The 72,089-nt window shown below is 37.1% G+C and overlaps 1 long non-coding RNA gene across 1 annotated transcript; it reads right to left on the minus strand.

Annotated features, from left to right (window-relative positions):
- Positions 1–36,851: 36,851 nt before the first annotated feature.
- Positions 36,852–42,768, minus strand: LOC308394273. Its single transcript, XR_013971153.1, has 6 exons — positions 42,591–42,768; positions 42,232–42,340; positions 42,007–42,126; positions 41,703–41,864; positions 37,737–37,843; positions 36,852–37,003 (listed from the first exon to the last, which is right to left on the minus strand). It is a non-coding gene; the product is annotated as an uncharacterized lncRNA (long non-coding RNA).
- Positions 42,769–72,089: the final 29,321 nt, after the last annotated feature.

The raw sequence follows: 72,089 nt of genomic DNA on the forward strand, positions 1-72,089 counted from the left end.
ATAAGATAAAGCCATAAACATGTTTGTCTGAGTCTTCTATCAAAGGTTACAGCGATTTATATGAATTTGTACGAAAATGCTTTATTTCGCCAAGAGAGTGTGTTTCTCACTGTTACATGCATTTGAATGGGAAACTCGCCTGAGACAAATTATAGGTTTTCATTATGTGAATAATTTTAAAATCTTAGCTCAAACGGCTGCAAAACCTGTTTGCCCAGCACGGGGATATTGAGTTCTATAAGATAAAGCCATAAACATGTTTGTCTGAGTCTTCTATCAAAAGTTACAGCGATTTATATGAAGTTGTACGAAAATGCTTTCTTTCGCCAAGACAGTGTGTTTCTCACTGTTACATGCATTTGAATGGGAAACTCGCCTGAGACAAAGTATAGGTTTTCATTATGTGAATAATTTTAAAATCTTAGCTCAAACGGCTGCAAAACCTGTTTGCCCAGCACGGGGATATTGAGTTCTATAAGATAAAGCCATAAACATGTTTGTCTGAGTCTTCTATCAAAAGTTACAGCGATTTATATGAAGTTGTACGAAAATGCTTTCTTTCGCCAAGACAGTGTGTTTCTCACTGTTACATGCATTTGAATGGGAAACTCGCCTGAGACAAAGTATAGGTTTTCATTATGTGAATAATTTTAAAATCTTAGCTCAAACGGCTGCAAAACCTGTTTGCCCAGCACGGAGATATTGAGTTCTATAAGATAAAGCCATAAACATGTTTGTCTGAGTCTTCTATCAAAGGTTACAGCGATTTATATGAATTTGTACGAAAATGCTTTATTTCGCCAAGAGAGTGTGTTTCTCACTGTTACATGCATTTGAATGGGAAACTCGCCTGAGACAAATTATAGGTTTTCATTATGTGAATAATTTTAAAATCTTAGCTCAAACGGCTGCAAAACCTGTTTGCCCAGCACGGGGATATTGAGTTCTATAAGATAAAGCCATAAACATGTTTGTCTGAGTCTTCTATCAAAAGTTACAGCGATTTATATGAAGTTGTACGAAAATGCTTTCTTTCGCCAAGACAGTGTGTTTCTCACTGTTACATGCATTTGAATGGGAAACTCGCCTGAGACAAAGTATAGGTTTTCATTATGTGAATAATTTTAAAATCTTAGCTCAAACGGCTGCAAAACCTGTTTGCCCAGCACGGAGATATTGAGTTCTATAAGATAAAGCCATAAACATGTTTGTCTGAGTCTTCTATCAAAGGTTACAGCGATTTATATGAAGTTGTTCAAAAACGCTTTATTTCGCCAAGACAGTGTGTTTCTCACTGTTACATGCATTTGAATGGGAAACTCGCCTGAAACAAAGTATAGGTTTTCATTATGTGAATAATTTTAAAATCTTAGCTCAAACGGCTGCAAAACCTGTTTGCCCAGCACGGGGATATTGAGTTCTATAAGATAAAGCCATAAACATGTTTGTCTGAGTCTTCTATCAAAGGTTACAGCGATTTATATGAATTTGTACGAAAATGCTTTATTTCGCCAAGAGAGTGTGTTTCTCACTGTTACATGCATTTGAATGGGAAACTCGCCTGAGACAAATTATAGGTTTTCATTATGTGAATAATTTTAAAATCTTAGCTCAAACGGCTGCAAAACCTGTTTGCCCAGCACGGGGATATTGAGTTCTATAAGATAAAGCCATGAACATGTTTGTCTGAGTCTTCTATCAAAGGTTACAGCGATTTATATGAATTTGTACGAAAATGCTTTATTTCGCCAAGAGAGTGTGTTTCTCACTGTTACATGCATTTGAATGGGAAACTCGCCTGAGACAAATTATAGGTTTTCATTATGTGAATAATTTTAAAATCTTAGCTCAAACGGCTGCAAAACCTGTTTGCCCAGCACGGGGATATTGAGTTCTATAAGATAAAGCCATGAACATGTTTGTCTGAGTCTTCTATCAAAGGTTACAGCGATTTATATGAATTTGTACGAAAATGCTTTATTTCGCCAAGAGAGTGTGTTTCTCACTGTTACATGCATTTGAATGGGAAACTCGCCTGAGACAAATTATAGGTTTTCATTATGTGAATAATTTTAAAATCTTAGCTCAAACGGCTGCAAAACCTGTTTGCCCAGCACGGGGATATTGAGTTCTATAAGATAAAGCCATGAACATGTTTGTCTGAGTCTTCTATCAAAGGTTACAGCGATTTATATGAATTTGTACGAAAATGCTTTATTTCGCCAAGAGAGTGTGTTTCTCACTGTTACATGCATTTGAATGGGAAACTCGCCTGAGACAAAGTATAGGTTTTCATTATGTGAATAATTTTAAAATCTTAGCTCAAACGGCTGCAAAACCTGTTTGCCCAGCACGGAGATATTGAGTTCTATAAGATAAAGCCATAAACATGTTTGTCTGAGTCTTCTATCAAAGGTTACAGCGATTTATATGAAGTTGTTCAAAAACGCTTTATTTCGCCAAGACAGTGTGTTTCTCACTGTTACATGCATTTGAATGGGAAACTCGCCTGAAACAAAGTATAGGTTTTCATTATGTGAATAATTTTAAAATCTTAGCTCAAACGGCTGCAAAACCTGTTTGCCCAGCACGGGGATATTGAGTTCTATAAGATAAAGCCATAAACATGTTTGTCTGAGTCTTCTATCAAAGGTTACAGCGATTTATATGAATTTGTACGAAAATGCTTTATTTCGCCAAGAGAGTGTGTTTCTCACTGTTACATGCATTTGAATGGGAAACTCGCCTGAGACAAATTATAGGTTTTCATTATGTGAATAATTTTAAAATCTTAGCTCAAACGGCTGCAAAACCTGTTTGCCCAGCACGGGGATATTGAGTTCTATAAGATAAAGCCATGAACATGTTTGTCTGAGTCTTCTATCAAAGGTTACAGCGATTTATATGAATTTGTACGAAAATGCTTTATTTCGCCAAGAGAGTGTGTTTCTCACTGTTACATGCATTTGAATGGGAAACTCGCCTGAGACAAATTATAGGTTTTCATTATGTGAATAATTTTAAAATCTTAGCTCAAACGGCTGCAAAACCTGTTTGCCCAGCACGGGGATATTGAGTTCTATAAGATAAAGCCATGAACATGTTTGTCTGAGTCTTCTATCAAAGGTTACAGCGATTTATATGAATTTGTACGAAAATGCTTTATTTCGCCAAGAGAGTGTGTTTCTCACTGTTACATGCATTTGAATGGGAAACTCGCCTGAGACAAATTATAGGTTTTCATTATGTGAATAATATTAAAATCTTAGCTCAAACGGCTGCAAAACCTGTTTGCCCAGCACGGGGATATTGAGTTCTATAAGATAAAGCCATGAACATGTTTGTCTGAGTCTTCTATCAAAAGTTACAGCGATTTATATGAAGTTTTTCAAAAACGCTTTAATTCGCCAAGACAGTGTGTTTCTCACTGTTACATGCATTTGAATGGGAAACTCGCCCGAGACAAAGTATAGGTTTTCATTATGTGAATAATTTTAAAATCTTAGCTCAATCGGCTGCAAAACCTGTTTGCCCAGCACGGGGATATTGAGTTCTATAAGATAAAGCCATAAACATGTTTGTCTGAGTCTTCTATCAAAGGTTACAGCGATTTATATGAATTTGTACGAAAATGCTTTATTTCGCCAAGAGAGTGTGTTTCTCACTGTTACATGCATTTGAATGGGAAACTCGCCTGAGACAAATTATAGGTTTTCATTATGTGAATAATTTTAAAATCTTAGCTCAAACGGCTGCAAAACCTGTTTGCCCAGCACGGGGATATTGAGTTCTATAAGATAAAGCCATAAACATGTTTGTCTGAGTCTTCTATCAAAAGTTACAGCGATTTATATGAAGTTGTACGAAAATGCTTTCTTTCGCCAAGACAGTGTGTTTCTCACTGTTACATGCATTTGAATGGGAAACTCGCCTGAGACAAAGTATAGGTTTTCATTATGTGAATAATTTTAAAATCTTAGCTCAAACGGCTGCAAAACCTGTTTGCCCAGCACGGAGATATTGAGTTCTATAAGATAAAGTCATAAACATGTTTGTCTGAGTCTTCTATCAAAGGTTACAGCGATTTATATGAATTTGTACGAAAATGCTTTATTTCGCCAAGAGAGTGTGTTTCTCACTGTTACATGCATTTGAATGGGAAACTCGCCTGAGACAAAGTATAGGTTTTCATTATGTGAATAATTTTAAAATCTTAGCTCAAACGGCTGCAAAACCTGTTTGCCCAGCACGGGGATATTGAGTTCTATAAGATAAAGCCATAAACATGTTTGTCTGAGTCTTCTATCAAAAGTTACAGCGATTTATATGAAGTTGTACGAAAATGCTTTCTTTCGCCAAGACAGTGTGTTTCTCACTGTTACATGCATTTGAATGGGAAACTCGCCTGAGACAAAGTATAGGTTTTCATTATGTGAATAATTTTAAAATCTTAGCTCAAACGGCTGCAAAACCTGTTTGCCCAGCACGGAGATATTGAGTTCTATAAGATAAAGCCATAAACATGTTTGTCTGAGTCTTCTATCAAAGGTTACAGCGATTTATATGAATTTGTACGAAAATGCTTTATTTCGCCAAGAGAGTGTGTTTCTCACTGTTACATGCATTTGAATGGGAAACTCGCCTGAGACAAATTATAGGTTTTCATTATGTGAATAATTTTAAAATCTTAGCTCAAACGGCTGCAAAACCTGTTTGCCCAGCACGGAGATATTGAGTTCTATAAGATAAAGCCATAAACATGTTTGTCTGAGTCTTCTATCAAAGGTTACAGCGATTTATATGAAGTTGTTCAAAAACGCTTTATTTCGCCAAGACAGTGTGTTTCTCACTGTTACATGCATTTGAATGGGAAACTCGCCTGAAACAAAGTATAGGTTTTCATTATGTGAATAATTTTAAAATCTTAGCTCAAACGGCTGCAAAACCTGTTTGCCCAGCACGGGGATATTGAGTTCTATAAGATAAAGCCATAAACATGTTTGTCTGAGTCTTCTATCAAAGGTTACAGCGATTTATATGAAGCTGTTCAAAAACGCTTTATTTCGCCAAGACAATGCGTTTCTCACTGTTACATGCATTTGAATGGGAAACTCGCCTGAGACAAAGAATAGGTTTTCATTGTATGAATAATTTTAAAATCTTAGCTCAATCGGCTGCAAAACCTGTTTGCCCAGCACGGGGATATTGAGTTCTATAAGATAAAGCCATAAACATGTTTGTCTGAGTCTTCTATCAAAAGTTACAGCGATTTATATGAAGCTGTTCAAAAACGCTTTATTTCGCCAAGACAATGCGTTTCTCACTGTTACATGCATTTGAATGGGAAACTCGCCCGAGACAAAGAATAGGTTTTCATTATGTGAATAATTTTAAAATCTTAGCTCAATCGGCTGCAAAACCTGTTTGCCCAGCACGGGGATATTGAGTTCTATAAGATAAAGCCATAAACATGTTTGTCTGAGTCTTCTATCAAAGGTTACAGCGATTTATATGAAGTTGTACAAAAAATCCTTTATTTCGCCAAGACAGTGTGTTTCTCACTGTTACATGCATTTGAATGGGAAACTCGCCTGAAACAAAGTATAGGTTTTCATTATGTGAATAATTTTAAAATCTTAGCTCAATCGGCTGCAAAACCTGTTTGCCCAGCATGGGGATATTGAGTTATATAAGATAAAGCCATAAACATGTTTGTCTGAGTCTTCTATCAAAAGTTACAGCGATTTATATGAAGTTGTACGAAAATGCTTTATTTCGCCAAGAGAGTGTGTTTCTCACTGTTACATGCATTTGAATGGGAAACTCGCCCGAGACAAAGTATAGGTTTTCATTATGTGAATAATTTTAAAATCTTAGCTCAATCGGCTGCAAAACCTGTTTGCCGAGCACGGGGATATTGAGTTATATAAGATAAAGCCATAAACATGTGTTTCTGAGTCTTCTATCAAAAGTTACAGCGATTTATATGAAGTTGTACGAAAATGCTTTCTTTCGCCAAGACAGTGTGTTTCTCACTGTTACATGCATTTGAATGGGAAACTCGCCCGAGACAAAGTATAGGTTTTCATTATGTGAATAATTTTAAAATCTTAGCTCAATCGGCTGCAAAACCTGTTTGCCCAGCACGGGGATATTGAGTTCTATAAGATAAAGCCATAAACATTTTTGTCTGAGTCTTCTATCAAAAGTTACAGCGATTTATATGAAGTTGTTCAAAAACGCTTTATTTCGCCAAGACAATGCGTTTCTCACTGTTACATGCATTTGAATGGGAAACTCGCCCGAGACAAAGTATAGGTTTTCATTATGTGAATAATTTTAAAATCTTAGCTCAAACGGCTGCAAAACCTGTTTGCCCAGCACGGAGATATTGAGTTCTATAAGATAAAGCCATAAACATGTTTGTCTGAGTCTTCTATCAAAGGTTACAGCGATTTATATGAATTTGTACGAAAATGCTTTATTTCGCCAAGAGAGTGTGTTTCTCACTGTTACATGCATTTGAATGGGAAACTCGCCTGAGACAAATTATAGGTTTTCATTATGTGAATAATTTTAAAATCTTAGCTCAATCGGCTGCAAAACCTGTTTGCCCAGCACGGGGATATTGAGTTCTATAAGATAAAGCCATAAACATGTTTGTCTGAGTCTTCTATCAAAAGTTACAGCGATTTATATGAAGCTGTTCAAAAACGCTTTATTTCGCCAAGACAATGCGTTTCTCACTGTTACATGCATTTGAATGGGAAACTCGCCTGAGACAAATTATAGGTTTTCATTGTATGAATAATTTTAAAATCTTAGCTCAATCGGCTGCAAAACCTGTTTGCCCAGCACGGGGATATTGAGTTCTATAAGATAAAGCCATAAACATGTTTGTCTGAGTCTTCTATCAAAAGTTACAGCGATTTATATGAAGCTGTTCAAAAACGCTTTATTTCGCCAAGACAATGCGTTTCTCACTGTTACATGCATTTGAATGGGAAACTCGCCCGAGACAAAGAATAGGTTTTCATTATGTGAATAATTTTAAAATCTTAGCTCAATCGGCTGCAAAACCTGTTTGCCCAGCACGGGGATATTGAGTTCTATAAGATAAAGCCATAAACATGTTTGTCTGAGTCTTCTATCAAAGGTTACAGCGATTTATATGAAGTTGTACAAAAAATCCTTTATTTCGCCAAGACAGTGTGTTTCTCACTGTTACATGCATTTGAATGGGAAACTCGCCTGAAACAAAGTATAGGTTTTCATTATGTGAATAATTTTAAAATCTTAGCTCAATCGGCTGCAAAACCTGTTTGCCCAGCATGGGGATATTGAGTTATATAAGATAAAGCCATAAACATGTTTGTCTGAGTCTTCTATCAAAAGTTACAGCGATTTATATGAAGTTGTACGAAAATGCTTTATTTCGCCAAGAGAGTGTGTTTCTCACTGTTACATGCATTTGAATGGGAAACTCGCCCGAGACAAAGTATAGGTTTTCATTATGTGAATAATTTTAAAATCTTAGCTCAATCGGCTGCAAAACCTGTTTGCCGAGCACGGGGATATTGAGTTATATAAGATAAAGCCATAAACATGTGTTTCTGAGTCTTCTATCAAAAGTTACAGCGATTTATATGAAGTTGTACGAAAATGCTTTCTTTCGCCAAGACAGTGTGTTTCTCACTGTTACATGCATTTGAATGGGAAACTCGCCCGAGACAAAGTATAGGTTTTCATTATGTGAATAATTTTAAAATCTTAGCTCAATCGGCTGCAAAACCTGTTTGCCCAGCACGGGGATATTGAGTTCTATAAGATAAAGCCATAAACATTTTTGTCTGAGTCTTCTATCAAAAGTTACAGCGATTTATATGAAGCTGTTCAAAAACGCTTTATTTCGCCAAGACAATGCGTTTCTCACTGTTACATGCATTTGAATGGGAAACTCGCCCGAGACAAAGAATAGGTTTTCATTATGTGAATAATTTTAAAATCTTAGCTCAATCGGCTGCAAAACCTGTTTGCCCAGCACGGGGATATTGAGTTCTATAAGATAAAGCCATAAACATGTTTGTCTGAGTCTTCTATCAAAGGTTACAGCGATTTATATGAAGTTGTACAAAAAATCCTTTATTTCGCCAAGACAGTGTGTTTCTCACTGTTACATGCATTTGAATGGGAAACTCGCCTGAAACAAAGTATAGGTTTTCATTATGTGAATAATTTTAAAATCTTAGCTCAATCGGCTGCAAAACCTGTTTGCCCAGCATGGGGATATTGAGTTATATAAGATAAAGCCATAAACATGTTTGTCTGAGTCTTCTATCAAAAGTTACAGCGATTTATATGAAGTTGTACGAAAATGCTTTATTTCGCCAAGAGAGTGTGTTTCTCACTGTTACATGCATTTGAATGGGAAACTCGCCCGAGACAAAGTATAGGTTTTCATTATGTGAATAATTTTAAAATCTTAGCTCAATCGGCTGCAAAACCTGTTTGCCGAGCACGGGGATATTGAGTTATATAAGATAAAGCCATAAACATGTGTTTCTGAGTCTTCTATCAAAAGTTACAGCGATTTATATGAAGTTGTACGAAAATGCTTTCTTTCGCCAAGACAGTGTGTTTCTCACTGTTACATGCATTTGAATGGGAAACTCGCCCGAGACAAAGTATAGGTTTTCATTATGTGAATAATTTTAAAATCTTAGCTCAATCGGCTGCAAAACCTGTTTGCCCAGCACGGGGATATTGAGTTCTATAAGATAAAGCCATAAACATTTTTGTCTGAGTCTTCTATCAAAAGTTACAGCGATTTATATGAAGTTGTTCAAAAACGCTTTATTTCGCCAAGACAATGCGTTTCTCACTGTTACATGCATTTGAATGGGAAACTCGCCCGAGACAAAGTATAGGTTTTCATTATGTGAATAATTTTAAAATCTTAGCTCAAACGGCTGCAAAACCTGTTTGCCCAGCACGGAGATATTGAGTTCTATAAGATAAAGCCATAAACATGTTTGTCTGAGTCTTCTATCAAAGGTTACAGCGATTTATATGAATTTGTACGAAAATGCTTTATTTCGCCAAGAGAGTGTGTTTCTCACTGTTACATGCATTTGAATGGGAAACTCGCCTGAGACAAATTATAGGTTTTCATTATGTGAATAATTTTAAAATCTTAGCTCAATCGGCTGCAAAACCTGTTTGCCCAGCACGGGGATATTGAGTTCTATAAGATAAAGCCATAAACATGTTTGTCTGAGTCTTCTATCAAAAGTTACAGCGATTTATATGAAGCTGTTCAAAAACGCTTTATTTCGCCAAGACAATGCGTTTCTCACTGTTACATGCATTTGAATGGGAAACTCGCCTGAGACAAATTATAGGTTTTCATTGTATGAATAATTTTAAAATCTTAGCTCAATCGGCTGCAAAACCTGTTTGCCCAGCACGGGGATATTGAGTTCTATAAGATAAAGCCATAAACATGTTTGTCTGAGTCTTCTATCAAAAGTTACAGCGATTTATATGAAGCTGTTCAAAAACGCTTTATTTCGCCAAGACAATGCGTTTCTCACTGTTACATGCATTTGAATGGGAAACTCGCCCGAGACAAAGAATAGGTTTTCATTATGTGAATAATTTTAAAATCTTAGCTCAATCGGCTGCAAAACCTGTTTGCCCAGCACGGGGATATTGAGTTCTATAAGATAAAGCCATAAACATGTTTGTCTGAGTCTTCTATCAAAGGTTACAGCGATTTATATGAAGTTGTACAAAAAATCCTTTATTTCGCCAAGACAGTGTGTTTCTCACTGTTACATGCATTTGAATGGGAAACTCGCCTGAAACAAAGTATAGGTTTTCATTATGTGAATAATTTTAAAATCTTAGCTCAATCGGCTGCAAAACCTGTTTGCCCAGCATGGGGATATTGAGTTATATAAGATAAAGCCATAAACATGTTTGTCTGAGTCTTCTATCAAAAGTTACAGCGATTTATATGAAGTTGTACGAAAATGCTTTATTTCGCCAAGAGAGTGTGTTTCTCACTGTTACATGCATTTGAATGGGAAACTCGCCCGAGACAAAGTATAGGTTTTCATTATGTGAATAATTTTAAAATCTTAGCTCAATCGGCTGCAAAACCTGTTTGCCGAGCACGGGGATATTGAGTTATATAAGATAAAGCCATAAACATGTGTTTCTGAGTCTTCTATCAAAAGTTACAGCGATTTATATGAAGTTGTACGAAAATGCTTTCTTTCGCCAAGACAGTGTGTTTCTCACTGTTACATGCATTTGAATGGGAAACTCGCCCGAGACAAAGTATAGGTTTTCATTATGTGAATAATTTTAAAATCTTAGCTCAATCGGCTGCAAAACCTGTTTGCCGAGCACGGGGATATTGAGTTATATAAGATAAAGCCATAAACATGTGTTTCTGAGTCTTCTATCAAAAGTTACAGCGATTTATATGAAGTTGTACGAAAATGCTTTCTTTCGCCAAGACAGTGTGTTTCTCACTGTTACATGCATTTGAATGGGAAACTCGCCCGAGACAAAGTATAGGTTTTCATTATGTGAATAATTTTAAAATCTTAGCTCAATCGGCTGCAAAACCTGTTTGCCCAGCACGGGGATATTGAGTTCTATAAGATAAAGCCATAAACATTTTTGTCTGAGTCTTCTATCAAAAGTTACAGCGATTTATATGAAGTTGTTCAAAAACGCTTTATTTCGCCAAGACAATGCGTTTCTCACTGTTACATGCATTTGAATGGGAAACTCGCCCGAGACAAAGTATAGGTTTTCATTATGTGAATAATTTTAAAATCTTAGCTCAAACGGCTGCAAAACCTGTTTGCCCAGCACGGAGATATTGAGTTCTATAAGATAAAGCCATAAACATGTTTGTCTGAGTCTTCTATCAAAGGTTACAGCGATTTATATGAATTTGTACGAAAATGCTTTATTTCGCCAAGAGAGTGTGTTTCTCACTGTTACATGCATTTGAATGGGAAACTCGCCTGAGACAAATTATAGGTTTTCATTATGTGAATAATTTTAAAATCTTAGCTCAATCGGCTGCAAAACCTGTTTGCCCAGCACGGGGATATTGAGTTCTATAAGATAAAGCCATAAACATGTTTGTCTGAGTCTTCTATCAAAAGTTACAGCGATTTATATGAAGCTGTTCAAAAATGCTTTATTTCGCCAAGAGAGTGTGTTTCTCACTGTTACATGCATTTGAATGGGAAACTCGCCTGAGACAAATTATAGGTTTTCATTATGTGAATAATTTTAAAATCTTAGCTCAAACGGCTGCAAAACCTGTTTGCCCAGCACGGGGATGTTGAGTTCTATAAGATAAAGCCATAAACATTTTTGTCTGAGTCTTCTATCAAAAGTTACAGCGATTTATATGAAGTTGTTCAAAAACGCTTTATTTCGCCAAGACAGTGTGTTTCTCACTGTTACATGCATTTGAATGGGAAACTCGCCTGAAACAAAGTATAGGTTTTCATTATGTGAATAATTTTAAAATCTTAGCTCAAACGGCTGCAAAACCTGTTTGCCCAGCACGGGGATATTGAGTTCTATAAGATAAAGCCATAAACATGTTTGTCTGAGTCTTCTATCAAAGGTTACAGCGATTTATATGAATTTGTACGAAAATGCTTTATTTCGCCAAGACAATGCGTTTCTCACTGTTACATGCATTTGAATGGGAAACTCGCCTGAGACAAATTATAGGTTTTCATTGTATGAATAATTTTAAAATCTTAGCTCAATCGGCTGCAAAACCTGTTTGCCCAGCACGGGGATATTGAGTTCTATAAGATAAAGCCATAAACATGTTTGTCTGAGTCTTCTATCAAAAGTTACAGCGATTTATATGAAGCTGTTCAAAAACGCTTTATTTCGCCAAGACAATGCGTTTCTCACTGTTACATGCATTTGAATGGGAAACTCGCCTGAGACAAATTATAGGTTTTCATTGTATGAATAATTTTAAAATCTTAGCTCAATCGGCTGCAAAACCTGTTTGCCCAGCACGGGGATATTGAGTTCTATAAGATAAAGCCATAAACATGTTTGTCTGAGTCTTCTATCAAAAGTTACAGCGATTTATATGAAGCTGTTCAAAAACGCTTTATTTCGCCAAGACAATGCGTTTCTCACTGTTACATGCATTTGAATGGGAAACTCGCCCGAGACAAAGAATAGGTTTTCATTATGTGAATAATTTTAAAATCTTAGCTCAATCGGCTGCAAAACCTGTTTGCCCAGCACGGGGATATTGAGTTCTATAAGATAAAGCCATAAACATGTTTGTCTGAGTCTTCTATCAAAGGTTACAGCGATTTATATGAAGTTGTACAAAAAATCCTTTATTTCGCCAAGACAGTGTGTTTCTCACTGTTACATGCATTTGAATGGGAAACTCGCCTGAAACAAAGTATAGGTTTTCATTATGTGAATAATTTTAAAATCTTAGCTCAATCGGCTGCAAAACCTGTTTGCCCAGCATGGGGATATTGAGTTATATAAGATAAAGCCATAAACATGTTTGTCTGAGTCTTCTATCAAAAGTTACAGCGATTTATATGAAGTTGTACGAAAATGCTTTATTTCGCCAAGAGAGTGTGTTTCTCACTGTTACATGCATTTGAATGGGAAACTCGCCCGAGACAAAGTATAGGTTTTCATTATGTGAATAATTTTAAAATCTTAGCTCAATCGGCTGCAAAACCTGTTTGCCGAGCACGGGGATATTGAGTTATATAAGATAAAGCCATAAACATGTGTTTCTGAGTCTTCTATCAAAAGTTACAGCGATTTATATGAAGTTGTACGAAAATGCTTTCTTTCGCCAAGACAGTGTGTTTCTCACTGTTACATGCATTTGAATGGGAAACTCGCCCGAGACAAAGTATAGGTTTTCATTATGTGAATAATTTTAAAATCTTAGCTCAATCGGCTGCAAAACCTGTTTGCCGAGCACGGGGATATTGAGTTATATAAGATAAAGCCATAAACATGTGTTTCTGAGTCTTCTATCAAAAGTTACAGCGATTTATATGAAGTTGTACGAAAATGCTTTCTTTCGCCAAGACAGTGTGTTTCTCACTGTTACATGCATTTGAATGGGAAACTCGCCCGAGACAAAGTATAGGTTTTCATTATGTGAATAATTTTAAAATCTTAGCTCAATCGGCTGCAAAACCTGTTTGCCCAGCACGGGGATATTGAGTTCTATAAGATAAAGCCATAAACATTTTTGTCTGAGTCTTCTATCAAAAGTTACAGCGATTTATATGAAGTTGTTCAAAAACGCTTTATTTCGCCAAGACAATGCGTTTCTCACTGTTACATGCATTTGAATGGGAAACTCGCCCGAGACAAAGTATAGGTTTTCATTATGTGAATAATTTTAAAATCTTAGCTCAAACGGCTGCAAAACCTGTTTGCCCAGCACGGAGATATTGAGTTCTATAAGATAAAGCCATAAACATGTTTGTCTGAGTCTTCTATCAAAGGTTACAGCGATTTATATGAATTTGTACGAAAATGCTTTATTTCGCCAAGAGAGTGTGTTTCTCACTGTTACATGCATTTGAATGGGAAACTCGCCTGAGACAAATTATAGGTTTTCATTATGTGAATAATTTTAAAATCTTAGCTCAATCGGCTGCAAAACCTGTTTGCCCAGCACGGGGATATTGAGTTCTATAAGATAAAGCCATAAACATGTTTGTCTGAGTCTTCTATCAAAAGTTACAGCGATTTATATGAAGCTGTTCAAAAATGCTTTATTTCGCCAAGAGAGTGTGTTTCTCACTGTTACATGCATTTGAATGGGAAACTCGCCTGAGACAAATTATAGGTTTTCATTATGTGAATAATTTTAAAATCTTAGCTCAAACGGCTGCAAAACCTGTTTGCCCAGCACGGGGATGTTGAGTTCTATAAGATAAAGCCATAAACATTTTTGTCTGAGTCTTCTATCAAAAGTTACAGCGATTTATATGAAGTTGTTCAAAAACGCTTTATTTCGCCAAGACAGTGTGTTTCTCACTGTTACATGCATTTGAATGGGAAACTCGCCTGAAACAAAGTATAGGTTTTCATTATGTGAATAATTTTAAAATCTTAGCTCAAACGGCTGCAAAACCTGTTTGCCCAGCACGGGGATATTGAGTTCTATAAGATAAAGCCATAAACATGTTTGTCTGAGTCTTCTATCAAAAGTTACAGCGATTTATATGAAGTTGTACGAAAATGCTTTCTTTCGCCAAGACAGTGTGTTTCTCACTGTTACATGCATTTGAATGGGAAACTCGCCTGAGACAAAGTATAGGTTTTCATTATGTGAATAATTTTAAAATCTTAGCTCAAACGGCTGCAAAACCTGTTTGCCCAGCACGGAGATATTGAGTTCTATAAGATAAAGCCATAAACATGTTTGTCTGAGTCTTCTATCAAAGGTTACAGCGATTTATATGAATTTGTACGAAAATGCTTTATTTCGCCAAGAGAGTGTGTTTCTCACTGTTACATGCATTTGAATGGGAAACTCGCCTGAGACAAATTATAGGTTTTCATTATGTGAATAATTTTAAAATCTTAGCTCAAACGGCTGCAAAACCTGTTTGCCCAGCACGGGGATATTGAGTTCTATAAGATAAAGCCATAAACATGTTTGTCTGAGTCTTCTATCAAAGGTTACAGCGATTTATATGAAGTTGTACAAAAAATCCTTTATTTCGCCAAGACAGTGTGTTTCTCACTGTTACATGCATTTGAATGGGAAACTCGCCTGAAACAAAGTATAGGTTTTCATTATGTGAATAATTTTAAAATCTTAGCTCAATCGGCTGCAAAACCTGTTTGCCCAGCATGGGGATATTGAGTTATATAAGATAAAGCCATAAACATGTTTGTCTGAGTCTTCTATCAAAAGTTACAGCGATTTATATGAAGTTGTACGAAAATGCTTTCTTTCGCCAAGACAGTGTGTTTCTCACTGTTACATGCATTTGAATGGGAAACTCGCCTGAAACAAAGTATAGGTTTTCATTATGTGAATAATTTTAAAATCTTAGCTCAATCGGCTGCAAAACCTGTTTGCCCAGCATGGGGATATTGAGTTATATAAGATAAAGCCATAAACATGTGTTTCTGAGTCTTCTATCAAAAGTTACAGCGATTTATATGAAGTTGTACGAAAATGCTTTCTTTCGCCAAGACAGTGTGTTTCTCACTGTTACATGCATTTGAATGGGAAACTCGCCCGAGACAAAGTATAGGTTTTCATTATGTGAATAATTTTAAAATCTTAGCTCAATCGGCTGCAAAACCTGTTTGCCCAGCACGGGGATATTGAGTTCTATAAGATAAAGCCATAAACATTTTTGTCTGAGTCTTCTATCAAAAGTTACAGCGATTTATATGAAGTTGTTCAAAAACGCTTTATTTCGCCAAGACAATGCGTTTCTCACTGTTACATGCATTTGAATGGGAAACTCGCCCGAGACAAAGTATAGGTTTTCATTATGTGAATAATTTTAAAATCTTAGCTCAAACGGCTGCAAAACCTGTTTGCCCAGCACGGAGATATTGAGTTCTATAAGATAAAGCCATAAACATGTTTGTCTGAGTCTTCTATCAAAGGTTACAGCGATTTATATGAATTTGTACGAAAATGCTTTATTTCGCCAAGAGAGTGTGTTTCTCACTGTTACATGCATTTGAATGGGAAACTCGCCTGAGACAAATTATAGGTTTTCATTATGTGAATAATTTTAAAATCTTAGCTCAAACGGCTGCAAAACCTGTTTGCCCAGCACGGGGATGTTGAGTTCTATAAGATAAAGCCATAAACATTTTTGTCTGAGTCTTCTATCAAAAGTTACAGCGATTTATATGAAGTTGTTCAAAAACGCTTTATTTCGCCAAGACAGTGTGTTTCTCACTGTTACATGCATTTGAATGGGAAACTCGCCTGAAACAAAGTATAGGTTTTCATTATGTGAATAATTTTAAAATCTTAGCTCAAACGGCTGCAAAACCTGTTTGCCCAGCACGGGGATATTGAGTTCTATAAGATAAAGCCATAAACATGTTTGTCTGAGTCTTCTATCAAAAGTTACAGCGATTTATATGAAGTTGTACGAAAATGCTTTCTTTCGCCAAGAGAGTGTGTTTCTCACTGTTACATGCATTTGAATGGGAAACTCGCCTGAGACAAATTATAGGTTTTCATTATGTGAATAATTTTAAAATCTTAGCTCAAACGGCTGCAAAACCTGTTTGCCCAGCACGGGGATATTGAGTTCTATAAGATAAAGCCATAAACATTTTTGTCTGAGTCTTCTATCAAAAGTTACAGCGATTTATATGAAGTTGTTCAAAAACGCTTTATTTCGCCAAGACAATGCGTTTCTCACTGTTACATGCATTTGAATGGGAAACTCGCCCGAGACAAAGTATAGGTTTTCATTATGTGAATAATTTTAAAATCTTAGCTCAAACGGCTGCAAAACCTGTTTGCCCAGCACGGGGATATTGAGTTCTATAAGATAAAGCCATAAACATTTTTGTCTGAGTCTTCTATCAAAAGTTACAGCGATTTATATGAAGTTGTTCAAAAACGCTTTATTTCGCCAAGACAGTGTGTTTCTCACTGTTACATGCATTTGAATGGGAAACTCGCCTGAGACAAATTATAGGTTTTCATTATGTGAATAATTTTAAAATCTTAGCTCAAACGGCTGCAAAACCTGTTTGCCCAGCACGGGGATATTGAGTTCTATAAGATAAAGCCATAAACATGTTTGTCTGAGTCTTCTATCAAAGGTTACAGCGATTTATATGAATTTGTACGAAAATGCTTTATTTCGCCAAGAGAGTGTGTTTCTCACTGTTACATGCATTTGAATGGGAAACTCGCCTGAGACAAATTATAGGTTTTCATTATGTGAATAATTTTAAAATCTTAGCTCAAACGGCTGCAAAACCTGTTTGCCCAGCACGGGGATATTGAGTTCTATAAGATAAAGCCATAAACATGTTTGTCTGAGTCTTCTATCAAAAGTTACAGCGATTTATATGAAGCTGTTCAAAAACGCTTTATTTCGCCAAGACAATGCGTTTCTCACTGTTACATGCATTTGAATGGGAAACTCGCCCGAGACAAAGAATAGGTTTTCATTATGTGAATAATTTTAAAATCTTAGCTCAAACGGCTGCAAAACCTGTTTGCCCAGCACGGGGATATTGAGTTCTATAAGATAAAGCCATAAACATGTTTGTCTGAGTCTTCTATCAAAGGTTACAGCGATTTATATGAATTTGTACGAAAATGCTTTATTTCGCCAAGACAATGCGTTTCTCACTGTTACATGCATTTGAATGGGAAACTCGCCCGAGACAAAGAATAGGTTTTCATTATATAAATAATTTTAAAATCTTAGCTCAATCGGCTGCAAAACCTGTTTGCCCAGCACGGGGATATTGAGTTCTATAAGATAAAGCCATAAACATGTTTGTCTGAGTCTTCTATCAAAAGTTACAGCGATTTATATGAAGCTGTTCAAAAACGCTTTATTTCGCCAAGACAATGCGTTTCTCACTGTTACATGCATTTGAATGGGAAACTCGCCCGAGACAAAGTATAGGTTTTCATTATATGAATAATTTTAAAATCTTAGCTCAATCGGCTGCAAAACCTGTTTGCCCAGCACGGGGATATTGAGTTCTATAAGATAAAGCCATAAACATGTTTGTCTGAGTCTTCTATCAAAGGTTACAGCGATTTATATGAATTTGTACGAAAATGCTTTATTTCGCCAAGAGAGTGTGTTTCTCACTGTTACATGCATTTGAATGGGAAACTCGCCTGAGACAAATTATAGGTTTTCATTATGTGAATAATTTTAAAATCTTAGCTCAAACGGCTGCAAAACCTGTTTGCCCAGCACGGGGATATTGAGTTCTATAAGATAAAGCCATAAACATTTTTGTCTGAGTCTTCTATCAAAAGTTACAGCGATTTATATGAAGTTGTTCAAAAACGCTTTATTTCGCCAAGACAATGCGTTTCTCACTGTTACATGCATTTGAATGGGAAACTCGCCCGAGACAAAGTATAGGTTTTCATTATGTGAATAATTTTAAAATCTTAGCTCAAACGGCTGCAAAACCTGTTTGCCCAGCACGGGGATATTGAGTTCTATAAGATAAAGCCATAAACATTTTTGTCTGAGTCTTCTATCAAAAGTTACAGCGATTTATATGAAGTTGTTCAAAAACGCTTTATTTCGCCAAGACAGTGTGTTTCTCACTGTTACATGCATTTGAATGGGAAACTCGCCTGAAACAAAGTATAGGTTTTCATTATGTGAATAATTTTAAAATCTTAGCTCAAACGGCTGCAAAACCTGTTTGCCCAGCACGGAGATATTGAGTTCTATAAGATAAAGCCATAAACATGTTTGTCTGAGTCTTCTATCAAAGGTTACAGCGATTTATATGAATTTGTACGAAAATGCTTTATTTCGCCAAGAGAGTGTGTTTCTCACTGTTACATGCATTTGAATGGGAAACTCGCCTGAGACAAATTATAGGTTTTCATTATGTGAATAATTTTAAAATCTTAGCTCAAACGGCTGCAAAACCTGTTTGCCCAGCACGGGGATATTGAGTTCTATAAGATAAAGCCATAAACATGTTTGTCTGAGTCTTCTATCAAAAGTTACAGCGATTTATATGAAGCTGTTCAAAAACGCTTTATTTCGCCAAGACAATGCGTTTCTCACTGTTACATGCATTTGAATGGGAAACTCGCCCGAGACAAAGTATAGGTTTTCATTATATGAATAATTTTAAAATCTTAGCTCAATCGGCTGCAAAACCTGTTTGCCCAGCACGGGGATATTGAGTTCTATAAGATAAAGCCATAAACATGTTTGTCTGAGTCTTCTATCAAAAGTTACAGCGATTTATATGAAGCTGTTCAAAAACGCTTTATTTCGCCAAGACAATGCGTTTCTCACTGTTACATGCATTTGAATGGGAAACTCGCCCGAGACAAAGAATAGGTTTTCATTATATAAATAATTTTAAAATCTTAGCTCAATCGGCTGCAAAACCTGTTTGCCCAGCACGGGGATATTGAGTTCTATAAGATAAAGCCATAAACATGTTTGTCTGAGTCTTCTATCAAAAGTTACAGCGATTTATATGAAGCTGTTCAAAAACGCTTTATTTCGCCAAGACAATGCGTTTCTCACTGTTACATGCATTTGAATGGGAAACTCGCCCGAGACAAAGAATAGGTTTTCATTATATAAATAATTTTAAAATCTTAGCTCAATCGGCTGCAAAACCTGTTTGCCCAGCACGGGGATATTGAGTTCTATAAGATAAAGCCATAAACATGTTTGTCTGAGTCTTCTATCAAAAGTTACAGCGATTTATATGAAGTTGTTCAAAAACGCTTTATTTCGCCAAGACAGTGTGTTTCTCACTGTTACATGCATTTGAATGGGAAACTCGCCTGAAACAAAGTATAGGTTTTCATTATATGAATAATTTTAAAATCTTAGCTCAAACGGCTGCAAAACCTGTTTGCCCAGCACGGAGATATTGAGTTCTATAAGATAAAGCCATAAACATGTTTGTCTGAGTCTTCTATCAAAGGTTACAGCGATTTATATGAATTTGTACGAAAATGCTTTATTTCGCCAAGAGAGTGTGTTTCTCACTGTTACATGCATTTGAATGGGAAACTCGCCTGAGACAAATTATAGGTTTTCATTATGTGAATAATTTTAAAATCTTAGCTCAAACGGCTGCAAAACCTGTTTGCCCAGCACGGGGATATTGAGTTCTATAAGATAAAGCCATAAACATGTTTGTCTGAGTCTTCTATCAAAAGTTACAGCGATTTATATGAAGCTGTTCAAAAACGCTTTATTTCGCCAAGACAATGCGTTTCTCACTGTTACATGCATTTGAATGGGAAACTCGCCCGAGACAAAGTATAGGTTTTCATTATATGAATAATTTTAAAATCTTAGCTCAATCGGCTGCAAAACCTGTTTGCCCAGCACGGGGATATTGAGTTCTATAAGATAAAGCCATAAACATGTTTGTCTGAGTCTTCTATCAAAAGTTACAGCGATTTATATGAAGCTGTTCAAAAACGCTTTATTTCGCCAAGACAATGCGTTTCTCACTGTTACATGCATTTGAATGGGAAACTCGCCCGAGACAAAGAATAGGTTTTCATTATATAAATAATTTTAAAATCTTAGCTCAATCGGCTGCAAAACCTGTTTGCCCAGCACGGGGATATTGAGTTCTATAAGATAAAGCCATAAACATGTTTGTCTGAGTCTTCTATCAAAAGTTACAGCGATTTATATGAAGCTGTTCAAAAACGCTTTATTTCGCCAAGACAATGCGTTTCTCACTGTTACATGCATTTGAATGGGAAACTCGCCCGAGACAAAGTATAGGTTTTCATTATATGAATAATTTTAAAATCTTAGCTCAATCGGCTGCAAAACCTGTTTGCCCAGCACGGGGATATTGAGTTCTATAAGATAAAGCCATAAACATTTTTGTCTGAGTCTTCTATCAAAAGTTACAGCGATTTATATGAAGTTGTTCAAAAACGCTTTATTTCGCCAAGACAATGCGTTTCTCACTGTTACATGCATTTGAATGGGAAACTCGCCCGAGACAAAGTATAGGTTTTCATTATGTGAATAATTTTAAAATCTTAGCTCAAACGGCTGCAAAACCTGTTTGCCCAGCACGGAGATATTGAGTTCTATAAGATAAAGCCATAAACATGTTTGTCTGAGTCTTCTATCAAAGGTTACAGCGATTTATATGAATTTGTACGAAAATGCTTTATTTCGCCAAGAGAGTGTGTTTCTCACTGTTACATGCATTTGAATGGGAAACTCGCCTGAGACAAATTATAGGTTTTCATTATGTGAATAATTTTAAAATCTTAGCTCAAACGGCTGCAAAACCTGTTTGCCCAGCACGGGGATGTTGAGTTCTATAAGATAAAGCCATAAACATTTTTGTCTGAGTCTTCTATCAAAAGTTACAGCGATTTATATGAAGTTGTTCAAAAACGCTTTATTTCGCCAAGACAGTGTGTTTCTCACTGTTACATGCATTTGAATGGGAAACTCGCCTGAAACAAAGTATAGGTTTTCATTATGTGAATAATTTTAAAATCTTAGCTCAAACGGCTGCAAAACCTGTTTGCCCAGCACGGGGATATTGAGGTCTATAAGATAAAGCCATAAACATGTTTGTCTGAGTCTTCTATCAAAGGTTACAGCGATTTATATGAATTTGTACGAAAATGCTTTATTTCGCCAAGAGAGTGTGTTTCTCACTGTTACATGCATTTGAATGGGAAACTCGCCTGAGACAAATTATAGGTTTTCATTATGTGAATAATTTTAAAATCTTAGCTCAAACGGCTGCAAAACCTGTTTGCCCAGCACGGGGATATTGAGTTCTATAAGATAAAGCCATAAACATGTTTGTCTGAGTCTTCTATCAAAGGTTACAGCGATTTATATGAAGTTGTACAAAAAATCCTTTATTTCGCCAAGACAGTGTGTTTCTCACTGTTACATGCATTTGAATGGGAAACTCGCCTGAAACAAAGTATAGGTTTTCATTATGTGAATAATTTTAAAATCTTAGCTCAATCGGCTGCAAAACCTGTTTGCCCAGCATGGGGATATTGAGTTATATAAGATAAAGCCATAAACATGTTTGTCTGAGTCTTCTATCAAAAGTTACAGCGATTTATATGAAGTTGTACGAAAATGCTTTCTTTCGCCAAGACAGTGTGTTTCTCACTGTTACATGCATTTGAATGGGAAACTCGCCTGAAACAAAGTATAGGTTTTCATTATGTGAATAATTTTAAAATCTTAGCTCAATCGGCTGCAAAACCTGTTTGCCCAGCATGGGGATATTGAGTTATATAAGATAAAGCCATAAACATGTGTTTCTGAGTCTTCTATCAAAAGTTACAGCGATTTATATGAAGTTGTACGAAAATGCTTTCTTTCGCCAAGACAGTGTGTTTCTCACTGTTACATGCATTTGAATGGGAAACTCGCCCGAGACAAAGTATAGGTTTTCATTATGTGAATAATTTTAAAATCTTAGCTCAATCGGCTGCAAAACCTGTTTGCCCAGCACGGGGATATTGAGTTCTATAAGATAAAGCCATAAACATTTTTGTCTGAGTCTTCTATCAAAAGTTACAGCGATTTATATGAAGTTGTTCAAAAACGCTTTATTTCGCCAAGACAATGCGTTTCTCACTGTTACATGCATTTGAATGGGAAACTCGCCCGAGACAAAGTATAGGTTTTCATTATGTGAATAATTTTAAAATCTTAGCTCAAACGGCTGCAAAACCTGTTTGCCCAGCACGGAGATATTGAGTTCTATAAGATAAAGCCATAAACATGTTTGTCTGAGTCTTCTATCAAAGGTTACAGCGATTTATATGAATTTGTACGAAAATGCTTTATTTCGCCAAGAGAGTGTGTTTCTCACTGTTACATGCATTTGAATGGGAAACTCGCCTGAGACAAATTATAGGTTTTCATTATGTGAATAATTTTAAAATCTTAGCTCAAACGGCTGCAAAACCTGTTTGCCCAGCACGGGGATGTTGAGTTCTATAAGATAAAGCCATAAACATTTTTGTCTGAGTCTTCTATCAAAAGTTACAGCGATTTATATGAAGTTGTTCAAAAACGCTTTATTTCGCCAAGACAGTGTGTTTCTCACTGTTACATGCATTTGAATGGGAAACTCGCCTGAAACAAAGTATAGGTTTTCATTATGTGAATAATTTTAAAATCTTAGCTCAAACGGCTGCAAAACCTGTTTGCCCAGCACGGGGATATTGAGTTCTATAAGATAAAGCCATAAACATGTTTGTCTGAGTCTTCTATCAAAAGTTACAGCGATTTATATGAAGTTGTACGAAAATGCTTTCTTTCGCCAAGACAGTGTGTTTCTCACTGTTACATGCATTTGAATGGGAAACTCGCCTGAGACAAAGTATAGGTTTTCATTATGTGAATAATTTTAAAATCTTAGCTCAAACGGCTGCAAAACCTGTTTGCCCAGCACGGGGATATTGAGTTCTATAAGATAAAGCCATAAACATTTTTGTCTGAGTCTTCTATCAAACGTTACAGCGATTTATATGAAGTTGTTCAAAAACGCTTTATTTCGCCAAGACAATGCGTTTCTCACTGTTACATGCATTTGAATGGGAAACTCGCCCGAGACAAAGTATAGGTTTTCATTATGTGAATAATTTTAAAATCTTAGCTCAAACGGCTGCAAAACCTGTTTGCCCAGCACGGGGATATTGAGTTCTATAAGATAAAGCCATAAACATTTTTGTCTGAGTCTTCTATCAAAAGTTACAGCGATTTATATGAAGTTGTTCAAAAACGCTTTATTTCGCCAAGACAGTGTGTTTCTCACTGTTACATGCATTTGAATGGGAAACTCGCCTGAAACAAAGTATAGGTTTTCATTATGTGAATAATTTTAAAATCTTAGCTCAAACGGCTGCAAAACCTGTTTGCCCAGCACGGGGATATTGAGTTCTATAAGATAAAGCCATAAACATGTTTGTCTGAGTCTTCTATCAAAGGTTACAGCGATTTATATGAATTTGTACGAAAATGCTTTATTTCGCCAAGAGAGTGTGTTTCTCACTGTTACATGCATTTGAATGGGAAACTCGCCTGAGACAAATTATAGGTTTTCATTATGTGAATAATTTTAAAATCTTAGCTCAAACGGCTGCAAAACCTGTTTGCCCAGCACGGGGATATTGAGTTCTATAAGATAAAGCCATAAACATGTTTGTCTGAGTCTTCTATCAAAAGTTACAGCGATTTATATGAAGCTGTTCAAAAACGCTTTATTTCGCCAAGACAATGCGTTTCTCACTGTTACATGCATTTGAATGGGAAACTCGCCCGAGACAAAGAATAGGTTTTCATTATGTGAATAATTTTAAAATCTTAGCTCAAACGGCTGCAAAACCTGTTTGCCCAGCACGGGGATATTGAGTTCTATAAGATAAAGCCATAAACATGTTTGTCTGAGTCTTCTATCAAAGGTTACAGCGATTTATATGAATTTGTACGAAAATGCTTTATTTCGCCAAGAGAGTGTGTTTCTCACTGTTACATGCATTTGAATGGGAAACTCGCCTGAGACAAATTATAGGTTTTCATTATGTGAATAATTTTAAAATCTTAGCTCAAACGGCTGCAAAACCTGTTTGCCCAGCACGGGGATATTGAGTTCTATAAGATAAAGCCATAAACATGTTTGTCTGAGTCTTCTATCAAAAGTTACAGCGATTTATATGAAGCTGTTCAAAAACGCTTTATTTCGCCAAGACAATGCGTTTCTCACTGTTACATGCATTTGAATGGGAAACTCGCCCGAGACAAAGAATAGGTTTTCATTATATAAATAATTTTAAAATCTTAGCTCAATCGGCTGCAAAACCTGTTTGCCCAGCACGGGGATATTGAGTTCTATAAGATAAAGCCATAAACATGTTTGTCTGAGTCTTCTATCAAAAGTTACAGCGATTTATATGAAGCTGTTCAAAAACGCTTTATTTCGCCAAGACAATGCGTTTCTCACTGTTACATGCATTTGAATGGGAAACTCGCCCGAGACAAAGTATAGGTTTTCATTATATGAATAATTTTAAAATCTTAGCTCAATCGGCTGCAAAACCTGTTTGCCCAGCACGGGGATATTGAGTTCTATAAGATAAAGCCATAAACATGTTTGTCTGAGTCTTCTATCAAAGGTTACAGCGATTTATATGAATTTGTACGAAAATGCTTTATTTCGCCAAGAGAGTGTGTTTCTCACTGTTACATGCATTTGAATGGGAAACTCGCCTGAGACAAATTATAGGTTTTCATTATGTGAATAATTTTAAAATCTTAGCTCAAACGGCTGCAAAACCTGTTTGCCCAGCACGGGGATATTGAGTTCTATAAGATAAAGCCATAAACATTTTTGTCTGAGTCTTCTATCAAAAGTTACAGCGATTTATATGAAGTTGTTCAAAAACGCTTTATTTCGCCAAGACAATGCGTTTCTCACTGTTACATGCATTTGAATGGGAAACTCGCCCGAGACAAAGTATAGGTTTTCATTATGTGAATAATTTTAAAATCTTAGCTCAAACGGCTGCAAAACCTGTTTGCCCAGCACGGGGATATTGAGTTCTATAAGATAAAGCCATAAACATTTTTGTCTGAGTCTTCTATCAAAAGTTACAGCGATTTATATGAAGTTGTTCAAAAACGCTTTATTTCGCCAAGACAGTGTGTTTCTCACTGTTACATGCATTTGAATGGGAAACTCGCCTGAAACAAAGTATAGGTTTTCATTATGTGAATAATTTTAAAATCTTAGCTCAAACGGCTGCAAAACCTGTTTGCCCAGCACGGGGATATTGAGTTCTATAAGATAAAGCCATAAACATGTTTGTCTGAGTCTTCTATCAAAGGTTACAGCGATTTATATGAATTTGTACGAAAATGCTTTATTTCGCCAAGAGAGTGTGTTTCTCACTGTTACATGCATTTGAATGGGAAACTCGCCTGAGACAAATTATAGGTTTTCATTATGTGAATAATTTTAAAATCTTAGCTCAAACGGCTGCAAAACCTGTTTGCCCAGCACGGGGATATTGAGTTCTATAAGATAAAGCCATAAACATGTTTGTCTGAGTCTTCTATCAAAAGTTACAGCGATTTATATGAAGCTGTTCAAAAACGCTTTATTTCGCCAAGACAATGCGTTTCTCACTGTTACATGCATTTGAATGGGAAACTCGCCCGAGACAAAGTATAGGTTTTCATTATATGAATAATTTTAAAATCTTAGCTCAATCGGCTGCAAAACCTGTTTGCCCAGCACGGGGATATTGAGTTCTATAAGATAAAGCCATAAACATGTTTGTCTGAGTCTTCTATCAAAAGTTACAGCGATTTATATGAAGCTGTTCAAAAACGCTTTATTTCGCCAAGACAATGCGTTTCTCACTGTTACATGCATTTGAATGGGAAACTCGCCCGAGACAAAGAATAGGTTTTCATTATATAAATAATTTTAAAATCTTAGCTCAATCGGCTGCAAAACCTGTTTGCCCAGCACGGGGATATTGAGTTCTATAAGATAAAGCCATAAACATGTTTGTCTGAGTCTTCTATCAAAAGTTACAGCGATTTATATGAAGCTGTTCAAAAACGCTTTATTTCGCCAAGACAATGCGTTTCTCACTGTTACATGCATTTGAATGGGAAACTCGCCCGAGACAAAGTATAGGTTTTCATTATATGAATAATTTTAAAATCTTAGCTCAATCGGCTGCAAAACCTGTTTGCCCAGCACGGGGATATTGAGTTCTATAAGATAAAGCCATAAACATGTTTGTCTGAGTCTTCTATCAAAGGTTACAGCGATTTATATGAATTTGTACGAAAATGCTTTATTTCGCCAAGAGAGTGTGTTTCTCACTGTTACATGCATTTGAATGGGAAACTCGCCTGAGACAAATTATAGGTTTTCATTATGTGAATAATTTTAAAATCTTAGCTCAAACGGCTGCAAAACCTGTTTGCCCAGCACGGGGATATTGAGTTCTATAAGATAAAGCCATAAACATGTTTGTCTGAGTCTTCTATCAAAAGTTACAGCGATTTATATGAAGTTGTACGAAAATGCTTTCTTTCGCCAAGACAGTGTGTTTCTCACTGTTACATGCATTTGAATGGGAAACTCGCCTGAGACAAAGTATAGGTTTTCATTATGTGAATAATTTTAAAATCTTAGCTCAAACGGCTGCAAAACCTGTTTGCCCAGCACGGAGATATTGAGTTCTATAAGATAAAGCCATAAACATGTTTGTCTGAGTCTTCTATCAAAGGTTACAGCGATTTATATGAATTTGTACGAAAATGCTTTATTTCGCCAAGAGAGTGTGTTTCTCACTGTTACATGCATTTGAATGGGAAACTCGCCTGAGACAAATTATAGGTTTTCATTATGTGAATAATTTTAAAATCTTAGCTCAAACGGCTGCAAAACCTGTTTGCCCAGCACGGGGATATTGAGTTCTATAAGATAAAGCCATGAACATGTTTGTCTGAGTCTTCTATCAAAGGTTACAGCGATTTATATGAATTTGTACGAAAATGCTTTATTTCGCCAAGAGAGTGTGTTTCTCACTGTTACATGCATTTGAATGGGAAACTCGCCTGAGACAAATTATAGGTTTTCATTATGTGAATAATTTTAAAATCTTAGCTCAAACGGCTGCAAAACCTGTTTGCCCAGCACGGGGATATTGAGTTCTATAAGATAAAGCCATAAACATGTTTGTCTGAGTCTTCTATCAAAAGTTACAGCGATTTATATGAAGCTGTTCAAAAACGCTTTATTTCGCCAAGACAATGCGTTTCTCACTGTTACATGCATTTGAATGGGAAACTCGCCCGAGACAAAGTATAGGTTTTCATTATATGAATAATTTTAAAATCTTAGCTCAATCGGCTGCAAAACCTGTTTGCCCAGCACGGGGATATTGAGTTCTATAAGATAAAGCCATAAACATGTTTGTCTGAGTCTTCTATCAAAAGTTACAGCGATTTATATGAAGCTGTTCAAAAACGCTTTATTTCGCCAAGACAATGCGTTTCTCACTGTTACATGCATTTGAATGGGAAACTCGCCCGAGACAAAGAATAGGTTTTCATTATATAAATAATTTTAAAATCTTAGCTCAATCGGCTGCAAAACCTGTTTGCCCAGCACGGGGATATTGAGTTCTATAAGATAAAGCCATAAACATGTTTGTCTGAGTCTTCTATCAAAAGTTACAGCGATTTATATGAAGCTGTTCAAAAACGCTTTATTTCGCCAAGACAATGCGTTTCTCACTGTTACATGCATTTGAATGGGAAACTCGCCCGAGACAAAGTATAGGTTTTCATTATATGAATAATTTTAAAATCTTAGCTCAATCGGCTGCAAAACCTGTTTGCCCAGCACGGGGATATTGAGTTCTATAAGATAAAGCCATAAACATGTTTGTCTGAGTCTTCTATCAAAGGTTACAGCGATTTATATGAATTTGTACGAAAATGCTTTATTTCGCCAAGAGAGTGTGTTTCTCACTGTTACATGCATTTGAATGGGAAACTCGCCTGAGACAAATTATAGGTTTTCATTATGTGAATAATTTTAAAATCTTAGCTCAAACGGCTGCAAAACCTGTTTGCCCAGCACGGGGATATTGAGTTCTATAAGATAAAGCCATAAACATGTTTGTCTGAGTCTTCTATCAAAAGTTACAGCGATTTATATGAAGTTGTACGAAAATGCTTTCTTTCGCCAAGACAGTGTGTTTCTCACTGTTACATGCATTTGAATGGGAAACTCGCCTGAGACAAAGTATAGGTTTTCATTATGTGAATAATTTTAAAATCTTAGCTCAAACGGCTGCAAAACCTGTTTGCCCAGCACGGAGATATTGAGTTCTATAAGATAAAGTCATAAACATGTTTGTCTGAGTCTTCTATCAAAGGTTACAGCGATTTATATGAATTTGTACGAAAATGCTTTATTTCGCCAAGAGAGTGTGTTTCTCACTGTTACATGCATTTGAATGGGAAACTCGCCTGAGACAAAGTATAGGTTTTCATTATGTGAATAATTTTAAAATCTTAGCTCAAACGGCTGCAAAACCTGTTTGCCCAGCACGGGGATATTGAGTTCTATAAGATAAAGCCATAAACATGTTTGTCTGAGTCTTCTATCAAAAGTTACAGCGATTTATATGAAGTTGTACGAAAATGCTTTCTTTCGCCAAGACAGTGTGTTTCTCACTGTTACATGCATTTGAATGGGAAACTCGCCTGAGACAAAGTATAGGTTTTCATTATGTGAATAATTTTAAAATCTTAGCTCAAACGGCTGCAAAACCTGTTTGCCCAGCACGGAGATATTGAGTTCTATAAGATAAAGCCATAAACATGTTTGTCTGAGTCTTCTATCAAAGGTTACAGCGATTTATATGAATTTGTACGAAAATGCTTTATTTCGCCAAGAGAGTGTGTTTCTCACTGTTACATGCATTTGAATGGGAAACTCGCCTGAGACAAATTATAGGTTTTCATTATGTGAATAATTTTAAAATCTTAGCTCAAACGGCTGCAAAACCTGTTTGCCCAGCACGGGGATATTGAGTTCTATAAGATAAAGCCATAAACATGTTTGTCTGAGTCTTCTATCAAAAGTTACAGCGATTTATATGAAGTTGTACGAAAATGCTTTCTTTCGCCAAGACAGTGTGTTTCTCACTGTTACATGCATTTGAATGGGAAACTCGCCTGAGACAAAGTATAGGTTTTCATTATGTGAATAATTTTAAAATCTTAGCTCAAACGGCTGCAAAACCTGTTTGCCCAGCACGGAGATATTGAGTTCTATAAGATAAAGCCATAAACATGTTTGTCTGAGTCTTCTATCAAAGGTTACAGCGATTTATATGAAGTTGTTCAAAAACGCTTTATTTCGCCAAGACAGTGTGTTTCTCACTGTTACATGCATTTGAATGGGAAACTCGCCTGAAACAAAGTATAGGTTTTCATTATGTGAATAATTTTAAAATCTTAGCTCAAACGGCTGCAAAACCTGTTTGCCCAGCACGGGGATATTGAGTTCTATAAGATAAAGCCATAAACATGTTTGTCTGAGTCTTCTATCAAAGGTTACAGCGATTTATATGAATTTGTACGAAAATGCTTTATTTCGCCAAGAGAGTGTGTTTCTCACTGTTACATGCATTTGAATGGGAAACTCGCCTGAGACAAATTATAGGTTTTCATTATGTGAATAATTTTAAAATCTTAGCTCAATCGGCTGCAAAACCTGTTTGCCCAGCACGGGGATATTGAGTTCTATAAGATAAAGCCATAAACATGTTTGTCTGAGTCTTCTATCAAAAGTTACAGCGATTTATATGAAGCTGTTCAAAAACGCTTTATTTCGCCAAGACAATGCATTTCTCACTGTTACATGCATTTGAATGGGAAACTCGCCCGAGACAAAGTATAGGTTTTCATTATATGAATAATTTTAAAATCTTAGCTCAATCGGCTGCAAAACCTGTTTGCCCAGCACGGGGATATTGAGTTCTATAAGATAAAGCCATAAACATGTTTGTCTGAGTCTTCTATCAAAAGTTACAGCGATTTATATGAAGCTGTTCAAAAACGCTTTATTTCGCCAAGACAATGCGTTTCTCACTGTTACATGCATTTGAATGGGAAACTCGCCCGAGACAAAGAATAGGTTTTCATTATATAAATAATTTTAAAATCTTAGCTCAATCGGCTGCAAAACCTGTTTGCCCAGCACGGGGATATTGAGTTCTATAAGATAAAGCCATAAACATGTTTGTCTGAGTCTTCTATCAAAAGTTACAGCGATTTATATGAAGCTGTTCAAAAACGCTTTATTTCGCCAAGACAATGCGTTTCTCACTGTTACATGCATTTGAATGGGAAACTCGCCCGAGACAAAGTATAGGTTTTCATTATATGAATAATTTTAAAATCTTAGCTCAATCGGCTGCAAAACCTGTTTGCCCAGCACGGGGATATTGAGTTCTATAAGATAAAGCCATAAACATGTTTGTCTGAGTCTTCTATCAAAGGTTACAGCGATTTATATGAATTTGTACGAAAATGCTTTATTTCGCCAAGAGAGTGTGTTTCTCACTGTTACATGCATTTGAATGGGAAACTCGCCTGAGACAAATTATAGGTTTTCATTATGTGAATAATTTTAAAATCTTAGCTCAAACGGCTGCAAAACCTGTTTGCCCAGCACGGGGATATTGAGTTCTATAAGATAAAGCCATAAACATGTTTGTCTGAGTCTTCTATCAAAAGTTACAGCGATTTATATGAAGTTGTACGAAAATGCTTTCTTTCGCCAAGACAGTGTGTTTCTCACTGTTACATGCATTTGAATGGGAAACTCGCCTGAGACAAAGTATAGGTTTTCATTATGTGAATAATTTTAAAATCTTAGCTCAAACGGCTGCAAAACCTGTTTGCCCAGCACGGAGATATTGAGTTCTATAAGATAAAGCCATAAACATGTTTGTCTGAGTCTTCTATCAAAGGTTACAGCGATTTATATGAATTTGTACGAAAATGCTTTATTTCGCCAAGAGAGTGTGTTTCTCACTGTTACATGCATTTGAATGGGAAACTCGCCTGAGACAAATTATAGGTTTTCATTATGTGAATAATTTTAAAATCTTAGCTCAAACGGCTGCAAAACCTGTTTGCCCAGCACGGGGATATTGAGTTCTATAAGATAAAGCCATAAACATGTTTGTCTGAGTCTTCTATCAAAAGTTACAGCGATTTATATGAAGTTGTACGAAAATGCTTTCTTTCGCCAAGACAGTGTGTTTCTCACTGTTACATGCATTTGAATGGGAAACTCGCCTGAAACAAAGTATAGGTTTTCATTATGTGAATAATTTTAAAATCTTAGCTCAAACGGCTGCAAAACCTGTTTGCCCAGCACGGGGATATTGAGTTCTATAAGATAAAGCCATAAACATGTTTGTCTGAGTCTTCTATCAAAGGTTACAGCGATTTATATGAAGTTGTACGAAAATGCTTTATTTCGCCAAGAGAGTGTGTTTCTCACTGTTACATGCATTTGAATGGGAAACTCGCCTGAGACAAATTATAGGTTTTCATTATGTGAATAATTTTAAAATCTTAGCTCAAACGGCTGCAAAACCTGTTTGCCCAGCACGGGGATATTGACTTCTATAAGATAAAGCCATAAACATGTTTGTCTGAGTCTTCTATCAAAAGTTACAGCGATTTATATGAAGCTGTTCAAAAACGCTTTATTTCGCCAAGACAATGCGTTTCTCACTGTTACATGCATTTGAATGGGAAACTCGCCCGAGACAAAGAATAGGTTTTCATTATGTAAATAATTTTAAAATCTTAGCTCAATCGGCTGCAAAACCTGTTTGCCCAGCACGGGGATATTGAGTTCTATAAGATAAAGCCATAAACATGTTTGTCTGAGTCTTCTATCAAAGGTTACAGCGATTTATATGAATTTGTTCGAAAATGCTTTATTTCGCCAAGAGAGTGTGTTTCTCACTGTTACATGCATTTGAATGGGAAACTCGCCTGAGACAAATTATAGGTTTTCATTATGTGAATAATTTTAAAATCTTAGCTCAATCGGCTGCAAAACCTGTTTGCCCAGCACGGGGATATTGAGTTCTATAAGATAAAGCCATAAACATGTTTGTCTGAGTCTTCTATCAAAGGTTACAGCGATTTATATGAATTTGTTCGAAAATGCTTTATTTCGCCAAGAGAGTGTGTTTCTCACTGTTACATGCATTTGAATGGGAAACTCGCCTGAGACAAATTATAGGTTTTCATTATGTGAATAATTTTAAAATCTTAGCTCAAACGGCTGCAAAACCTGTTTGCCCAGCACGGAGATATTGAGTTCTATAAGATAAAGCCATAAACATGTTTGTCTGAGTCTTCTATCAAAGGTTACAGCGATTTATATGAAGTTGTTCAAAAACGCTTTATTTCGCCAAGACAGTGTGTTTCTCACTGTTACATGCATTTGAATGGGAAACTCGCCTGAGACAAATTATAGGTTTTCATTATGTGAATAATTTTAAAATCTTAGCTCAAACGGCTGCAAAACCTGTTTGCCCAGCACGGGGATATTGAGTTCTATAAGATAAAGCCATAAACATGTTTGTCTGAGTCTTCTATCAAAAGTTACAGCGATTTATATGAAGTTGTACGAAAATGCTTTCTTTCGCCAAGACAGTGTGTTTCTCACTGTTACATGCATTTGAATGGGAAACTCGCCTGAGACAAATTATAGGTTTTCATTATGTGAATAATTTTAAAATCTTAGCTCAAACGGCTGCAAAACCTGTTTGCCCAGCACGGGGATATTGAGTTCTATAAGATAAAGCCATAAACATGTTTGTCTGAGTCTTCTATCAAAAGTTACAGCGATTTATATGAAGTTGTTCAAAAACGCTTTATTTCGCCAAGACAGTGTGTTTCTCACTGTTACATGCATTTGAATGGGAAACTCGCCTGAGACAAATTATAGGTTTTCATTATGTGAATATTTTTAAAATCTTAGCTCAAACGGCTGCAAAACCTGTTTGCCCAGCACGGGGGTATTGAGTTCTATAAGATAAAGCCATAAACATGTGTTTCTGAGTCTTCTATCAAAAGTTACAGCGATTTATATGAAGTTGTTCAAAAATGCTTTCTTTCGCCAAGACAGTGTGTTTCTCACTGTTACATGCATTTGAATGGGAAACTCGCCTGAGACAAATTATAGGTTTTCATTATGTGAATAATTTTAAAAGCTTAGCTCAAACGGCTGCAAAACCTGTTTGCCCAGCACGGGGATATTGAGTTCTATAAGATAAAGCCATAAACATGTGTTTATGAGTCTTCTATCAAAAGTTACAGCGATTTATATGAAGTTGTTCAAAAATGCTTTCTTTCGCCAAGACAGTGTGTTTCTCACTGTTACATGCATTTGAATGGGAAACTCGCCTGAGACAAATTATAGGTTTTCATTATGTGAATAATTTTAAAATCTTAGCTCAAACGGCTGCAAAACCTGTTTGCCCAGCACGGGGATATTGAGTTCTATAAGATAAAGCCATAAACATGTTTGTCTGAGTCTTCTATCAAAAGTTACAGCGATTTATATGAAGTTGTACGAAAACGCTTTCTTTCGCCAAGACAGTGTGTTTCTCACTGTTACATGCATTTGAATGGGAAACTCGCCCGAGACAAAGTATAGGTTTTCATTATGTGAATAATTTTAAAATCTTAGCTCAAACGGCTGCAAAACCTGTTTGCCCAGCACGGGGACATTGAGTTCTATAAGATAAAGTCATGAATACGTATATCTGAATCTTCTATCAAAAGTTACAGCTATTTATATGAAGTTGTACAAAAACGCTTTATTTTGTCAAGACAGTGGGTTTTAGAGTCTTCATCATTAAATCTGTGGTTGCTTCATTTTTCTATCCTATATCAGATATTTTAAAGGTTAGCTTAGGTAAAGTTCCATTCTCATGGTGAGGCAAAGTGCTTTATGTGTGTGTGTGTGTGCGTGTCATGAACGGCTATAAAAGGCCTATAATTAAAGAACAAAGCGGGGTTTGAGTTCGAGTTGCGGCAGACTGTCACTACTTGTAAATGGAACGCAGCCTTCCTACGGCGGACAGCTAATAACAGGAATCGGACGCGGTCCAGCCAAGTCCACAGCAACCACCATAGCAACCGCCTAGCATGACCTTAAAAACATATTCTGTCTTCATAACTATCAAAATCGTGAAATGATTTGCAAAGTGTGAAAGTGTTACAGCTGCAGAGAGCTATGGCGGTATCTATGGAAGCTGTTTACATAGCTAATAATATACGATGTAACCATGGAGACAGTCAGTCACTTGAGCTAGCGGTGCATGTTTACTACAGTGAATAAGGTGATTGAGTGCACAGCGTCCACACTCTGCAGGGGGTAAAGACATTACTTCAATATTGTTTTATATTGATATATATTAGCCTTCTGTTGACCATCACCTCAGGTTCACCATTACAGTTTCAGATTACAGATGCACACTGTCTAAACACATTCAAAAACTCATGTCTCAGAAATAAGCACAGCTGTTCATGTTTGTCATTAGAGTTTTATTTGTAAGAAAATTATGAACTTCATATTGTGCATTAAATAAAAGAACATTTCACAACTCTGAGTCAACAGAAACAGGTAACAGAAATGTCTCTAATGTGTACAGTGTAGTGTAAGCATTAAAAGATCATAAAGGAAAAACTAACATTTATGTGAAACTAATTGTAATAAAAAATGAGCAGGTGCTTTATAGATTTAAAAGAAAGAATCTGAAAACAACACTTTTTTGGTCTAAGTGATCAAAGTAGAAAACAGAACTGATGTTCAAGAACAAACCGTAGCTGCACTAATATTACACATCTCGATCGTTGTACTGAACAGACATGTTGCTTTTAAAACCACATGCAGTGTGTGACCATGACTGTTCACTGAGACCATGAACGCCACTTCGCTGAAGCATTCTTCTTCTTCTTCTTGCCATTAAATTGGAAGCAGAAGCAGCACGAGCTGATTTGATCTACTGAAAGGAAAAAGCAGAACATCTGAGTTGAAACCAGTCAGCTGAAATCATTAAGACAGGAACAAATTCAATGCAGTGTCTCAAGTGGCTTAGCCTGTTACAACTGTTGATACAAGCTAAATACGGTTAACACACAGTGTCAGGGAGCTCCAGTGTGGGAACTAGTGGCTTTAGGTTTGTAGTCATTTAACTTTCATCCATTCATTCATTTAATTCAGGAGGAAGAAATGCCAGGTTGGTGCAGGCTGGTTACATGCATTTGGTCCCATGCTGTCTTTAATTAAATGACTTGGTTCATTTTATGGCTGGGCTGTATGTGGGGTTATATCATGTTATTTGGGCAGGAGTACCTGTCCCCTGTTAGACTTAGAAAGTTTCTCCATAAGTAGAGTTTCTAACTCTTCTAGCACATCTGTGGCTGACAGCTTTTTGGTGGCTCTTTTTACCCCACACTGGTTGTGAGTGTGTAAATAGCCCCACTAGTTATTTTGGGTTGCAGTTAACTAGGGAGGAAGGGCTAGGTATGCCATGATTAGGTGAATAACAATTATATGTGATACATAAATTTCACAATGCATGCATATATCTCTATCAATTAAACCTGGCCTGAGGGCTGCCATTTTTTACATTCAGTTATTTCTCTTAGAAATGTTGGAACTAAATAATGAATGTGTTACAGTTAAAGTGAAACACTGGTCAGTGTAAATGGCTCATTGGGACACAGAAACCTTTAAATTAAACCTGATATCTAGTGTCAAACAATATCAAAGCTGTAAAAGATGTTTACATTCAGAATTTATAAAACTATGATTGTAAATAAATTCAAACAAGTGAGCTTTTCTCTTTGTGCTGAATATCAACACTGTGGTTTCTTAGACTGTAAGCTTTACTTTAGTGCAACCAGTTGCAGAAGCTGCCACTCCAAATGTCTTTTGATAACAAGAAAAAAATACCTTTTCAGTACACGGCCTGAAGTTCTTCTCCGAAATCTTCTGCAATCGGCTTTGTCTGCTGGTTTGAAGACAATAAACCATAAAAAAGATGATTTAGTCACTTTGTCTGTGTCATGCAGCTCGAATGTGTCGTGTAACGATGTTGAATAGCCGTCGTTATCCCTCTGCTGCGTCAGTAGGATTGTACTGTACAGCATCTCATTGATATGTGAGGAATGCTAATGTAACACGATAACAGACTTACATCATTAAAATATAAAGTGCAGGAGATATTTAGATATTTTTTATATTTATATTACATTTTATAGCTGACGGATTTTACTAAATAGATAGAATTTACTAAATAGCTGGATGAACATGAAAAATATGTCTATAATAACAAATGACCATGAGAGCCAGTAGAATTAATTCAGCTGGACACTCAAAAGACGTCCTTAAATGCTCTTTAAGTGGCAGAACAGATGAACAAACAGTTAATCGCTTACTTGAGATGAAATCTGCTCAGCTACTTTGAAAACAGCTTCTAACTGGTTCCTCCTTTAACAGGATGACTGCTCAGGGGTAAGGCCATCATGCAATCCAGCAACCTTTATGGTTCTGCTTTGATTCACCAGGAACTATTAGGGAAACCTTCCAGCGCCTCCTGTGAAAGACACAGGCATAAACACACAAACATTTATTAACATGTTCCACAGTGTTCCAGTTTGATTTTCTTATCCTGTGGACAACAACGTACATGGATGCAGGTTTATTGTTAACTTTTGTAAGGTTTATTTAATGAACATATCCAGCTGCAGCTCCACTGTGATCCTGAACTGGATAAGCACTTAAGAAAATGTGTCAATAAATGGACAAACATCAACTTACTATATTTATCCAAACAGACGGGACCAATAATGCTTCGCTGAGTTAGAGACTTTAACAGACTCTTCTATGTAAGAATGTCTCGTGCTGATATACCTGCAAACTTGACAACAAAGGTTTTTCAGACTACATGTAGCTGTCCTCTATGTCAGCTAACACATTTACATTTATGTCACACTTATTTCTGCTTTCCCATTTTATAATTATTACTTACATTTTGATTAGATACCTTGAGTTTGTAAATGATCAGATTACATAATTGGAATACAACGTATCCAATTCAGGGTTGCGGGAGGATGAAGCCTATCCCAGCTGATACAGGACAAAGACAGGCTGCCAGTTTATTGCAGGGCTAATACAATATGTGTAACAGAAAATCCACTTAAATGTTTGATATTTCTTATAATAATCATAATTATGACTATTATTTAAAGGTTTCTTCATAAATACATTTTGATTTTTTATAACCCCTAAAATATAAACCTGAGCTGTTTCAGATTCTGACCTCTGACCTCAGTGACCTGGCTGTGTCCTCACTGCAGCTCCCTCTTGGAAGTACGTCTGCTTCTTGTCTTCCCCCAGTGTTGACCGCCTGATATCAAGATATCACGTACTGTAACTGAGGAACAAAAAAGGACAAACACTTGCCTTCATTTAAAAGTACATTCATACAGAGATAATCTATGGAAACACACTAGTTCACAGTTTGGGAGGAACCAGTTCCTGTGAAACATTTCTGTATATGAACATCATGTGGAGAATGAATGAAATGAGTTCTTCAGGTGACTCAGCAGTCCCACACTGACAAATGAAATCTAGTTAAACTATTAAGCATATTTGCTCTTCTGAAATCTGTGTTAAACAACAACAAACATAAATTAGTAACAAAAACTACAGCTGAGTATAGGCTTTACAAACCACCAGCAGCCATAATGCTAAATTTTAATCTTCAAATGTTTCTGAGCTGTCTTCAACCTGCTTTTAGCACATTAAAGTCTCAATAAATAAAGTCAATGCAGACTCAATCCTAAATGTTCAGCACACAGAGACACAGAGGTACTGTTTAAAGTTTAGTGTTAACTTGAGTCACTGATCATTCACAGTATTACAGAGTCTGGCAGTCTTTGCATGATGTCCACATCACTGTAAGTTTCTAGCTGACTCTCAGGTGTGCCAGCAGGAAAGAGTAATAATAACCTGCATCCTGAGGTTTGTCATGCAGGATTAAAGGAGCCAAGCTTTGTTCACACAGCTAGGATTGTATTTTACACTGACCCTGGGTCAGTATCAACTTCAAGAAGACAGCTGTAACTGTTGATAGAAGAATCACACACACATATTTATGGCTTTGCCTTATAGAATTCAGCATCTCAGTGCTCAGGAAATAGGTTTTGCAGCTGTTTGAGCTAAGATTTTCAAGTTATTCACAAATTAAAACCTATACTTTGTGTCGGGCAAGAACTAAATTCAAATGCATGTAACAGTGAGAAACGCGTTTCTCATCAACTTCATAGAGCTTGCTGTAACTTTTGATAGAAGACTCAGACAAACATATTCATGGCTTTATCTTATAGACTTCAATATCCCCCCAATGTGTGTGTGAGTCTTCTCTCAAAATTTACAGCTGTCTTTATGAAGTTTATGGAAAAACGCTTTATTTCACCACGTTAGTGCGTTTCACGCTATTACATGCATTTGAATGGAGTTCTCGCCCGACACAAAGTATAGGTTTTCAATTTGTGAATAACTTGAAAATCTTAGCTCAAACAGCTGCAAAACCTATTTCCTCAGCACGGAGATGCTGAATTCTATAAGGCAAAGCCATAAATATGTGTGTGTGTGAGTCCTCTATCAAAAGTTACAGCTGTCTTCATGAAGTTGATACTGACCCAGGGTCAGTGTAAAATACAAGTTATTCACATAATGAAAACTTATACTTTGTTTCGTGCAAGAACTCCATTCAAATGCATGTAATAGTCAGAAACGCACTGTCTCGGCGAAATGAAGCCTTTTTGTACAACTTCATGAAGTTAGCTGTAACTTTTGATAAAAGGCTCAAAGCAGAGGGATAACGACGGCTATTCAACATCGTTACACGACACATTCGAGCTGCATGACACAGACAAAGTGACTAAATCATCTTTTTTGTGGTTTATTGTCTTCAAACCAGCAGACAAAGCCGATTGCAGAAGATTTCGGAGAAGAACTTCAGGCCGTGTACTGAAAAGGTATTTTTTTCTTGTTATCAAAAGACATTTGGAGTGGCAGCTTCTGCAACTGGTTGCACTAAAGTAAAGCTTACAGTCTAAGAAACCACAGTGTTGATATTCAGCACAAAGAGAAAAGCTCACTTGTTTGAATTTATTTACAATCATAGTTTTATAAATTCTGAATGTAAACATCTTTTACAGCTTTGATATTGTTTGACACTAGATATCAGGTTTAATTTAAAGGTTTCTGTGTCCCAATGAGCCATTTACACTGACCAGTGTTTCACTTTAACTGTAACACATTCATTATTTAGTTCCAACATTTCTAAGAGAAATAACTGAATGTAAAAAATGGCAGCCCTCAGGCCAGGTTTAATTGATAGAGATATATGCATGCATTGTGAAATTTATGTATCACATATAATTGTTATTCACCTAATCATGGCATACCCAGCCCTTCCTCCCTAGTTAACTGCAACCCAAAATAACTAGTGGGGCTATTTACACACTCACAACCAGTGTGGGGTAAAAAGAGCCACCAAAAAGCTGTCAGCCACAGATGTGCTAGAAGAGTTAGAAACTCTACTTATGGAGAAACTTTCTAAGTCTAACAGGGGACAGGTACTCCTGCCCAAATAACATGATATAACCCCACATACAGCCCAGCCATAAAATGAACCAAGTCATTTAATTAAAGACAGCATGGGACCAAATGCATGTAACCAGCCTGCACCAACCTGGCATTTCTTCCTCCTGAATTAAATGAATGAATGGATGAAAGTTAAATGACTACAAACCTAAAGCCACTAGTTCCCACACTGGAGCTCCCTGACACTGTGTGTTAACCGTATTTAGCTTGTATCAACAGTTGTAACAGGCTAAGCCACTTGAGACACTGCATTGAATTTGTTCCTGTCTTAATGATTTCAGCTGACTGGTTTCAACTCAGATGTTCTGCTTTTTCCTTTCAGTAGATCAAATCAGCTCGTGCTGCTTCTGCTTCCAATTTAATGGCAAGAAGAAGAAGAAGAATGCTTCAGCGAAGTGGCGTTCATGGTCTCAGTGAACAGTCATGGTCACACACTGCATGTGGTTTTAAAAGCAACATGTCTGTTCAGTACAACGATCGAGATGTGTAATATTAGTGCAGCTACGGTTTGTTCTTGAACATCAGTTCTGTTTTCTACTTTGATCACTTAGACCAAAAAAGTGTTGTTTTCAGATTCTTTCTTTTAAATCTATAAAGCACCTGCTCATTTTTTATTACAATTAGTTTCACATAAATGTTAGTTTTTCCTTTATGATCTTTTAATGCTTACACTACACTGTACACATTAGAGACATTTCTGTTACCTGTTTCTGTTGACTCAGAGTTGTGAAATGTTCTTTTATTTAATGCACAATATGAAGTTCATAATTTTCTTACAAATAAAACTCTAATGACAAACATGAACAGCTGTGCTTATTTCTGAGACATGAGTTTTTGAATGTGTTTAGACAGTGTGCATCTGTAATCTGAAACTGTAATGGTGAACCTGAGGTGATGGTCAACAGAAGGCTAATATATATCAATATAAAACAATATTGAAGTAATGTCTTTACCCCCTGCAGAGTGTGGACGCTGTGCACTCAATCACCTTATTCACTGTAGTAAACATGCACCGCTAGCTCAAGTGACTGACTGTCTCCATGGTTACATCGTATATTATTAGCTATGTAAACAGCTTCCATAGATACCGCCATAGCTCTCTGCAGCTGTAACACTTTCACACTTTGCAAATCATTTCACGATTTTGATAGTTATGAAGACAGAATATGTTTTTAAGGTCATGCTAGGCGGTTGCTATGGTGGTTGCTGTGGACTTGGCTGGACCGCGTCCGATTCCTGTTATTAGCTGTCCGCCGTAGGAAGGCTGCGTTCCATTTACAAGTAGTGACAGTCTGCCGCAACTCGAACTCAAACCCCGCTTTGTTCTTTAATTATAGGCCTTTTATAGCCGTTCATGACACGCACACACACACACATAAAGCACTTTGCCTCACCATGAGAATGGAACTTTACCTAAGCTAACCTTTAAAATATCTGATATAGGATAGAAAAAATGACGCAACCAGAGATTTAATGATGAAGACTCTGGGTTCTGTAGTGACCTGAATGACTCTTTGCATACAATTTATTGAAGAGGACTTTAGAATGCACTTTACATTTAGACTGTTGCTGTTTAATTTTTTACATTGTTGCGGTGTTATGTCATGAATAAAGTTCACCTGCTGGGGGTTTGATGGATCAGATCATCATAATCAATGGGTCCTGAGGTGGGCGGGACTGTCTCTGGTGATGTCACCATGAAGGAACAGCATCTGGCACGTGTTGCTGAAACATCCCAGTACACTGGTGTAGTTTCCTCTCCAGCTGTTTGACATTTGACACTTCAACATTAAGGGGAAGAAGAAGAAACAGTGTTAGGTCAGGTGACCACATGGTTTCTAAAGTAACTGACAGGAAGTAACCAGGCCGTTAGAAATGGATGGCATGTGTTTAGAGTTACTGGAGTTGGGTAACTCTACTTACCAAAAGCAGAAGCACACAGATGAAGGATCAGATGCTGAATGTTGCAGGAACATGCTCGTGCGGTGGTCATTCAGTGCTGCTCCGGCAGGTTAGACAGTCCAAGACTGATATACTGCCCATCTGAGAGTTTGAAAACACACATGCAAAGATTTATTTTGTATTACAGTCAAAGTTGGATGTTCATTTTTGTCCTTTAAAAATGTTTGTGTATTTGAAAGCGCTAACATTTAAGGATGACTTGGATCGTCTCCTTTAAAGGGGAGACAAGTGTATCCACTGATCCACGTCACTTTACCTGGATGATGACTCCTCTCCCCCTCACTCAGAAACGCTCCTAATATAACCAAGCAAATAAATAATATTGAAGATTTACTTACATCATTACAAAAACAGGAAAAACATCTCCCTTTGATTCTATTTCTCCATTCCTGCTGAACATCAGGCAACAAATATCTCAATAAATCACAGTAAAATGTAAAGCACATGTTTTCTCTGCTTTGTCTAACCTCTGCAGAGCCTGTCAAGAAAAACATATCTGTAAGCATAAAACAAATATACATTTCATAACACGTCACTGGACAAACCTCGGTCAGTTGATTTCCTCTGTGCAGTGCAGACGAACATCAGTCAGCAAGTCAAGGTGGTGAGATGGACTGGTGTCCTTTGTGACTCTGCTGGTTCTTCTGAGGAAATACCACCGTCTCTCCACACCGTCACCATCTGTGAGCACAAACTGCTGCTCTGCTCTGCCAGCATGTAGGAAATCACATATCACACACACAGGGGTGAAGAAACATTAGAACTCAACTTTGGATACTTTAGATCTAAACAGATCAAAGTAGCTCTTAGCTTCAACAATCAGTGAACAGACAAACAATGATACCATACTGATTCTGTATGAATACAATATGGTATTTTCAATACAGGTGTCAAATTAATTTACTAAAACTAATACAGATATATGTATTTTTTTTTTTTGATAAATTCGTTTGCTAAATTATAAGAATATATATTTTTTCATTTAACAATTGCAACTGAAAGAAATTAAATATTGAACAAAAATATATTGTCACATTCTGAGCATGCTCAGCATGCTGACAGACTTGAAGTTGCTACAGATTTTAAGAAGTGATAATTATAGGGAAAAAACTTCTCTTTTTCATCCGTTTAATCAAACATTTGATGCCTTAGATGTCTCAGTCCTATAGCATTCTGCAACTACAACTAAGCTGAAGCTTGGATTTGGCTGCAGGTGCCCTGTACATCCTTCTCAACATGTGGGTACCATTTAATCCCACTTCTTCCTGAGCTTTGCTTCGTCACAAGACCAAAGGTGGCATCCCGTGTCACGGTCATATCATCATCCAGAAGAAACATTTGAAGAAACATCATGGAGAAGAAACATTTACGCGCCTCCCGGTTTTGTTTTCTGATCCTGCAAAAAGACTGAGGACAACAAAGCCCAGAGAACACGAGATACACAACATCCAACATTCAGACTCAACAGCCTCCATAAATGAAGAGCACCAGGTTGGTTCAGTTATAGTAGATGTCATGGAATTTTTTTAATAAAGTCTGCAACACAGAAAGAGCTGTGATCATGCTATTTATTACTGTGCACAGGAGAGCAAACACACATCAAACATCACAGTTCAGTCATGTCAGCTCTGCCACTTCACGTGTCTCGCTATGAAACCTAACGGATCAATGGTTATGCTGTTTTGTGCCCTTGACGTTATCAGCACCTGTAAAGGGAGTTGTTTTCTCAAACTGCTGAAGTAAGTTCATCTAGTTTTAGAAACTTTCATTGAACAGTCTATAACAGTGTCACAACTAAGCATATGCATAAGCACTTAAATGCTTTAAATGAGAATAACATAAAATTTCTATTACAGGAGCTAGAGCCTGTCCCAGTAGTCATAGGTAGAGCACACCTGGACAGGTCACCAGTCTGTCAGAGGACTAACACAGATGCAGCCTGACTCAATCCTAAATGTTCAGCACACAGAGACACAGAGGTACCGTTTAAAGTTTAGTGTTAACTTGAGTCACTGATCATTTGCAGTATTACAGAGTCTGGCAGTCTTTGCATGATGTCCACGTCACTGTAAGTTTCTAGCTGACTCTCAGGTGTGACAGGTGTGCCAGCAGGAAAGAGTAATAATAGCCTGCATCCTGAGGTTTTTCATGCAGGATTAAAGGAGCCAGGCTTTGTTCACACAGCTAGGATTGTATTTTACACTGACCCTGGGTCAGTATAAGTATCATACAGTTTAAACGAAGCACTGAAACTTGCACATATTTATTACAGATGCACTGAAGCTAATCGAGATATTTGCTGTCAGTCTGTGGCTGCGATTAAACACTTTACTGGAAACTTTATTAACTAGTAACTTCGTCAGTCATGACAGAAGCTAATATTTCTGTGCTAACATCGTTTAAACAGTAACAGCTTTACTCCAATATAAGCTAACGTTTACACCGTAACTTTAAGCTAGCACCATAAAGACGGTAAAACACGTAATAACATCTACAAATGCATCTTAAAGCTGTTATATTAGCACTCGGTGTATTACTAACATAACCACATTAACATTATTGACACTCGCTGATTTTTAATAGTCATTCTATAAATGCTGTCCGTTTAAATGGTATTACCTGTAAACACTGCTGCAGAGTGGATTCTGGAGTCTTCCCACGCTCCTGTTAGTGATCCTCCATCTGGATGGATGATAACAACCTTCTGAACAATCTAGCAGGAAATGGTCCATATCTATGGGATTGATTTGTGCTAATAACGCCCATTGTATGGAGTGATAACAGCCGAAGCGGGTGAATAAAGTCACCCAGTCGCTAGCTGTGCCATTACCCAGCATACACCAGCACAATATTAGGCACAGCACCACCATAGACATTTTCAGTGGTTTTGAATGCAGGACATGGTTATCTTACCTTGTAAAATGCATGACAATAAAACAGCTAACCACCATAAAATGGTATTGTGTGTGTATGTATGTGTGCGTGTGTGTGAGAGAGAGAGAGAAAGACAGAGAGGGGGGGAGATCAAAGGCGTGCGTTTATGTTTTTTCTTGATCATGAGTGTGCCTCCTCTCTCTTATTGGATGTATGGTATAGCATGTTTATTCAGGTGCACCTTTGAAGTCTATGAGAATACTTTGCAGCCTGGTCTGAGTGGTCATTTCTGCACAGACACAATGAAGCGTGCACTCAGTTTAGAGGAGGCTGTTGCTGCAGTTTTGCACTCTCCACAAGCAGTGGAGATACTTCTGACAGCGAAGAAGAATTTTTGCCAGGCACCGAGGAGCTTTGCAGCTCATGTGAGGAGGAGGAGAAGGAGAAGGAGAAGGAGGAAGAAGAGCAGGAGGAAGAGACAAGACTGGAGGATGGCCAGTGGAGATCTAAAAATGGAGAAATCATGTGGCAACCCACACACGAAGAGGTCCTGCCATTTTTTCCTCCCCCCATTTTAACCCCAGGACCAACCCATTATGCAGTTCGTATAGGATCAGCAGCCCTGTGAGCACTTTCCATCTTTTTTTTGCAGAGGACATTATGCAGCTAATCCTGCATTTCACCAACCCGCAGGGGCAACAGGTCAGTAAAAGACTGGAAGGACATAGATGAGGAGTTGCAGGCTTACATGGGGCTTGTGATGCTGGCTAGCCTGTACAGGTCTCAACATGAAACGACAACAAGCCTGTGAAATGGGGAGACAGGGCTCTTCTGTTTCCTGCTACCATGTCAAAAAAAAAAAGATTTGAGCAAATTAATCGGGCAGTAAGATTCGATGATTGTCTCTCCCGTCCAGGTCGGGGGGGGCAAGGCTGTGGTTTCCTACATCCCCAAGCAAAGAAAAAAGGTTGTCTTATTGAGCACCAGGCACCGTGAGCTACAAGTCCAGGACTCTGGGAAGAGAAAGCCCCACATCATCCTGGATTATAACAAATGCAAAGGGACTGTGGATCATCTGGACCAGGTAAGCACAATTATAAGTCATTTATTTGCCAAATTGTTTACCGTTTCTCATTGTTATAACTGATAAAGTCAGATAATGTGATTATAATAGTTTTGATATGAGATGATAGTTTTAGACTATGATAGTTTTGATAGCTACAGTAAGGAGAGAGGGGGGGGGGGGGGGGGGGGGGGGGGGTCCAGTTTGACGCCCACAGGCAGGAAGAATCTCTTGCTTATGGCTGTATAAATCTGTTCATGTCATCTGATCATTTCTTTTTGTTTTGCAGGTTTGTGGCAACTACTCCTGCCGTAGGAGGACACGTAGGTGGCCCATGTGTCTGTTCTACCACATGATCGAGGTAAGCTGCTATAATGCTTTCATTCAAGACAGCTGTAAGTTTTGATAGAAGACGCATATACACATATTTATGGCTTTATCTTATAAAGTTCGATATCCCCGTGTTGAGCAAACAGGTTTTGCAGCTGTTTGAGCTAAGATTTTCAAGTTATTCACATAATGAAAACCTATACTTTGTTTCGGTCAAGTTCCCCATTCAAATGCATGTAACAGTGAGAAACGCACTGTCTTGGCGAAAGAAAGCGTTTTTGTACAACTTCATATAAATAGGTGTAACTTTTGATAGAAGACTCAGACAAACATGTTTATGGCTTTATCTTATAGAACTCAAGGTCCCCGTGCTGGGAAAACAGGTTTTGCAGCTGTTTGAGCTAAGATTTTCAAGTTATTCACATAATGAAAACCTATACTTTGTTTTGGGCGAGAACTCCATTCAAATGCATGTAATAGAAAGAAACGCACTAACGTGGTGAAATAAAGCGTTTTTAATGGTCTTCATGAAGACAGCTGTAACTTTTGATAGAAGATTCAGATATACGTATTCATGGCTTTATCTTATAGAATTCAATATCCCCGTGCTGGGCAAACAGGTTTTGCAGCTGTGTGAGCTAAGATTTTCAAGTTATTCACATAATGAAAACCTATACTTTGTGTCGGGCGAGAACTCCATTCAAATGCATGTAATAGCGAGAAACGCACTAACGTGGTGAAATAAAGCGTTTTTGTACAACTTCATGAAGACAGCTGTAGTTTTTGATAGAAGACTCAGAAATACATATTTATGGCTTTATCTTATACAATTCAATATCCCCGTGCTGGGCAAACAGGTTTTGCAGCTGTTTGAGCTAAGATTTTCAAGATATTCACATCATGAAAACCTATACTTTGTGTCGGGCGAGAACTCCATTCAAATGCATGTAATCGTCAGAAACGCACTGTGTTGGCGAAATAAAGCTTTTTTGCACAACTTCATATAAATCGGTGTAACTTTTGATAGAAGACTCAGACAAACATGTTTATGGCTTTATCTTATAGAACTCAAGGTCCCCGTGCTGGGAAAAACAGGTTTTGCAGCTGTTTGAGCTAAGATTTCCAAGTTATTCACATAATGAAAACCTATACTTTGTTTCGGTCTCGTTCCCCATTCAAATGCATGTAATAGTCAGAAACGCACTGTCTTGGTGAAAGAAAGCGTTTTTGTACAACTTCATATAAATAGCTGTAACTTTTGATAGAAGACTCAGACAAACATGTTTATGGCTTCATCTTATAGAACTCAAGGTCCCCGTGCTGGGCAGAAAGGTTTTGCAGCTGTTTGAGCTAAGATTTTAAAATTATTCACATAATGAAAACCTATACTTTGTTTCAGGCGAGTTCCCCATTCAAATGCATGTAACAGTGAGAAACGCACTGTCTTGGCGAAAGAAAGCGTTTTTGTACAACTTCATATAAATAGCTGTAACTTTTGATAGAAGACTCAGACAAACATGTTTATGGCTTTATCTTATAGAACTCAAGGTCCCCGTGCTGGGAAAACAGGTTTTGCAGCCGTTTGAGCTAAGATTTCCAAGTTATTCACATAATGAAAACCTATACTTTGTTTCGGTCGAGTTCCCCATTCAAATGCATGTAACAGTGAGAAACGCACTGTCTTGGCGAAAGAAAGCGTTTTTGTACAACTTCATATAAATAGCTGTAACTTTTGATAGAAGACTCAGACAAAAATGTTTATGGCTTTATCTTATAGAACTCAAGGTCCCCGTACTGGGAAAACAGGTTTTGCAGCCGTTTGAGCTAAGATTTCCAAGTTATTCACATAATGAAAATCTATACTTTGTTTTGGTCTCGTTCCCCATTCAAATGCATGTAACAGTGAGAAACGCACTGTCTTGGCGAAAGAAAGCGTTTTTGTACAACTTCATATAAATAGCTGTAACTTTTGATAGAAGACTCGGATACACATGTTTATGGCTTTAACTTATAGAACTCAAGGTCCCCGTGCTGGGAAAACAGGTTTTGCAGCTGTTTGAGCTAAGATTTCCAAGTTATTCACATAATGAAAACCTATACTTTGTTTCAGGCGAGTTCCCCATTCAAATGCATGTAACAGTGAGAAACGCACTGTCTTGGCGAAAGAAAGCGTTTTTGTACAACTTCATATAAATCGCTGTAACTTTTGATAGAAGACTCAGACAAAAATGTTTATGGCTTTATCTTATAGAACTCAAGGTCCCCGTACTGGGAAAACAGGTTTTGCAGCCGTTTGAGCTAAGATTTCCAAGTTATTCACATAATGAAAATCTATACTTTGTTTTGGTCTCGTTCCCCATTCAAATGCATGTAACAGTGAGAAACGCACTGTCTTGGCGAAAGAAAGCGTTTTTGTACAACTTCATATAAATAGCTGTAACTTTTGATAGAAGACTCGGATACACATGTTTATGGCTTTAACTTATAGAACTCAAGGTCCCCGTGCTGGGAAAACAGGTTTTGCAGCTGTTTGAGCTAAGATTTCCAAGTTATTCACATAATGAAAACCTATACTTTGTTTCAGGCGAGTTCCCCATTCAAATGCATGTAACAGTGAGAAACACACTGTCTTGGCGAAAGAAAGCGTTTTTGTACAACTTCATATAAATAGCTGTAACTTTTGATAGAAGACTCAGACAAACATGTTTATGGCTTTATCTTATAGAACTCAAGGTCCCCGTACTGGGAAAACAGGTTTTGCAGCCGTTTGAGCTAAGATTTCCAAGTTATTCACATAATGAAAATCTATACTTTGTTTTGGTCTCGTTCCCCATTCAAATGCATGTAACAGTGAGAAACGCACTGTCTTGGCGAAAGAAAGCGTTTTTGTACAACTTCATATAAATAGCTGTAACTTTTGATAGAAGACTCGGATACACATGTTTATGGCTTTAACTTATAGAACTCAAGGTCCCCGTGCTGGGAAAACAGGTTTTGCAGCTGTTTGAGCTAAGATTTCCAAGTTATTCACATAATGAAAACCTATACTTTGTTTCAGGCGAGTTCCCCATTCAAATGCATGTAACAGTGAGAAACACACTGTCTTGGCGAAAGAAAGCGTTTTTGTACAACTTCATATAAATAGCTGTAACTTTTGATAGAAGACTCAGACAAACATGTTTATGGCTTTATCTTATAGAACTCAAGGTCCCTGTGCTGGGAAAACAGGTTTTGTAGCTGTTTGAGCTAAGATTTCCAAGTTATTCACATATGGAAAACCTATACTTTGTTTCGGTCGAGTTCCCCATTCAAATGCATGTAACAGTGAGAAACGCACTGTCTTGGCGAAAGAAAGCGTTTTTGTACAACTTCATATAAATAGCTGTAACTTTTGATAGAAGACTCAGACAAACATATTTATGGGTTTATCTTATAGAACTCAAGGTCCCCGTACTGGGAAAACAGGTTTTGCAGCTGTTTGAGCTAAGATTTCCAAGTTATTCACATAATGAAAACCTATACTTTGTTTCAGGCGAGTTCCCCATTCAAATGCATGTAACAGTGAGAAACGCACTGTCTTGGCGAAAGAAAGCGTTTTTGTACAACTTCATATAAATAGCTGTAACGTTTGATAGAAGACTCAGACAAACATATTTATGGCTTCATCTTATAGAACTCAAGGTCCCCGTGCTGGGAACACAGGTTTTGCAGCTGTTTGAGCTAAGATTTCCAAGTTATTCACATATGGAAAACGTATACTTTGTATCGGTCGAGTTCCCCATTCAAATGCATGGAATAGTGAGAAACGCACTGTCTTGACGAAATAAAGCGTTTTTGTACAACTTCATATAAATAGCTGTAACTTTTGATAGAAGACTAAGACAAACATGTTTATGGCTTTATCTTATAGAACTCAAGGTCCCCGTGCTGGGAAAACAGGTTTTGCAGCCGTTTGAGCTAAGATTTCCAAGTTATTCACATAATGAAAATCTATACTTTGTTTTGGTCTCGTTCCCCATTCAAATGCATGTAACAGTGAGAAACGCACTGTCTTGGCGAAAGAAAGCGTTTTTGTACAACTTCATATAAATAGCTGTAACTTTTGATAGAAGACTCGGATACACATGTTTATGGCTTTAACTTATAGAACTCAAGGTCCCCGTGCTGGGAAAACAGGTTTTGCAGCTGTTTGAGCTAAGATTTCCAAGTTATTCACATAATGAAAACCTATACTTTGTTTCGGTCGAGTTCCCCATTCAATTCAAATGCATGTAACAGTGAGAAACGCACTGTCTTGGCGAAAGAAAGCGTTTTTGTACAACTTCATATAAATAGCTGTAACGTTTGATAGAAGACTCAGACAAACATATTTATGGCTTCATCTTATAGAACTCAAGGTCCCCGTGCTGGGAACACAGGTTTTGCAGCTGTTTGAGCTAAGATTTCCAAGTTATTCACATATGGAAAACCTATACTTTGTTTCGGTCGAGTTCCCCATTCAAATGCATGTAACAGTGAGAAACGCACTGTCTTGGCGAAAGAAAGCGTTTTTGTACAACTTCATATAAATAGCTGTAACGTTTGATAGAAGACTCAGACAAACATGTTTATGGCTTTATCTTATAGAACTCAAGGTCCCCGTGCTGGGAAAACAGGTTTTGCAGCTGTTTGAGCTAAGATTTCCAAGTTATTCACATATGGAAAACCTATACTTTGTTTCGGTCTCGTTCCCCATTCAAATGCATGTAATAGTCAGAAACGCACTGTCTTGACGAAATAAAGCGTTTTTGTACAACTTCATATAAATAGCTGTTACGTTTGATAGAAGACTCGGATACACATGTTTATGGCTTTAACTTAAAGAACTCAAGGTCCCCGTGCTTGGAAAACAGGTTTTGCAGCTGTTTGAGCTAAGATTTCCAAGTTATTCACATAATGAAAACCTATACTTTGTTTCGGTCGAGTTACTCATTCAAATGCATGTAACAGTGAGAAACGCACTGTCTTGGCGAAAGAAAGCGTTTTTGTACAACTTCATATAAATAGCTGTAACGTTTGATAGAAGACTCAGACAAACATGTTTATGGGTTTATCTTATAGAACTCAAGGTCCCCGTGCTGGGAAAACAGGTTTTGCAGCTGTTTGAGCTAAGATTTCCAAGTTATTCACATATGGAAAACCTATACTTTGTTTCGGTCTCGTTCCCCATTCAAATGCATGTAATAGTCAGAAACGCACTGTCTTGACGAAATAAAGCATTTTTGTACAACTTCATATAAATCGCTGTTACGTTTGATAGAAGACTCGGATACACATGTTTATGGCTTTAACTTAAAGAACTCAAGGTCCCCGTGCTTGGAAAACAGGTTTTGCAGCTGTTTGAGCTAAGATTTCCAAGTTATTCACATAATGAAAACCTATACTTTGTTTCGGTCGAGTTACTCATTCAAATGCATGTAACAGTGAGAAACGCACTGTCTTGGCGAAAGAAAGCGTTTTTGTACAACTTCATATAAATAGCTGTAACTTTTGATAGAAGACTCAGACAAACATGTTTATGGGTTTATCTTATAGAACTCAAGGTCCCCGTGCTGGGAAAACAGGTTTTGCAGCCGTTTGAGCTAAGATTTTAAAATTATTCACATAATGAAAACCTATACTTTGTTTCGGTCGAGTTCCCCATTCAAATGCATGTAACAGTGAGAAATGCACTGTCTTGGCGAAAGAAAGCGTTCATATAAATAGCTGTAACTTTTGATAGAAGACTCAGACAAAAATGTTTATGGCTTTATCTTATAGAACTCAAGGTCCCCGTACTGGGAAATCAGGTTTTGCAGCTGTTTGAGATTTCCAAGTTATTCACATATGGAAAACCTATACTTTGTTTCGGTCTCGTTCCCCATTCAAATGCATGTAACAGTGAGAAACGCACTGTCTTGGCGAAAGAAAGCGTTTTTGTACAACTTCATATAAATAGCTGTAACGTTTGATAGAAGACTCGGATACACATGTTTATGGCTTTAACTTATAGAACTCAAGGTCCCCGTGCTGGGAAAACAGGTTTTGCAGCTGTTTGAGCTAAGATTTCCAAGTTATTCACATAATGAAAACCTATACTTTGTTTCAGGCGAGTTCCTCATTCAAATGCATGTAACAGTGAGAAACACACTGTCTTGGCGAAAGAAAGCGTTTTTGTACAACTTCATATAAATAGCTGTAACGTTTCATAGAAGACTCGGATACACATGTTTATGGCTTTAACTTCTAGAACTCAAGGTCCCCGTGCTGGGAAAACAGGTTTTGCAGCTGTTTGAGCTAAGATTTCCAAGTTATTCATATAATGAAAACCTATACTTTGTTTCAGGCGAGTTCCTCATTCAAATGCATGTAACAGTGAGAAACACACTGTCTTGGCGAAAGAAAGCATTTTCGTACAACTTCATATAAATCGCTGTAACTTTTGATAGAAGACTCAGACAAACATGTTTATGGGTTTATCTTATAGAACTCAAGGTCCCCGTACTGGGAAAACAGGTTTTGCAGCTGTTTGAGCTAAGATTTCCAAGTTATTCACATATGGAAAACCTATACTTTGTTTCGGTCTCGTTCCCCATTCAAATGCATGTAATAGTCAGAAACGCACTGTCTTGACGAAAGAAAGCGTTTTTGTACAACTTCATATAAATAGCTGTAACGTTTGATAGAAGACTCAGACAAACATATTTATGGCTTCATCTTATAGAACTCAAGGTCCCCGTGCTGGGAACAGAGGTTTTGCAGCTGTTTGAGCTAAGATTTCCAAGTTATTCACATATGGAAAACCTATACTTTGTTTCGGTCTCGTTCCCCATTCAAATGCATGTAACAGTGAGAAACGCACTGTCTTGGCGAAAGAAAGCGTTTTTGTACAACTTCATATAAATAGCTGTAACGTTTGATAGAAGACTCAGACAAACATGTTTATGGCTTTATCTTATAGAACTCAAGGTCCCCATGCTGGGAAAACAGGTTTTGCAGCTGTTTGAGCTAAGATTTCCAAGTTATTCACATATGGAAAACCTATACTTTGTTTCGGTCTCTTTCTCCATTCAAATGCATGTAATAGACAGAAACGCACTGTCTTGACGAAATAAAGCGTTTTTGTACAACTTCATATAAATAGCTGTTACGTTTGATAGAAGACTCGGATACACATGTTTATGGCTTTAACTTAAAGAACTCAAGGTCCCCGTGCTTGGAAAACAGGTTTTGCAGCTGTTTGAGCTAAGATTTCCAAGTTATTCACATAATGAAAACCTATACTTTGTTTCGGTCGAGTTACTCATTCAAATGCATGTAACAGTGAGAAACGCACTGTCTTGGCGAAAGAAAGCGTTTTTGTACAACTTCATATAAATAGCTGTAACGTTTGATAGAAGACTCAGACAAACATGTTTATGGCTTTATCTTATAGAACTCAAGGTCCCCGTGCTGGGAAAACAGGTTTTGCAGCTGTTTGAGCTAAGAGTTCCAAGTTATTCACATATGGAAAACCTATACTTTGTTTCGGTCTCGTTCCCCATTCAAATGCATGTAATAGTCAGAAACGCACTGTCTTGACGAAATAAAGCGTTTTTGTACAACTTCATATAAATAGCTGTTACGTTTGATAGAAGACTCGGATACACATGTTTATGGCTTTAACTTAAAGAACTCAAGGTCCCCGTGCTTGGAAAACAGGTTTTGCAGCTGTTTGAGCTAAGATTTCCAAGTTATTCACATAATGAAAACCTATACTTTGTTTCGGTCGAGTTACTCATTCAAATGCATGTAACAGTGAGAAACGCACTGTCTTGGCGAAAGAAAGCGTTTTTGTACAACTTCATATAAATAGCTGTAACGTTTGATAGAAGACTCAGACAAACATGTTTATGGCTTTATCTTATAGAACTCAAGGTCCCCGTGCTGGGAAAACAGGTTTTGCAGCTGTTTGAGCTAAGATTTCCAAGTTATTCACATATGGAAAACCTATACTTTGTTTCGGTCTCGTTCCCCATTCAAATGCATGTAATAGTCAGAAACGCACTGTCTTGACGAAATAAAGCATTTTTGTACAACTTCATATAAATCGCTGTTACGTTTGATAGAAGACTCGGATACACATGTTTATGGCTTTAACTTAAAGAACTCAAGGTCCCCGTGCTTGGAAAACAGGTTTTGCAGCTGTTTGAGCTAAGATTTCCAAGTTATTCACATAATGAAAACCTATACTTTGTTTCGGTCGAGTTACTCATTCAAATGCATGTAACAGTGAGAAACGCACTGTCTTGGCGAAAGAAAGCGTTTTTGTACAACTTCATATAAATAGCTGTAACTTTTGATAGAAGACTCAGACAAACATGTTTATGGGTTTATCTTATAGAACTCAAGGTCCCCGTGCTGGGAAAACAGGTTTTGCAGCCGTTTGAGCTAAGATTTTAAAATTATTCACATAATGAAAACCTATACTTTGTTTCGGTCGAGTTACTCATTCAAATGCATGTAACAGTGAGAAATGCACTGTCTTGGCGAAAGAAAGCGTTCATATAAATAGCTGTAACTTGTGATAGAAGACTCAGACAAAAATGTTTATGGCTTTATCTTATAGAACTCAAGGTCCCCGTACTGGGAAATCAGGTTTTGCAGCTGTTTGAGATTTCCAAGTTATTCACATATGGAAAACCTATACTTTGTTTCGGTCTCGTTCCCCATTCAAATGCATGTAACAGTGAGAAACGCACTGTCTTGGCGAAAGAAAGCGTTTTTGTACAACTTCATATAAATAGCTGTAACGTTTGATAGAAGACTCGGATACACATGTTTATGGCTTTAACTTATAGAACTCAAGGTCCCCGTGCTGGGAAAACAGGTTTTGCAGCTGTTTGAGCTAAGATTTCCAAGTTATTCACATAATGAAAACCTATACTTTGTTTCAGGCGAGTTCCTCATTCAAATGCATGTAACAGTGAGAAACACACTGTCTTGGCGAAAGAAAGCGTTTTTGTACAACTTCATATAAATAGCTGTAACGTTTCATAGAAGACTCGGATACACATGTTTATGGCTTTAACTTCTAGAACTCAAGGTCCCCGTGCTGGGAAAACAGGTTTTGCAGCTGTTTGAGCTAAGATTTCCAAGTTATTCACATAATGAAAACCTATACTTTGTTTCAGGCGAGTTCCTCATTCAAATGCATGTAACAGTGAGAAACACACTGTCTTGGCGAAAGAAAGCATTTTCGTACAACTTCATATAAATCGCTGTAACTTTTGATAGAAGACTCAGACAAACATGTTTATGGCTTTATCTTATAGAACTCAAGGTCCCCGTGCTGGGAAAACAGGTTTTGCAGCTGTTTGAGCTAAGATTTCCAAGTTATTCACATATGGAAAACCTATACTTTGTTTCGGTCTCGTTCCCCATTCAAATGCATGTAATAGACAGAAACGCACTGTCTTGACGAAATAAAGCGTTTTTGTACAACTTCATATAAATAGCTGTTACGTTTGATAGAAGACTCGGATACACATGTTTATGGCTTTAACTTAAAGAACTCAAGGTCCCCGTGCTTGGAAAACAGGTTTTGCAGCTGTTTGAGCTAAGATTTCCAAGTTATTCACATAATGAAAACCTATACTTTGTTTCGGTCGAGTTACTCATTCAAATGCATGTAACAGTGAGAAACGCACTGTCTTGGCGAAAGAAAGCGTTTTTGTACAACTTCATATAAATAGCTGTAACGTTTGATAGAAGACTCAGACAAACATGTTTATGGCTTTATCTTATAGAACTCAAGGTCCCCATGCTGGGAAAACAGGTTTTGCAGCTGTTTGAGCTAAGATTTCCAAGTTATTCACATATGGAAAACCTATACTTTGTTTCGGTCTCTTTCTCCATTCAAATGCATGTAATAGACAGAAACGCACTGTCTTGACGAAATAAAGCGTTTTTGTACAACTTCATATAAATAGCTGTTACGTTTGATAGAAGACTCGGATACACATGTTTATGGCTTTAACTTAAAGAACTCAAGGTCCCCGTGCTTGGAAAACAGGTTTTGCAGCTGTTTGAGCTAAGATTTCCAAGTTATTCACATAATGAAAACCTATACTTTGTTTCGGTCGAGTTACTCATTCAAATGCATGTAACAGTGAGAAACGCACTGTCTTGGCGAAAGAAAGCGTTTTTGTACAACTTCATATAAATAGCTGTAACGTTTGATAGAAGACTCAGACAAACATGTTTATGGCTTTATCTTATAGAACTCAAGGTCCCCGTGCTGGGAAAACAGGTTTTGCAGCTGTTTGAGCTAAGATTTCCAAGTTATTCACATATGGAAAACCTATACTTTGTTTCGGTCTCGTTCCCCATTCAAATGCATGTAATAGTCAGAAACGCACTGTCTTGACGAAATAAAGCGTTTTTGTACAACTTCATATAAATAGCTGTTACGTTTGATAGAAGACTCGGATACACATGTTTATGGCTTTAACTTAAAGAACTCAAGGTCCCCGTGCTTGGAAAACAGGTTTTGCAGCTGTTTGAGCTAAGATTTCCAAGTTATTCACATAATGAAAACCTATACTTTGTTTCGGTCGAGTTACTCATTCAAATGCATGTAACAGTGAGAAACGCACTGTCTTGGCGAAAGAAAGCGTTTTTGTACAACTTCATATAAATAGCTGTAACGTTTGATAGAAGACTCAGACAAACATGTTTATGGCTTTATCTTATAGAACTCAAGGTCCCCGTGCTGGGAAAACAGGTTTTGCAGCTGTTTGAGCTAAGATTTCCAAGTTATTCACATATGGAAAACCTATACTTTGTTTCGGTCTCGTTCCCCATTCAAATGCATGTAATAGTCAGAAACGCACTGTCTTGACGAAATAAAGCATTTTTGTACAACTTCATATAAATCGCTGTTACGTTTGATAGAAGACTCGGATACACATGTTTATGGCTTTAACTTAAAGAACTCAAGGTCCCCGTGCTTGGAAAACAGGTTTTGCAGCTGTTTGAGCTAAGATTTCCAAGTTATTCACATAATGAAAACCTATACTTTGTTTCGGTCGAGTTACTCATTCAAATGCATGTAACAGTGAGAAACGCACTGTCTTGGCGAAAGAAAGCGTTTTTGTACAACTTCATATAAATAGCTGTAACTTTTGATAGAAGACTCAGACAAACATGTTTATGGGTTTATCTTATAGAACTCAAGGTCCCCGTGCTGGGAAAACAGGTTTTGCAGCCGTTTGAGCTAAGATTTTAAAATTATTCACATAATGAAAACCTATACTTTGTTTCGGTCGAGTTCCCCATTCAAATGCATGTAACAGTGAGAAATGCACTGTCTTGGCGAAAGAAAGCGTTCATATAAATAGCTGTAACTTTTGATAGAAGACTCAGACAAAAATGTTTATGGCTTTATCTTATAGAACTCAAGGTCCCCGTACTGGGAAATCAGGTTTTGCAGCTGTTTGAGATTTCCAAGTTATTCACATATGGAAAACCTATACTTTGTTTCGGTCTCGTTCCCCATTCAAATGCATGTAACAGTGAGAAACGCACTGTCTTGGCGAAAGAAAGCGTTTTTGTACAACTTCATATAAATAGCTGTAACGTTTGATAGAAGACTCAGACAAACATGTTTATGGCTTTATCTTATAGAACTCAAGGTCCCCGTGCTGGGAAAACAGGTTTTGCAGCTGTTTGAGCTAAGATTTCCAAGTTATTCACATATGGAAAACCTATACTTTGTTTCGGTCTCGTTCCCCATTCAAATGCATGTAATAGACAGAAACGCACTGTCTTGACGAAATAAAGCGTTTTTGTACAACTTCATATAAATAGCTGTTACGTTTGATAGAAGACTCGGATACACATGTTTATGGCTTTAACTTAAAGAACTCAAGGTCCCCGTGCTTGGAAAACAGGTTTTGCAGCTGTTTGAGCTAAGATTTCCAAGTTATTCACATAATGAAAACCTATACTTTGTTTCGGTCGAGTTACTCATTCAAATGCATGTAACAGTGAGAAACGCACTGTCTTGGCGAAAGAAAGCGTTTTTGTACAACTTCATATAAATAGCTGTAACGTTTGATAGAAGACTCAGACAAACATGTTTATGGCTTTATCTTATAGAACTCAAGGTCCCCGTGCTGGGAAAACAGGTTTTGCAGCTGTTTGAGCTAAGATTTCCAAGTTATTCACATATGGAAAACCTATACTTTGTTTCGGTCTCGTTCCCCATTCAAATGCATGTAATAGTCAGAAACGCACTGTCTTGACGAAATAAAGCGTTTTTGTACAACTTCATATAAATAGCTGTTACGTTTGATAGAAGACTCGGATACACATGTTTATGGCTTTAACTTAAAGAACTCAAGGTCCCCGTGCTTGGAAAACAGGTTTTGCAGCTGTTTGAGCTAAGATTTCCAAGTTATTCACATAATGAAAACCTATACTTTGTTTCGGTCGAGTTACTCATTCAAATGCATGTAACAGTGAGAAACGCACTGTCTTGGCGAAAGAAAGCGTTTTTGTACAACTTCATATAAATAGCTGTAACGTTTGATAGAAGACTCAGACAAACATGTTTATGGCTTTATCTTATAGAACTCAAGGTCCCCGTGCTGGGAAAACAGGTTTTGCAGCTGTTTGAGCTAAGATTTCCAAGTTATTCACATATGGAAAACCTATACTTTGTTTCGGTCTCGTTCCCCATTCAAATGCATGTAATAGTCAGAAACGCACTGTCTTGACGAAATAAAGCATTTTTGTACAACTTCATATAAATCGCTGTTACGTTTGATAGAAGACTCGGATACACATGTTTATGGCTTTAACTTAAAGAACTCAAGGTCCCCGTGCTTGGAAAACAGGTTTTGCAGCTGTTTGAGCTAAGATTTCCAAGTTATTCACATAATGAAAACCTATACTTTGTTTCGGTCGAGTTACTCATTCAAATGCATGTAACAGTGAGAAACGCACTGTCTTGGCGAAAGAAAGCGTTTTTGTACAACTTCATATAAATAGCTGTAACTTTTGATAGAAGACTCAGACAAACATGTTTATGGGTTTATCTTATAGAACTCAAGGTCCCCGTGCTGGGAAAACAGGTTTTGCAGCCGTTTGAGCTAAGATTTTAAAATTATTCACATAATGAAAACCTATACTTTGTTTCGGTCGAGTTCCCCATTCAAATGCATGTAACAGTGAGAAATGCACTGTCTTGGCGAAAGAAAGCGTTCATATAAATAGCTGTAACTTGTGATAGAAGACTCAGACAAAAATGTTTATGGCTTTATCTTATAGAACTCAAGGTCCCCGTACTGGGAAATCAGGTTTTGCAGCTGTTTGAGATTTCCAAGTTATTCACATATGGAAAACCTATACTTTGTTTCGGTCTCGTTCCCCATTCAAATGCATGTAACAGTGAGAAACGCACTGTCTTGGCGAAAGAAAGCGTTTTTGTACAACTTCATATAAATAGCTGTAACGTTTGATAGAAGACTCGGATACACATGTTTATGGCTTTAACTTATAGAACTCAAGGTCCCCGTGCTGGGAAAACAGGTTTTGCAGCTGTTTGAGCTAAGATTTCCAAGTTATTCACATAATGAAAACCTATACTTTGTTTCAGGCGAGTTCCTCATTCAAATGCATGTAACAGTGAGAAACACACTGTCTTGGCGAAAGAAAGCGTTTTTGTACAACTTCATATAAATAGCTGTAACGTTTCATAGAAGACTCGGATACACATGTTTATGGCTTTAACTTCTAGAACTCAAGGTCCCCGTGCTGGGAAAACAGGTTTTGCAGCTGTTTGAGCTAAGATTTCCAAGTTATTCACATAATGAAAACCTATACTTTGTTTCAGGCGAGTTCCTCATTCAAATGCATGTAACAGTGAGAAACACACTGTCTTGGCGAAAGAAAGCATTTTCGTACAACTTCATATAAATCGCTGTAACTTTTGATAGAAGACTCAGACAAACATGTTTATGGGTTTATCTTATAGAACTCAAGGTCCCCGTACTGGGAAAACAGGTTTTGCAGCTGTTTGAGCTAAGATTTCCAAGTTATTCACATATGGAAAACCTATACTTTGTTTCGGTCTCGTTCCCCATTCAAATGCATGTAATAGTCAGAAACGCACTGTCTTGACGAAAGAAAGCGTTTTTGTACAACTTCATATAAATAGCTGTAACGTTTGATAGAAGACTCAGACAAACATATTTATGGCTTCATCTTATAGAACTCAAGGTCCCCGTGCTGGGAACAGAGGTTTTGCAGCTGTTTGAGCTAAGATTTCCAAGTTATTCACATATGGAAAACCTATACTTTGTTTCGGTCTCGTTCCCCATTCAAATGCATGTAACAGTGAGAAACGCACTGTCTTGGCGAAAGAAAGCGTTTTTGTACAACTTCATATAAATAGCTGTAACGTTTGATAGAAGACTCAGACAAACATGTTTATGGCTTTATCTTATAGAACTCAAGGTCCCCGTGCTGGGAAAACAGGTTTTGCAGCTGTTTGAGCTAAGATTTCCAAGTTATTCACATATGGAAAACCTATACTTTGTTTCGGTCTCTTTCTCCATTCAAATGCATGTAATAGACAGAAACGCACTGTCTTGACGAAATAAAGCGTTTTTGTACAACTTCATATAAATAGCTGTTACGTTTGATAGAAGACTCGGATACACATGTTTATGGCTTTAACTTAAAGAACTCAAGGTCCCCGTGCTTGGAAAACAGGTTTTGCAGCTGTTTGAGCTAAGATTTCCAAGTTATTCACATAATGAAAACCTATACTTTGTTTCGGTCGAGTTACTCATTCAAATGCATGTAACAGTGAGAAACGCACTGTCTTGGCGAAAGAAAGCGTTTTTGTACAACTTCATATAAATAGCTGTAACGTTTGATAGAAGACTCAGACAAACATGTTTATGGCTTTATCTTATAGAACTCAAGGTCCCCGTGCTGGGAAAACAGGTTTTGCAGCTGTTTGAGCTAAGATTTCCAAGTTATTCACATATGGAAAACCTATACTTTGTTTCGGTCTCGTTCCCCATTCAAATGCATGTAATAGTCAGAAACGCACTGTCTTGACGAAATAAAGCGTTTTTGTACAACTTCATATAAATAGCTGTTACGTTTGATAGAAGACTCGGATACACATGTTTATGGCTTTAACTTAAAGAACTCAAGGTCCCCGTGCTTGGAAAACAGGTTTTGCAGCTGTTTGAGCTAAGATTTCCAAGTTATTCACATAATGAAAACCTATACTTTGTTTCGGTCGAGTTACTCATTCAAATGCATGTAACAGTGAGAAACGCACTGTCTTGGCGAAAGAAAGCGTTTTTGTACAACTTCATATAAATAGCTGTAACGTTTGATAGAAGACTCAGACAAACATGTTTATGGCTTTATCTTATAGAACTCAAGGTCCCCGTGCTGGGAAAACAGGTTTTGCAGCTGTTTGAGCTAAGATTTCCAAGTTATTCACATATGGAAAACCTATACTTTGTTTCGGTCTCGTTCCCCATTCAAATGCATGTAATAGTCAGAAACGCACTGTCTTGACGAAATAAAGCATTTTTGTACAACTTCATATAAATCGCTGTTACGTTTGATAGAAGACTCGGATACACATGTTTATGGCTTTAACTTAAAGAACTCAAGGTCCCCGTGCTTGGAAAACAGGTTTTGCAGCTGTTTGAGCTAAGATTTCCAAGTTATTCACATAATGAAAACCTATACTTTGTTTCGGTCGAGTTACTCATTCAAATGCATGTAACAGTGAGAAACGCACTGTCTTGGCGAAAGAAAGCGTTTTTGTACAACTTCATATAAATAGCTGTAACTTTTGATAGAAGACTCAGACAAACATGTTTATGGGTTTATCTTATAGAACTCAAGGTCCCCGTGCTGGGAAAACAGGTTTTGCAGCCGTTTGAGCTAAGATTTTAAAATTATTCACATAATGAAAACCTATACTTTGTTTCGGTCGAGTTCCCCATTCAAATGCATGTAACAGTGAGAAATGCACTGTCTTGGCGAAAGAAAGCGTTCATATAAATAGCTGTAACTTTTGATAGAAGACTCAGACAAAAATGTTTATGGCTTTATCTTATAGAACTCAAGGTCCCCGTACTGGGAAATCAGGTTTTGCAGCTGTTTGAGATTTCCAAGTTATTCACATATGGAAAACCTATACTTTGTTTCGGTCTCGTTCCCCATTCAAATGCATGTAACAGTGAGAAACGCACTGTCTTGGCGAAAGAAAGCGTTTTTGTACAACTTCATATAAATAGCTGTAACGTTTGATAGAAGACTCAGACAAACATGTTTATGGCTTTATCTTATAGAACTCAAGGTCCCCGTGCTGGGAAAACAGGTTTTGCAGCTGTTTGAGCTAAGATTTCCAAGTTATTCACATATGGAAAACCTATACTTTGTTTCGGTCTCGTTCCCCTTTCAAATGCATGTAATAGACAGAAACGCACTGTCTTGACGAAATAAAGCGTTTTTGTACAACTTCATATAAATAGCTGTTACGTTTGATAGAAGACTCGGATACACATGTTTATGGCTTTAACTTAAAGAACTCAAGGTCCCCGTGCTTGGAAAACAGGTTTTGCAGCTGTTTGAGCTAAGATTTCCAAGTTATTCACATAATGAAAACCTATACTTTGTTTCGGTCGAGTTACTCATTCAAATGCATGTAACAGTGAGAAACGCACTGTCTTGGCGAAAGAAAGCGTTTTTGTACAACTTCATATAAATAGCTGTAACGTTTGATAGAAGACTCAGACAAACATGTTTATGGCTTTATCTTATAGAACTCAAGGTCCCCGTGCTGGGAAAACAGGTTTTGCAGCTGTTTGAGCTAAGATTTCCAAGTTATTCACATATGGAAAACCTATACTTTGTTTCGGTCTCGTTCCCCATTCAAATGCATGTAATAGTCAGAAACGCACTGTCTTGACGAAATAAAGCGTTTTTGTACAACTTCATATAAATAGCTGTTACGTTTGATAGAAGACTCGGATACACATGTTTATGGCTTTAACTTAAAGAACTCAAGGTCCCCGTGCTTGGAAAATAGGTTTTGCAGCTGTTTGAGCTAAGATTTCCAAGTTATTCACATAATGAAAACCTATACTTTGTTTCGGTCGAGTTACTCATTCAAATGCATGTAACAGTGAGAAACGCACTGTCTTGGCGAAAGAAAGCGTTTTTGTACAACTTCATATAAATAGCTGTAACTTTTGATAGAAGACTCAGACAAACATGTTTATGGCTTTATCTTATAGAACTCAAGGTTCCCGTGCTGGGAAAACAGGTTTTGCAGCTGTTTGAGCTAAGATTTCCAAGTTATTCACATATGGAAAACCTATACTTTGTTTCGGTCTCGTTCCCCATTCAAATGCATGTAATAGTCAGAAACGCACTGTCTTGACGAAATAAAGCGTTTTTGTACAACTTCATATAAATAGCTGTTACGTTTGATAGAAGACTCGGATACACATGTTTATGGCTTTAACTTAAAGAACTCAAGGTCCCCGTGCTTGGAAAACAGGTTTTGCAGCTGTTTGAGCTAAGATTTCCAAGTTATTCACATAATGAAAACCTATACTTTGTTTCGGTCGAGTTCCCCATTCAAATGCATGTAACAGTGAGAAACGCACTGTCTTGGCGAAAGAAAGCGTTTTTGTACAACTTCATATAAATAGCTGTAACTTTTGATAGAAGACTCAGACAAACATGTTTATGGCTTTATCTTATAGAACTCAATATCCCCGTGCTGGGAAAACAGGTTTTGCAGCCGTTTGAGCTAAGATTTTAAAATTATTCACATAATGAAAACCTATACTTTGTTTCAGGCGGGTTCCCATTCAAATGCATGTAATAGTCAGAAACGCACTGTCTTGGCGAAAGAAAGCGTTTTTGTACAACTTCATATAAATAGCTGTAACTTTTGATAGAAGACTCAGACAAACATGTTTATGGCTTTATCTTATAGAACTCAAGGTCCCCGTGCTGGGAAAACAGGTTTTGCAGCTGTTTGAGCTAAGATTTCCAAGTTATTCACATATGGAAAACCTATACTTTGTTTCGGTCTCGTTCCCCATTCAAATGCATGTAATAGTCAGAAACGCACTGTCTTGACGAAATAAAGCGTTTTTGTACAACTTCATATAAATCGCTGTTACGTTTGATAGAAGACTCGGATACACATGTTTATGGCTTTATCTTATAGAACTCAAGGTCCCCGTGCTTGGAAAACAGGTTTTGCAGCTGTTTGAGCTAAGATTTCCAAGTTATTCACATAATGAAAACCTATACTTTGTTTCGGTCGAGTTCCCCATTCAAATGCATGTAACAGTGAGAAACGCACTGTCTTGGCGAAAGAAAGCGTTTTTATACAACTTCATATAAATAGCTGTAACTTTTGATAGAAGACTCAGACAAACATGTTTATGGGTTTATCTTATAGAACTCAAGGTCCCTGTGCTGGGAAAACAGGTTTTGCAGCTGTTTGAGCTAAGATTTCCAAGTTATTCACATATGGAAAACCTATACTTTGTTTCGGTCTCGTTCCCCATTCAAATGCATGTAATAGTCAGAAACGCACTGTCTTGACGAAATAAAGCGTTTTTGTACAACTTCATATAAATAGCTGTTACGTTTGATAGAAGACTCGGATACACATGTTTATGGCTTTAACTTAAAGAACTCAAGGTCCCCGTGCTTGGAAAACAGGTTTTGCAGCCGTTTGAGCTAAGATTTCCAAGTTATTCACATAATGAAAACCTATACTTTGTTTCGGTCGAGTTACTCATTCAAATGCATGTAACAGTGAGAAACGCACTGTCTTGGCGAAAGAAAGCGTTTTTGTACAACTTCATATAAATAGCTGTAACTTTTGATAGAAGACTCAGACAAACATGTTTATGGGTTTATCTTATAGAACTCAAGGTCCCCGTGCTGGGAAAACAGGTTTTGCAGCCGTTTGAGCTAAGATTTTAAAATTATTCACATAATGAAAACCTATACTTTGTTTCAGGCGGGTTCCCATTCAAATGCATGTAATAGTCAGAAACGCACTGTCTTTGCGAAAGAAAGCGTTTTTGTACAACTTCATATAAATAGCTGTAACTTTTGATAGAAGACTCAGACAAACATGTTTATGGCTTTATCTTATAGAACTCAAGGTCCCCGTGCTGGGAAAACAGGTTTTGCAGCTGTTTGAGCTAAGATTTCCAAGTTATTCACATAATGAAAACCTATACTTTGTTTCAGGCGAGTTCCCCATTCAAATGCATGTAATAGTCAGAAACGCACTGTCTTGACGAAATAAAGCATTTTTGTACAACTTCATATAAATAGCTGTAACGTTTGATAGAAGACTCAGACAAACATGTTTATGGGTTTATCTTATAGAACTCAAGGTCCCCGTGCTGGGAAAACAGGTTTTGCAGCCGTTTGAGCTAAGATTTTAAAATTATTCACATAATGAAAACCTATACTTTGTTTCGGTCGAGTTCCCCATTCAAATGCTTGTAACAGTGAGAAATGCACTGTCTTGGCGAAAGAAAGCGTTCATATAAATAGCTGTAACTTTTGATAGAAGACTCAGACAAAAATGTTTATGGCTTTATCTTATAGAACTCAAGGTCCCCGTGCTGGGAAAACAGGTTTTGCAGCTGTTTGAGCTAAGATTTCCAAGTTATTCACATATGGAAAACCTATACTTTGTTTCGGTCTCGTTCCCCATTCAAATGCATGTAATAGTCAGAAACGCACTGTCTTGACGAAATAAAGCGTTTTTGTACAACTTCATATAAATAGCTGTTACGTTTGATAGAAGACTCGGATACACATGTTTATGGCTTTAACTTAAAGAACTCAAGGTCCCCGTGCTTGGAAAACAGGTTTTGCAGCTGTTTGAGCTAAGATTTCCAAGTTATTCACATAATGAAAACCTATACTTTGTTTCGGTCGAGTTCCCCATTCAAATGCATGTAACAGTGAGAAACGCACTGTCTTGGCGAAAGAAAGCGTTTTTGTACAACTTCATATAAATAGCTGTAACTTTTGATAGAAGACTCAGACAAACATGTTTATGGGTTTATCTTATAGAACTCAAGGTCCCCGTGCTGGGAAAACAGGTTTTGCAGCCGTTTGAGCTAAGATTTTAAAATTATTCACATAATGAAAACCTATACTTTGTTTCAGGCGGGTTCCCATTCAAATGCATGTAATAGTCAGAAACGCACTGTCTTTGCGAAAGAAAGCGTTTTTGTACAACTTCATATAAATAGCTGTAACTTTTGATAGAAGACTCAGACAAACATGTTTATGGCTTTATCTTATAGAACTCAAGGTCCCCGTGCTGGGAAAACAGGTTTTGCAGCTGTTTGAGCTAAGATTTCCAAGTTATTCACATAATGAAAACCTATACTTTGTTTCAGGCGAGTTCCCCATTCAAATGCATGTAATAGTCAGAAACGCACTGTCTTGACGAAATAAAGCATTTTTGTACAACTTCATATAAATAGCTGTAACGTTTGATAGAAGACTCAGACAAACATGTTTATGGGTTTATCTTATAGAACTCAAGGTCCCCGTGCTGGGAAAACAGGTTTTGCAGCCGTTTGAGCTAAGATTTTAAAATTATTCACATAATGAAAACCTATACTTTGTTTCGGTCGAGTTCCCCATTCAAATGCATGTAACAGTGAGAAATGCACTGTCTTGGCGAAAGAAAGCGTTCATATAAATAGCTGTAACTTTTGATAGAAGACTCAGACAAAAATGTTTATGGCTTTATCTTATAGAACTCAAGGTCCCCGTGCTGGGAAAACAGGTTTTGCAGCTGTTTGAGCTAAGATTTCCAAGTTATTCACATATGGAAAACCTATACTTTGTTTCGGTCTCGTTCCCCATTCAAATGCATGTAATAGTCAGAAACGCACTGTCTTGACGAAATAAAGCGTTTTTGTACAACTTCATAGAAATAGCTGTTACGTTTGATAGAAGACTCGGATACACATGTTTATGGCTTTAACTTAAAGAACTCAAGGTCCCCGTGCTTGGAAAACAGGTTTTGCAGCTGTTTGAGCTAAGATTTCCAAGTTATTCACATAATGAAAACCTATACTTTGTTTCGGTCGAGTTCCCCATTCAAATGCATGTAACAGTGAGAAACGCACTGTCTTGGCGAAAGAAAGCGTTTTTGTACAACTTCATATAAATAGCTGTAACTTTTGATAGAAGACTCAGACAAACATGTTTATGGGTTTATCTTATAGAACTCAAGGTCCCCGTGCTGGGAAAACAGGTTTTGCAGCCGTTTGAGCTAAGATTTTAAAATTATTCACATAATGAAAACCTATACTTTGTTTCAGGCGGGTTCCCATTCAAATGCATGTAATAGTCAGAAACGCACTGTCTTGGCGAAAGAAAGCGTTTTTGTACAACTTCATATAAATAGCTGTAACTTTTGATAGAAGACTCAGACAAACATGTTTATGGCTTTATCTTATAGAACTCAAGGTCCCCGTGCTGGGAAAACAGGTTTTGCAGCCGTTTGAGCTAAGATTTCCAAGTTATTCACATAATGAAAACCTATACTTTGTTTCAGGCGAGTTCCCCATTCAAATGCATGTAATAGTCAGAAACGCACTGTCTTGACGAAATAAAGCATTTTTGTACAACTTCATATAAATAGCTGTAACGTTTGATAGAAGACTCAGACAAACATGTTTATGGGTTTATCTTATAGAACTCAAGGTCCCCGTGCTGGGAAAACAGGTTTTGCAGCTGTTTGAGCTAAGATTTCCAAGTTATTCACATAATGAAAACCTATACTTTGTTTCGGTCGAGTTACTCATTCAAATGCATGTAACAGTGAGAAACGCACTGTCTTGGCGAAAGAAAGCGTTTTTGTACAACTTCATATAAATAGCTGTAACTTTTGATAGAAGACTCAGACAAACATGTTTATGGGTTTATCTTATAGAACTCAAGGTCCCCGTGCTGGGAAAACAGGTTTTGCAGCCGTTTGAGCTAAGATTTTAAAATTATTCACATAATGAAAACCTATACTTTGTTTCGGTCGAGTTCCCCATTCAAATGCATGTAACAGTGAGAAATGCACTGTCTTGGCGAAAGAAAGCGTTCATATAAATAGCTGTAACTTTTGATAGAAGACTCAGACAAAAATGTTTATGGCTTTATCTTATAGAACTCAAGGTCCCCGTACTGGGAAATCAGGTTTTGCAGCTGTTTGAGATTTCCAAGTTATTCACATATGGAAAACCTATACTTTGTTTCGGTCTCGTTCCCCATTCAAATGCATGTAACAGTGAGAAACGCACTGTCTTGGCGAAAGAAAGCGTTTTTGTACAACTTCATATAAATAGCTGTAACTTTTGATAGAAGACTCAGACAAACATGTTTATGGCTTTATCTTATAGAACTCAAGGTCCCCGTGCTGGGAAAACAGGTTTTGCAGCTGTTTGAGCTAAGATTTCCAAGTTATTCACATAATGAAAACCTATACTTTGTTTCAGGCGAGTTCCCCATTCAAATGCATGTAATAGTCAGAAACGCACTGTCTTGACGAAATAAAGCATTTTTGTACAACTTCATATAAATAGCTGTAACGTTTGATAGAAGACTCAGACAAACATGTTTATGGGTTTATCTTATAGAACTCAAGGTCCCCGTGCTGGGAAAACAGGTTTTGCAGCCGTTTGAGCTAAGATTTTAAAATTATTCACATAATGAAAACCTATACTTTGTTTCGGTCGAGTTCCCCATTCAAATGCATGTAACAGTGAGAAATGCACTGTCTTGGCGAAAGAAAGCGTTCATATAAATAGCTGTAACTTTTGATAGAAGACTCAGACAAAAATGTTTATGGCTTTATCTTATAGAACTCAAGGTCCCCGTGCTGGGAAAACAGGTTTTGCAGCTGTTTGAGCTAAGATTTCCAAGTTATTCACATATGGAAAACCTATACTTTGTTTCGGTCTCGTTCCCCATTCAAATGCATGTAATAGTCAGAAACGCACTGTCTTGACGAAATAAAGCGTTTTTGTACAACTTCATATAAATAGCTGTTACGTTTGATAGAAGATTCGGATACACATGTTTATGGCTTTAACTTATAGAACTCAAGGTCCCCGTGCTGGGAAAACAGGTTTTGCAGCTGTTTGAGCTAAGATTTCCAAGTTATTCACATAATGAAAACCTATACTTTGTTTCAGGCGAGTTCCTCATTCAAATGCATGTAACAGTGAGAAACACACTGTCTTGGCGAAAGAAAGCGTTTTTGTACAACTTCATATAAATAGCTGTAACGTTTCATAGAAGACTCGGATACACATGTTTATGGCTTTAACTTCTAGAACTCAAGGTCCCCGTGCTGGGAAAACAGGTTTTGCAGCTGTTTGAGCTAAGATTTCCAAGTTATTCACATAATGAAAACCTATACTTTGTTTCAGGCGAGTTCCTCATTCAAATGCATGTAACAGTGAGAAACACACTGTCTTGGCGAAAGAAAGCATTTTCGTACAACTTCATATAAATCGCTGTAACTTTTGATAGAAGACTCAGACAAACATGTTTATGGGTTTATCTTATAGAACTCAAGGTCCCCGTGCTGGGAAAACAGGTTTTGCAGCTGTTTGAGCTAAGATTTCCAAGTTATTCACATATGGAAAACCTATACTTTGTTTCGGTCTCGTTCCCCATTCAAATGCATGTAACAGTGAGAAACGCACTGTCTTGGCGAAAGAAAGCGTTTTTGTACAACTTCATATAAATAGCTGTAACGTTTGATAGAAGACTCAGACAAACATGTTTATGGCTTTATCTTATAGAACTCAAGGTCCCCGTGCTGGGAAAACAGGTTTTGCAGCTGTTTGAGCTAAGATTTCCAAGTTATTCACATATGGAAAACCTATACTTTGTTTCGGTCTCGTTCCCCATTCAAATGCATGTAATAGACAGAAACGCACTGTCTTGACGAAATAAAGCGTTTTTGTACAACTTCATATAAATAGCTGTTACGTTTGATAGAAGACTCGGATACACATGTTTATGGCTTTAACTTAAAGAACTCAAGGTCCCCGTGCTTGGAAAACAGGTTTTGCAGCTGTTTGAGCTAAGATTTCCAAGTTATTCACATAATGAAAACCTATACTTTGTTTCGGTCGAGTTACTCATTCAAATGCATGTAACAGTGAGAAACGCACTGTCTTGGCGAAAGAAAGCGTTTTTGTACAACTTCATATAAATAGCTGTAACGTTTGATAGAAGACTCAGACAAACATGTTTATGGCTTTATCTTATAGAACTCAAGGTCCCCGTGCTGGGAAAACAGGTTTTGCAGCTGTTTGAGCTAAGATTTCCAAGTTATTCACATATGGAAAACCTATACTTTGTTTCGGTCTCGTTCCCCATTCAAATGCATGTAATAGTCAGAAACGCACTGTCTTGACGAAATAAAGCGTTTTTGTACAACTTCATATAAATAGCTGTTACGTTTGATAGAAGACTCGGATACACATGTTTATGGCTTTAACTTAAAGAACTCAAGGTCCCCGTGCTTGGAAAATAGGTTTTGCAGCTGTTTGAGCTAAGATTTCCAAGTTATTCACATAATGAAAACCTATACTTTGTTTCGGTCGAGTTACTCATTCAAATGCATGTAACAGTGAGAAACGCACTGTCTTGGCGAAAGAAAGCGTTTTTGTACAACTTCATATAAATAGCTGTAACTTTTGATAGAAGACTCAGACAAACATGTTTATGGCTTTATCTTATAGAACTCAAGGTTCCCGTGCTGGGAAAACAGGTTTTGCAGCTGTTTGAGCTAAGATTTCCAAGTTATTCACATATGGAAAACCTATACTTTGTTTCGGTCTCGTTCCCCATTCAAATGCATGTAATAGTCAGAAACGCACTGTCTTGACGAAATAAAGCGTTTTTGTACAACTTCATATAAATAGCTGTTACGTTTGATAGAAGACTCGGATACACATGTTTATGGCTTTAACTTAAAGAACTCAAGGTCCCCGTGCTTGGAAAACAGGTTTTGCAGCTGTTTGAGCTAAGATTTCCAAGTTATTCACATAATGAAAACCTATACTTTGTTTCGGTCGAGTTCCCCATTCAAATGCATGTAACAGTGAGAAACGCACTGTCTTGGCGAAAGAAAGCGTTTTTGTACAACTTCATATAAATAGCTGTAACTTTTGATAGAAGACTCAGACAAACATGTTTATGGCTTTATCTTATAGAACTCAATATCCCCGTGCTGGGAAAACAGGTTTTGCAGCCGTTTGAGCTAAGATTTTAAAATTATTCACATAATGAAAACCTATACTTTGTTTCAGGCGGGTTCCCATTCAAATGCATGTAATAGTCAGAAACGCACTGTCTTGGCGAAAGAAAGCGTTTTTGTACAACTTCATATAAATAGCTGTAACTTTTGATAGAAGACTCAGACAAACATGTTTATGGCTTTATCTTATAGAACTCAAGGTCCCCGTGCTGGGAAAACAGGTTTTGCAGCTGTTTGAGCTAAGATTTCCAAGTTATTCACATATGGAAAACCTATACTTTGTTTCGGTCTCGTTCCCCATTCAAATGCATGTAATAGTCAGAAACGCACTGTCTTGACGAAATAAAGCGTTTTTGTACAACTTCATATAAATCGCTGTTACGTTTGATAGAA

Source organism: Rhamphochromis sp. 'chilingali', assembly GCF_963969265.1.
Source record: "Rhamphochromis sp. 'chilingali' genome assembly, chromosome: 3".
NCBI lineage: Eukaryota > Metazoa > Chordata > Actinopteri > Cichliformes > Cichlidae > Rhamphochromis > Rhamphochromis sp. 'chilingali'.